This window comes from Nicotiana sylvestris, chromosome 4 (genome assembly GCF_000393655.2).
Source record: "Nicotiana sylvestris chromosome 4, ASM39365v2, whole genome shotgun sequence".
In the NCBI taxonomy this organism is placed as follows: Eukaryota; Viridiplantae; Streptophyta; class Magnoliopsida; order Solanales; family Solanaceae; genus Nicotiana; species Nicotiana sylvestris.
Window position 1 is genome coordinate 97,932,361 of NC_091060.1, and position 55,097 is coordinate 97,987,457.

General features: G+C 39.6%; 4 protein-coding genes across 4 annotated transcripts; 3 read left to right on the forward strand and 1 right to left on the reverse strand.

Moving 5' to 3' along the window:
- Positions 1-14,543: 14,543 nt before the first annotated feature.
- Positions 14,544-15,462, forward strand: LOC138889883 (uncharacterized). The gene is made up of 2 exons (XM_070173223.1): positions 14,544-14,551; positions 14,889-15,462. Exons 1-2 carry the CDS (start codon positions 14,544-14,546, stop codon positions 15,460-15,462), a joined length of 582 nt encoding a protein of 193 aa, XP_070029324.1.
- Positions 15,463-16,436: 974 nt separating this feature from the next.
- On the forward strand, positions 16,437-16,757 carry LOC138889884 (uncharacterized). The gene has a single exon (XM_070173224.1). It carries the CDS (start codon positions 16,437-16,439, stop codon positions 16,755-16,757), a length of 321 nt encoding a protein of 106 aa, XP_070029325.1.
- Positions 16,758-31,858: 15,101 nt separating this feature from the next.
- LOC104232976 (phosphoribosylformylglycinamidine cyclo-ligase, chloroplastic) lies at positions 31,859-36,622 on the forward strand. The gene is made up of 9 exons (XM_009786256.2): positions 31,859-31,982; positions 32,540-32,928; positions 34,495-34,589; positions 34,657-34,758; positions 34,872-34,931; positions 35,380-35,552; positions 35,685-35,787; positions 35,883-36,041; positions 36,196-36,622. The coding sequence occupies exons 2-9, from the start codon at positions 32,577-32,579 to the stop codon at positions 36,364-36,366; spliced, it is 1,215 nt and encodes a 404-aa protein (XP_009784558.1). The 5' UTR covers positions 31,859-31,982; positions 32,540-32,576; the 3' UTR covers positions 36,367-36,622.
- Positions 36,623-52,696: 16,074 nt separating this feature from the next.
- On the reverse strand, positions 52,697-53,143 carry LOC104232979 (uncharacterized). Its single transcript, XM_070173225.1, has one exon. The coding sequence runs from the start codon at positions 53,141-53,143 to the stop codon at positions 52,697-52,699; it is 447 nt and encodes a 148-aa protein (XP_070029326.1).
- Positions 53,144-55,097: the final 1,954 nt, after the last annotated feature.

Below are 55,097 nucleotides of genomic sequence, written 5' to 3' on the forward strand. Positions count from 1 at the left end.
TATTACTTTTGTACATATATAAATTAACTCAATGTAATCAAATTTTATATTTCACCATTAGTAGTAAAAATCATAAAACTTTATTAGATATTTCCAATAAGTATAGAGTTACAACAACTAAATTGCAATAATAATATGTAAAATTACGTTGTTCGTGCACCAAAGAAAATGACACTACCTTATTATGGGAGAAATTAAATAGATTTTTTAGTTAACTGCTTTATAAGATATTCTTAAATAGTTTTACTTATAAGTTAGTATAAAAATAATTCATCATGATTTTAAAAGAACGTTAAGTTTATTAATTGAAAACTTTCGTTTAAAATAATATCCTTCTCCATCATTATTCATGTTTCTTATAAAAAATTGTTATCTTTCAATTCAAAATATTTTTTATAGTGTATCAATTCAAATTCAATAACTTTTTCTTTATATTCAAAAATTTATCTTTTAATTCAAATTTATTTTTATTACATAGCCTAATTGATATGTCTTAAGATTGTCAAGTGAATTTTTATTATCTTACTATTTAACTTAATCTTAAATTTGTCAAAAATCTAAAAGGGAATGTATATAGTAAAATATGTTTATATTAAATGATCGCATAATGAAGTGACACGTGGAGCCGAAGACAGAAGATAGTTGAATCTGAAGGCAACAATCTCATCTGTTGCCGGGAAAAATTATACTCATAAAGGCGAAATAAATACCTACTACCCGGTAGCATTTAATAAGGAATATTCTATAGCATTAATTACGCTGCCCGTTACAAGGAATATGACATTCACTGTCTGCCATTACACATTCTTCATGGCCCTCATAATTAACATTAAAGAGGAGCTTGGTCCTAGGACCTTGTTCCCTAGGTGCAACTATAAATAGTGAGCTCTATTGTCATTGTAAGCAGGACGACTTTTCTGGAAAACATACGCTACACTCTATTCAAAGCTCAATATAATTTTATCTTCTTGTTTATTGATATCATTGTTGTTGTGCCCGGAAGTCTTGCTCTTGAAATTGATATTCCTGCGAATTTATCTTTATCTCAAGTCTAAGTATTATATTTTCGTCTAATTCATCTATTATTTCAGGATCAAATCAATTCAGTTATCTATAAACCACGTATAAATTCAACTGTACCATTTTACGGGTACATAGTTTGGAGATTAAGTTGGTCATTGCCTATACTAACGCGTTTGATTATTTGTTTTTAGCAAAAATCATAGAAAATGGCAGATAATAGTGTTAACAACACACACAACCTTGAGGCTAAAGGAAATCAGCTCGACACGAGTATTCGATCAGTGATAATTGCAGTGAAGAGAATGAGGCCACTCCGGTCCACGACAGGCGGTAGCCGTGACATGTTCGAGAGGAGACCCCTGATGATGCTGAAGAAGAGCACGTCGTCGAAGTGGTAAGGGTGTTGCAAGAGCAACAGGAGGCCATCTTAGGTCATCTCACACAACATGATAAAGTTATGACGGAATTGAAATAGGCATTATCGGGTGCTTTCAATAACGCGAATGGACGAGGTCCAGTTCCTCTCGATGCTCTCGCAAATCAAACAATACAAAGGGTCAACAACAATACCCCGAGGGGCAAGGTCGTCTTTGATGGGCCGGGGCAAGCGATTTCTGTAACAACAATGAGAGTGATCCCTTCAAAAATGAGTTCTTATGGTTTATGAGGGAAGTGAATGCTTGCGTGGACCAAATCCCAACTGCACTACCAGTGCTGAAATGGCTGGACTCAAAGAAGTACACTTAGTTGACGTACAAACCGAGCGTGACACCAGAATTGATCCTAAAGTGGTTTAAAATGCCATACTTGCCAAAATATGATGGGACATCAAATCCTCAATAGCATATCAACAATTATACAACAACGATAAAGGGAAACGATTTAGCTCCCCATGAGAACGAGTCAGTTTTGCCGAAGAAATTCGGAGAGACTCTCATGAAGGAAGCCTAGATGTGGTATTCACTTTTTCCCGAGCATTCCATAGACTCCTTCGAGATGCTCGCGGATTCTTTCATTAAGGCCTATGCTAGGTCCAGAAAGGTACAGGCCCAAAAGGCCGATATATTCAGGATTGCGCAAGGAGTGTTCAAGTTACTGCGGGAATTTGTAACTCGATTCCAGAAGGAAAGGATGTTGCTCCCAGCCAGTACAGATGAATGGGCGGCTGAAGCTTTCACCAAGGGTTTGAATCCGAGGAGTTTCGATGCTTCCCAAATGGGCGGCTGAAGATTGGCCGCTTCGAGCAGGTTCATTTTCCAGTCTTTAGAAAAATGCCATCACTTCTTCTCGTTACTCAAGAAGAAGAACAAGTTTGAGTGGAACCCGGAATGTCAATAGGATTTGAGGGATTTGAAAAGATACTTGTCAAGTCCTCCGCTGTTATCAAAGCCGGGGGAAGGTGAAAAAATGTTAATATATATAGTAGTCTCGGAGGTAGCAATTAGCGCCAATTTAGTCCTTGAGGACGAAGGTACACAATCTCCCATTTATTACATTAGTAGAATTTTAACGGGAGCAGGAACTCGCTACCCAAATTTGGAAAAGTTGGCCTTAGCCCTCGTAGTCGCCACTTGGAAGCTAAGGCCTTATTTCCAGTATCACCTGATAGCTGGGGTGACCACCTTTTCCCTACAAAATATCCTTCATAAACCCAAACTTTCGGGTAGGTTGGCCAAATGGGCCGTCAAAATAAGTGAATTTGATATAGAATATAAACCTAGGACTGCGATTATGTTATAAGTTTTGGCCGACTTTGTGATCGATTTCAGTCCGGGTTTGCTAGCTTTGGCTACTAAAGGAGCAGTGATGATGTTAGAATTGACATCAAGAGTTTGGACCCTATTTACTGACGGATCCTCCAATGTAAAAGGGTCCGGGCTTGGCATAGTATTAACTACGTCTTCGGGATAAACCTTAAGGCAGGCCGTAAGAACGGTTTCACTAACTAACAATGAAACGAAGTATGAAGCTTTAATTGTAGGGCTCTAATTGGCCCGGGGACGAGATTCTAAGGTTATCAAAATCAAATGTGACTCCCAACTGGTGGTTAATCAAGTCTATGGGATATTCGAAGCTAAAGATGAACACATGCAGAAATACATAGTCATGGTTCAGGCTTTGCTCGCCCGGTTTTGGGAGTGGTCAATCATGCATATCTCGGGGGAAGAAAATTCAGAAGCAGACGCATTAGCTAACCTTGGCTCATCAACGGAGATGAAAGGATCGGACACTGGTACGGTCGTACAGCTTATGCACTCGGTTATGAGGTAAACGCGACTAATTTAGTCTAGGACTGGAGGAATGAGATCATTGATTATCTCGAGCATGGAAAGTTGCCTGAAGATCCAAGAGCATCTCGGGCGCTGCGTGCTAAAGCAGTGCGGTATAGTTTCAAATTAGGTCAATTGTACAAAAAATCTTTCCAAGGCCCGTTGGCCCGATATTTGGGAGCCTCCGAAGCTAGTTACATTATGCGATAAGTCTATAAAGGGGTCAGTGGAAACCATTCGGGCGTAGATTCCTTAGTACTAAAATTGGTAAGGGCGGGATATTATTGGCCCTGGATGGAACAAGACGCCAAAGGTTTTGTTCAAAAAAGCGATAAGTGGCAATGCTACGCATTGATGGTACATCAACCAGCATAACTATTACACTCAGTTTTGTCTACAGGGCCATTCATGAAGTGGGGAATGGATATCGTCGGGCCGCTGCCGCCAACCCCTGGTAAGGTAAGGTTCCTTTTGATTTTAACTGTCTATTTTTCTAGGTGGGTTGAAGCATGTCCTTATCAGAAGATTGGCGAGCGTGAAGTTGTGGATTTCTTGTGGGAGAACATAATTTGCATGTTTGGGATACCAAAAGATATAGCATGCGATAACGGGCCACAATTTATAGGCGCAAAGGTCACGAAGTTCGTTGAAGACTTGAAAATCAAAAGGATCACATCTTCGCCATATCATCCGAGCATAAATAGTCAAGCAGAATCAACAAACAAAGTAATGATACAAAATCTCAAAAAGAGATTGGAAGAAGCTAAAGGAAAATGGCCCGAGAAACTCCCTAGAGTACTATGGGCGTACCAAATAACGGCCAAATCGAGCACAGGAGAGACTCTTTTCTCCCTTGTGTACAGAGTAGAGGCCCTGATCTCGGTGGAAGTAGGTGACCCTACCTTGAGATACTTCCAAGCAAATGAAGATGCGAACAATGAAGAAATGTTGGTCAATTTGGAGTTGCTAGATGAGTGCAGGGACTTGGCGCATATAAGGATGGCAACTTATAAGCAGAGAATAGAAAAATATTACAATCAAAGATCCAACCTTTGTTATTTCAAAGTGGGAGACTTGGTTTTAAGGAAAGTAACTCAAAACACCGGGGAACTCAATACAGGGAAGCTAGGTCAACCATGGGAAGGCCTGTACTGGGTTTCAGCTGCCACCGGGAAAGGATCATATGAGCTGGAGAATCAATATGGAGAAAAGTTGCCAATCAACTGGAATGTGGCACATCTCAAGAGATACTATTGCTGATGAACATCACATATACTGAAAGTGTGTGCTGCACTCATTTTTTCCTTTGTCCAGTTTTTGTCCCAACTGGGTTTTTCTGGCGAGGTTTTTAATGAGGCAGCAACAGAAAGCATACTACGAAGAATGTTTCAACGGCAGCAATAAAACTTTTTAATAACAAGGCACACAAGCGAAGAATCACTTGAACGGTTAGATAATCTTTTGCTCGGTAGCAAAGTTCCTACTGGGAAGCTAAGTTTGCTATCGAGCAAAGGTTACCCGACCGTTTACAAGTGCGAGCCACTAGGGGATGGTTAGATAGTCTTTGGATCGATAGCATAAATTCCTAAGGGGAAGTGAAGTTTGTTACCGAACTAAAGATTGTCTAGCAATTCATTGGTGGAATCCTCGAAGGTGCTAAACTTCCAGTGTTCCAATTCATATTCATCGCATTCGAACACTAGGGGAAATGATATGAGGATACAACAAAAACGTGTGCCGCTTCGACCAGAATACAAAACCTAGAAATGTAATTGTATCATCGGGCCCGGGGATTGTGCAGCCAACCCCATAGAAATAAGTTGTACAAATTAGCCAAAAGAAATGGAAATTTCTCTTCAGCACAACAAATGCTTTTGTACTTTTTGAAAATGGAAGGAATAAAGTAAAATCTTTTTATTTTTATCTTGTCTCTTGTCTAAACGGTGTATTGATTTTGTCATTTGAAAGTTAGACAAGTACTTCAAATGCTAGTGACGTAATGAACAGAAGCCATCCTCTTCAAGAGTATCGTGAACATAAGAGGGCCCTCTCTTATGAAAACCCTCATGTTAAAGGGTTGATTTCGGAAAGACTTATTCCCGGAATCCAAATGCTTTCGTAGAAAAATACACCTGAAGGCTTGCGTAAAAATATGCGAAAAGAAACTTGTGCAAATACTTAAATGAAAAAAGATGCAAAAATAAAACTTGCATGAATACATAAACGAAAAAAGATGTGAAGATTAAACTTTCATAATGTTTAAACGAAAGCGTGCAGAAAGGAAAACTCATGCAATACTTAAGCAAAAAAACTATTTTTATGTACAATGAATATGCCAAACGGCACACGTACAAAAGTTGGAAAAAGAAATCAAAAGTTAAGCTGCTGCATCTCCGGAATCCAGAAAAAGAGAAACATCCGCGCTGTCACGACCCAAACCGATGGGCCGCGACGGGCACCCGGTACCTTACTCAACTGAGCACCAATGTAACGTATAGTGAACATGGGCCGACAAGGCCATACAATCTTTTACATACATGACATCTGTCTACAAGCCTCTAAGAATACATAATTTCCATAAATGTCAGGACAGATTCCCGACATACCAAACAATATACGTGTAAATCATACTAACCAATCAAGCAACTCCGAAATAAATGGAGCGCACCAACATCTTCCGCTGAGCTAATAGACTACTTGGAGAGCTCTCGACCTGTCTATCGGGACATGCGGACATGAAACATAGTGTCCCCATGCAAAAAGGGATGTCAGAACGAATAATATACTGAGTATGTAAGGCACATAAATAAGTATATAACAGACATGTAGTATAGAGTAAATAACTTAACCTGTAAGTTTGGATAACTCTTTAAATCATGAAATACTTATAGTGTCATGCAAATGAGTATGAATATCATGTTGTGCATAGGTACATGTGTTCATAACATCATCAAGCCTCTGAGGGCATCCCATCATATCATCTCGGCCACTGTGGGCAAATCATCAATGTATACCAGCTGATCAGGTGGTGGTGCGTATATAACGCCGTAACCTTTTCCCATATCCCATATACATATAATATACATATATACGCGTATATAACTCCATCTGGTCATTGGTCAATGTACATGTATAAATGCATGCAATACATAAGAACTACGTTAATAAGATGTTCTCGGAATGCCATAAAAATCAATATGTCTTTCGGATAAACTTTATCAAATACGTATTTTTCTAAGACCTATGAACAGAAGATATAATAATAGTTCACATGGGGAATCAAGAATATAGACACCCTTAATATTTCTATGAATAGAGTCATTTATGAAAGTTGCGTAATTTGCTCATTTCATTTGTATTATTTTGATCATGCCAAAAGGAAAGAAGGGATAGCCCTAACATACCTGAACCGATTCTCTTGGAAATCCTTTTGAACGCCAATTGCGGCGAAACACGTAACGGCAGATTGAAGTAGGGAAGAATCCGTATGATATTCTTGAAAAAGATTTCACCGTACTCCCTTAGAATCGTAAAATTCCGTTGCTATTGTATTAAATAGCCTTCGTATAAAATGTTGAAGCAATTATAGTAACTCATGTTGCCATGTAGATTAGGTGTAAGCATTTCTCCATTTGAAACTTAATGAAATATTCATGTAGAAATCCAACTAATGTTGAAAGCAGATCCAGACGATTTCATGTCCAATTTGACGAAATTTCCAACTTAATAAAATATTCATGTAGATTTCATATATGTCATGGCAGATCCATACTATTTCTTTTCTCAATGAATGAAGGAATTTGAAAGGCTCCTTATTATAGTTGTGTGGGCCCCACTTGATAGAGGTTAATTGGCCAAAGACTTTTCCAACTATTGACACCTTTTATGTGAACGTAGTAGTCACAATTTCCCTAAGGCAAGGGCTGCCACGTTAGGTGTCCTTAATCATTATCCCAAGAATTTTAATTTCATAGCTAATATTCTCACCAAAATTATTAAGTAACCCAATTATCTACATAATTACGAATTATCTCAAATTACTTAAAATACTACTCACTTTAGCATACCTTATACACCTCACTATCATGGTCGTGTGGTACCTTGTATAGCATTAGTCCATAAATACTGGGTATTATAACTCGGGCCGTATTTTATCCCAAAATGCCAAACTTGGACGAAAATTTATTTTTTTGACTTGCTTCCCCTCTCATCTTCACGAATTTACTCATCACTTGTGAAATAGCATAATCCTTATCATCTCCAAATAATTTTTTCCTTGGACTGATGTCAATTACCTTTCAACAAATTCATCGTACAATACTACAGGGTGCAACATCGTAGTAATTTAATACTGTGAAGCATAACATCATCACAATGTAATACTGCAAGGCGTAACATCATCGTAATGTAATAGTGTAAGGCGTAACATCATCGTATCATAATACTGCAGGACGTAACATCATCGTAATATAATACTGCGGGGCGTAATATCGGTGTAATATTGTGGGGCGTAACATCATACCCCCTCCCCCCCTTGGAACATTCGTCCTCGAATGTTGGATGATGCTCTTATCATTTTCATAACTTATAGCTCTTGTGAATACCTTAATACTCTCCTTGCCATTTAGGCAGTTATTATGTGAATAAATCCAAAGGCCAGGGCATTATCTCCTTTAGGCCTCTTTCCCATGCCATGAGTTGTGATCGAATTCCTTCCAATCTCGTAACTGTTGCTACCTTCTATCATGCAGCCTCTACGATACTGACCTTGTAAGTGTGCCTATGCGACTCTTTTCTCCTTTTTCCTCTAGCTTTTAGCCAATCTCTAGGCCTTACTTTGTAAACATATACAAGGTTTAATAGGATGCCTCTCTGGGCATCTATAGGTGTGCTGAAGTTCTTCGCTCAGTACTTTGTAGAACTTGCGAATATGACTATATTGTATTTCATAGACCTGGTTATCCATTCGTATGAATTTACTGCATCTACATAGGTCATACTATGCCATAACTCTTACTTTGATTTATCGTTATTGAGGTCTGCAACCAACTCCAGGTTACTCTCGTTGCTTATCCTTAAGACTGATGGTCTAATCTCATCTCATACTATTGAACTTTTATCCATCTATTGTTGATTCACCTTAGCGTTGATCCATCATCTATCACTGATAACTTAAAACGTCTTACGTAATACACAACCACTAGGGCTTATGTTGCATCGAGAAATATTTAAAGTGATTTTCTTGATCCACTTGGGGGCGATATTGTACTTCAATAATCATATTTTATAGCATTCCAATGTGATTCACCTTACGTGAGTATTTTAATTCTATAAAATTCGTGAAATCCTCTGCAAATTATTACTCAATTAAAGGCCCAAACACCATCCTTTGTCTACAACAATTACACCTTTATTCTATTACCAGGGCAATATTCCACCTCTTCTAAATGTGTCACGACCCGGAATTCCCACCCTCGGGAGTCGTGATGGTGCCTACTAGTGGAAGCTACGCAAGCCAATTATTCCAACTATTTTTACCCTTACTATTTTCAATCCTTTAACAATTGAGAGTTAACATTTTATAACCAACGAAAATATTAAAGCTGAAGAATGAAATTTAACAATTTAAGCTAATACCGATACAAATCCATAACATAAACCACCCAGAACTGGTGTCACAATCTCACAGACTATCTAAGAATACTACAAATAGGGTCCGAACAAAATAGATACATATCTGTCTCTGAAATAGTAAAGAACATAAGAAAACTACATAGGAAGGGGACGCTAAGGCCTGCGGACGCCTGCAGGACTACCTCGGGTCTCCTGATGGACTGAAGGCGGCAACCTCACAGTGGTCCAAATGCTCCAACACCAGGATTTGCACATAGTGCAGAGTGTAGTATCAGCACAACCGACCCCATGTGCTGGTAAGTGTTGAGCCTAACCTCGGCAAAGTAGTGACGAGGCAAGGACAAGACTACCAAACAAACGTGTGCAGTTATATCATATACATCAAATATTAACGACAGAATCTAACAATTAAAGATGGGAAGGGGAAACATGCTCGGGGGAATATCATGTACAAATAGAAATTCAGTAAAGAAGCATACGGAACACCAAAATTCAACTAAAAGCAAGAATAAGGAAATCAACGACAAGTGCACGGCATCACTCTTCATGCTTTCACTCTTGTCCTCACAATAAGAATTAGTATATTCGGCACGGCATCACCCTTCGTGCTTTTACCTCACATAATGATGGCACGAAATTATCCTTCGTGCATTATCACTCATATCATGGCACGGCATTGTACATCGTGCGGCACGGCATCATCTTTCGTGCATTAACACTCACTCCCAAATATCACACACGGCATCACCCTTCGTGCTTTTACACTCTTGCTTACCTAAGCAATAATCACAAAGCAATTCGGGCAAGGGAATTAATAAAATCACAATAGAATCTCAGCAAGGGAACAATAGTATAACAATAATATCCCCGCAATGGAACAATATCATGAGCAATAATATCCCGGCAAGGGAAATAATATCAAAAGCAATAACATCCCGGCAAGGGAGACAACATCATAAACCTCTTCACTTTTACACAATCTTTTCACAACTCAATTCTCAACTTGAGCCAATGCTCTACAATGTTCAATTACCAACAATACTTCCATAAACTTTGTTCAACATTAGAAATCATCATATTAAGCATGAACAATAGAAAACGGAGTCACATCAATCATAGTATAAGACTCACGGGCATGCTTGATACCGATATATAGATACTCGACACCACACCTATACGTCATACTCAACAATTAACACATAGCAAATAAGACCAAGACTCCTATTCCCTCAAGTTAAGGTTAGATCAAACACTTACCTCAATGCCACGAACACAATTCAAGCCTCAACTACCTCTTTACCTCTTGATTCCACCACCAATTCGCTTGTATCTAGCCACAATTTACTTAACGATATCAATAAATGCTAAATGAATCAATTCTAATGCATGAAAATAGGTTTTCTAAAGATTTCCCCAAAAAGTCAAAAATCGACCCCGGGCTCACATGGTCAAAACCCGAGGTTTGAACCAAAACCCGATTACCCATTCACCCACGAACTCAAATATATAATTTGTTTTGAAATCGGACCTCAAATCGAGATCCAAATCCCCAAAAATTGGAAATCCTAGGTTCTACCCAAAAACACCCAATTCCCCTATGAAAATCCTTGATTTTGAATTGAAATCATGTAAAAAGATGGATTAGATTGAAAGAAATGAGTTAGAAATGACTTACTAATGATTTGGAAGAGTGTGTGCCTTTGAAAAATCGCCCAAGATGTTTTTAGGGTTTGAAAAGTTGGAAAAATGAAGAGAAATTCGTCTAAGTTATGATTTACATAGGTGCAGATGTCGCAATTGTGACCCTTTAGAAGTCTGCTATCTTTGCAAATGCGAAGAATCTGTCGCATTTGCGACCTATGGAAATTATGTCACCTTCGCAATTGCGAAGGAAACATCGCATTTGCAATGGGGTGGGCTTCGCAATTCCCAACCCAGTGTTCGCATTTGCGAAAAGGGCCTGCCCAGGCTTGGTTGTGACACTGGGGTCGCATTTACCAAGCATGTCCACTTCGCAATTGCGAAGACGGATCTCGCAATTGCGAGATCAGAGGCCTAGGCAAAAATACCAGATACTAGCACTTGCTCCTAAGTCCAATTTCATCGCGCGACCTATCCAAAACTCATCCGAGCCCTCGGGGCTCCAAACCAAACAAATGCACAAGTCCATAAACATCATACGGACTTGATCGTACGATCAAATCATCAAAATAACATCAACAACTATGAATTAAACCTCAAATTCATGAAATCACTCAAGAACATCAAAATTTCCATTTTCTCAAATAAAGGTCTGATTTATACTAAACGAACTCGGATTCTTACCAAACTTCACAGATTCAACTTAATTATTATATAAGACCTGTACCGGGCTCCGAAACCAAAATACGGGCCCGATACCATCAATTTCAAATATCTTTACATTTCCAAAAACTCTTATAATTTCAGTTAAATAATTTCTTTCAAAAATTCATTTCTCGGGCTTGGGACCTCGGAATTCGATTACGGGCATACGCCCAAGTCCCATATTTTACTACGGACCCTATAAGATCGTTGGATCACGGATCCGGGTTTGTTTACCAAGAATGTTGACCAAAGTCAACTTTAATCAATTTTAAAAGCCAATTTCCTTATTTTACTTAGTTTTCACATAAAAGCTTTCTGGAAACGTGCCCAGACAGCGCACGCAAATTGAGGTGAGACAAAAATAGGTTTTTAAGGCCTCGAAACACAGAATTTACTTTCAAAACGAGTGATGACCTTTTGGGTCATCACATTCTCACCTCTAAAACAATCGTTCGTCCTCGAACGAACATAAGAAAAGTACCTGAGTCGGAGAAACGATGGGGATATCGGTTCTGCATATCGGACTTAGACTCCTAGGTAGCTGACTCGGCAGGCTGACCTCTCCACCAAACACAAACAGAAGGGAAACTCTTCGATCTTAATTGATGAACCTGTCGGTCTAGAATAGTTATCAGCTCCTCCTCATAGGACAAGTCCTTGTCCAACTGGACAGTGCTGAAGTCTAACACGTGGGATGGATCGTCGTGATACTTCTAAAGCATGGACACATGAAACACTGGATGCACGGCTGATAAACTCGGCGGCAACACAAGTCTGTAAGCCACCTCTCCCATTCGATCAAGAATTTCAAATGGGTGAATGAATCTAGGGATAAGCTTGCCCCTCTTCCCAAATCTCATCACGCCCTTCATATGTGACACCCGAAGCAACACTCGCTCGCCGACCATGAATGCCACATCACGAACCTTACGGTCGGCATAACTCTTTTGCTTGGGCTGAGCTATACAAAGCCTATCCTGAATGATCTTGACCTTATCCAAGGCATCCTGTACTAGATCCGTACCCAACAACCGAGCCTCTCCCAGCTCAAACTACCCAATCGGCGACCGATATTGCCTACCATATAAAACCTCATAAGGAGCCATCTGGATGCTCAACTAGTAGCTGTTGTTGTAGGAAAACTCTGCTAAAGGCAAGAACTGATCCCACGAGCCTTCGAAGTCAATAACACAAGCTCGGAGCATATCCTCCAAAATTTGAATAGTACGCTCGGACTGCCCATCCATCTAAGGATGAAATGTTGTGCTCAAGTCGACCCGTGTGCCCAACTCATGCTGAACTGCCCTCCAGAAATGTGAGGTAAACTGTGTACCTCAGTCCGAAATGATAGACATTGCCACACTATGAAGACGAACAATCTCCCAGATATAGATCTTGGCTAACCACTCAGAAGAATAGGAAACCGCCATAGGAATGAAATGTGCTGACTTGGTCAGCCTATCAACAATAACCCACATTGCATCGAACTTCCTCTGAGTCTGTGGGAGTCAAATAACAAAGTCCATAGCGATGCTCTCCTACTTCCACTCAGGAATCTCAATCTTCTGGAACAAACCACTAGGTCTCTGATGCTCATACTTTACCTGCTGACAATTCAAACACCGAGCCACATATACAACAATATCCTTCTTCATCCTCCACCAATAATGTTTCCACAAATCCTGATACATCTTAGCGGCGCCCGAATGAATGGAATACCGGGAACTATGGGCCTCCTCTAGAATCAACTCTCGAAGTCCATCCACATTAGGCACACAAACTCGACCCTGCATCATCAAAACTCCATCATCTCCCAATGTAACCTACTTGGCATTACCCTTCCACACAGTGTCCCTAAGGACACACAAATGAGGATCATCATACTACCGATCTCGAATACGCTAAAATAATGAAGAACGAGCGACTGTACAAGCTAACACATGGCTGGGCTCAGAAACATCCAACCTCACGAACTGATTGGCTAAATCTTGAACATCCAAAGCAAGCGGTCTCTCATCGACCGGAATATACGCAAGACTGCCCATACTGGCTGACTTTCTACTTAAAGCATCAGCCACCACATTGGCCTTTCTCGGATGATATAAGATGGTGATATCATAGTCTTTCAATAGCTCCAACCACCTTCTCTGCCTCAAATTTAGCTCCTTCTGCTTGAACAAATACTGTAAACTCTTGTGATCCGTGAGCACCTCACATGACACGCCATATAAATAGTGCCTCCAAATATTCAGCGCGTGAATAATGGCTGCTAACTCCAAATCATGAACTGGATAATTCTTCTCATGGATATTCAACTATCGCAAAGCATAAGCAATGACCTTGCCATCCTGCATCAACACCACACCAAGTCTAATACGAGATACATCACATACACTATATATGGCCCTGAACCTGTAGGCAATACCAACACCGACGTCATAGTCAAAGCTGTCTTGAGCTTCTAAAAGCTCACCTCACACTCGGTCGACCACCTGAACTGGGCACCCTTCTGGGTTAACCTGGTCATCGGTGCTACAATAGACGAAAACCCCTTCACAAACCCATGGTAATAGCCCGCCAAACCCAAGAAACTCTGGATCTCTATAGCTGACGCGGGTCTAGGACAGTCCTTGACTGCCTCTATCTTCTTCAGATCCACCTGAATACCCTCTGCTGAAACAACGTGACCTAAGAATGCAACTGAACTCAACCAGAACTCACACTTCGAAAACTTAGCATACAACTGACTATCTCTCAAGGTCTAAAGAACCACTCTCAAATGCTGCTCATGATCCTCCTGGCTGCGGGAATAGATCAAAATATCATCAATGAAGACTATCACAAATGAATCCAAGTAAGGCTTGAACACTCGGTTCATCAAATCCATGAAAGATGTTGGGGCATTTGTCAATCCGAATGACATCACCAAGAACTCATAATACCCGTACCGAGTGCAGAAAGCTGTCTTAGGGACATCGGATGCCCTAATCCTCAATTGATGGTAGCCAAATCTCAAGTCAATCTTTGAAAACACTTTGGCACCCTGAAGCTGATCAAACAAATCATCAATCCTCGGCAATGGATACTTGTTCGTGATTGTGACCTTGTTCAACTGCCGATAATCTATACACATCCTCATCGATCCGTCCTTCTTCTTAACAAACAACACCGGCGCACCCCAAGGCGAGACACTAGGTCTAATAAAGCCTTTATCAAGCAAGTCTTGCAACTGCTCCTTCAATTCTTTCAACTCCGGCAGGGCTATAGGATATGGCGGGGTAGAAATGAGCTGAGTGTCCTGAGCCAATATCCCTGTCGGGTGGTACACCCGGCAGGTCTGAAGGAAATACCTCAGGAAACTCACGAACAACATGCACAGAATCCATAGAAGGAACCTCGGCACTAGAATCATGAACATACGCCAAATAGGCCAAACATCCCTTATCAACCATACGTCGAGCCTTCATATATGAGATAACCCTACGGTAGAATGAACATGACTCCCTCTACACTCTAAACGAGGTAAATCCGACAAGTCTAAGGTCACAATCTCGGCATGACAGTCTAAGATAGTGTGGTAAGATGATAACCAGTCCATTCCCAATATGACATCAGGGAGGCGAAGAAGGTGGCGTATGCGAAGTTGGCAGGGAGCTCAAGCGAGGAGGAGAGGAGAGCGAATAGAGAGAGGTACAGAGTGGCTAGGAAGGAGGCGAAGCTGGCAATCACGGAGGCTAAGAATGCAGCTTTTAGCTGTATATACGAGGAATTAGGGGAGAAAGGAGGGGACATGAAGTTGTTTCGGCTGGCTAAAGTGAGGGAGAGGAAGGCCCGGGATCTGGATCAAGTGAGGTGCATCAAATATGAGGATGATAGAGTATTGATGGGAGATCCCCAGATTAAGAAGAGATGGCAGACGTACTTCTATGGTCTTCTAAATGAGGAGGGGGACCGTGATATAGCGCTAAGGGACTTGGGACATTCGGAGAGTCTCCGAGATTTTAGGTATTGCAGGCGCATTAGGGTTGACGAGGTCGTGAGGGCTTTGCGTAAGATGAGTAGGGGTAGAGCGACCGGGCCAGATGAAATTCCGGTTGAGTTTTGGAAGTATGTGGGTAGAGCAGGATTGGAATGGCTGACTGGGTTGTTCAATGTAATTTTTAGGACGAAAAGGATGCCGGAGGAATAGAGGTCAAGTACGGTGGTACCGTTGTACAAGAACAAAGGTGATATCCAGTGTTGTAACAATTATAGGGGTATCAATTTACTTAGCCATACCATGAAAGTCTGGAAGAGGGTGGTGGAGGTGAGGGTGAGGAAGACGACATCTATATCTGACAATCAGTTTGGGTTCATGCCGGGCCGCTCCACTATGGAAGCTATCCACCGTATTAGGAGGTTGGTGGAACAGTAAGGGATAAGAAGAAGGATCTGCATATGGTGTTTATTGACTTGGAGAAAGCGTATGAAAAGTTTCCTAGGGAGGTGCTCTGGAGATGTCTTGAGGCGAAGGGCGTGCCAGTAGCCTATATAAGAGCGATCAAGGATATGTATGATGGAGCTAAGACTAAGGTTAGGACTGTGGGAGGCGACTCGGAGAATTTCCCAGTTGTTATGGGATTACACCAAGGCTCTGCGCTTAGCCCATTCTTATTTGCCTTGGTGATGGATGCTTTGACACATTATATTCAAGGGGAGGTGCCATGGTGTATGCTATTTGTTGATGACATTGTTCTAATTGACGAGACGAGAGCAGGTGTTAACGAGAGATTGGAGGTTTGGAGACAGACTCTCGAGTCTAAGGGTTTCAAATTGAGCAGGTCTAAAACAAAGTACCTAGAGTGCAAGTTTAGCACTGAGTCGAGGGATGTAGGCGGGGACGTGAGGCTTGGGTCACAGGTCATCCCCAAGAGAGATAGCTTCAAGTACCTTGGGTCGGTGATTCAGGGGGGCGGAGAGATCGACGAGGACGTCACTCACCGCATAGGGGCGGGCTAGATGAAATGGAGGCTTGTATCTGGAGTTTTGTGTGACAAGAAAGTGTCACCGATACTCAAAGGTAAGTTTTATAGAGCGGTGGTTAGACCGACAATGTTGTATGGGGCAGAGTGTTGGCCGGTTCAGAACTCCCATATCCAGAGGTTGAAAGTAGCAGAGATACGGATGCTGAGGTGGATGTGCGGGCACATTAGGATAGACAAGATCAGGAATGAAGATATTCGGAGGAATGTGGGCGTCGCCCCTGTGGATGACAAGATGCGGGAAGCGAGGCTTAGATGGTTCGGGCACGTGCAGAGGAGAAGCATCGATGCGCCGGTGAGGAGGTGTGAGCGGTTGGCCGTGGTGGGCACGAGAAGAGGTAGAAGGAGACCTAAGAAGTATTGGGGAGAGGTGATCAGGCAGGACATGGTTCGTCTGCAGATTTCCGAGGACGTGGCCCTTGATAGGAAGGCCTGCAGGACTAGCATTAGAGTTGTAGGATAGGGGTAGTAGAGCTTTCCTTACTACATGTCGGGGGCGAGGTGGGGTTGGATTGGGGTTGATCTTAGATGGTTTGCAGTTTATGTTGAACCCACACTATTCTTGTTATTTATCTTAGATTCCCTAGACTTTGGCTATTGTTATTGCATGTCATTCATCTTTTGATTTTTATGCTTCTATTACTATAATGGTTTTTACTGGAGTTACTAATGAATTCTCTTTTCTTTTCTTGTTTTCCTTGTTTTTCTTTATTTCCGTCGTTCTGAGCCGGGGGTCTATCAGAAACAGCCTTTCTGTCCTACTTGGGCAGGGGTAAGGTCTGCGTACACACTACCCTCCCCAGACCTCACTATGTGGGATTTTACTGGGTAGTTGTTGTTATTGTTCGCAATACGACATCAAAATCAACCATATCCAAATGTAACAGATCTAATCGGGTCTCAAGACCCTCAATCACAACTATACATGAATGATGGACACGATCTACCACAATAGAATCACCTACCGGTGTAGACACATATACAGGAGCACTCAAGGAATCACTAGGCATGACCAGATACGGTACAAAATAAGATGACACATAGTAGTATGTAGATCCTGGATCAAACAGAACTGAAGCATCTCTACTACAAACCAGAACAATATATGTGATAACTGCATCGGAGGCCTCAGCCTCAGGCCTGGCTGGAAGAGCATAACATCGGGGCTGGGCCCCACCACTCTAAACTACCTCTCTGGGATGGCCTCCTATTGGCTGGCCTCCACCTCTAGCGGCCTGACCTCCACCTCTAATACCTCTACCTCTATCTTTACCTCTAGCTGGCTGAGCGGGCGGTGGAACACTCGGTGCCTGAACCATGGCACGGGAACCCTGATGCTGAGAGCTGCTCAGTGCGCGAGGGCAAAATCTAGCAATATGCCTCATGTCCCCACAAGTACAACAAGCCCTCGGCTACTGAGACTGCTGACCCTGACGGCCTGAATACCCACTCTGAAAACTCTTGAGCGATGGTGCACTGATAGGAGCTGGCAGTGCACTGTAGGGCAGCTGATCAGAATACTGCATATGAGAACCACAACCACCTGGAGCACCGTGAGAAGCCTGAAGTGCTGAATGAAACAGCCTGGAAGGATGGCCCCTACCAAAAGAATCTCTGCCTCCAGATGAGGCACCATTGAACCTGCCCGAATGACGAGGCCTCTTGTCAGACCCCTGACCACTCCCCTGTGTCATCTCAACTCTCCTGGCCATATTGGTCGCATCCTGAAAAGAAATCTCGCTCCCCGTCTCTTTAGCCATCTGCAGTTGAATAGGCTAAACGAGTCCCTCAATGAACCTCCTTACTCTCTCTCTCTCTCTCTCTCTCTCTCTCTCTCTCTCTGTGGGAGGTATAAGAAGAGCATGATGAGCCAAGTCAATAAATTTGGTCTCGTACTAAGTAACAGTCATAGAACCCTGCTGGAGACGCTCAAACTACCTCTAAGAGTTCTCCCTCTGAGTGATAGGAAGAAACCTCTCCAGAAATAGCTGAGACAACTGATCCCAAGTCAACGTCGGTAACCCAGCTGGTCTATCCAAACAATAATCTCTCCACCAAGTCTTGACGGATCTAGATAGATGAAAAGTAACAAAGTCGACCCCATTGGTCTCCACTATCCCCATGTTCCGTAGAACCTTATGATAGTTGTCCAAATAATCCTGGGGATCCTCAGAAGATGTACCACTAAAAGTAGTAGTGAAAAGCTTGGTGAACTTGTACAACCTTCACAAGGCATCAGAAGACATGGCTGGCCCCTCACCAGTCTGTGCCACAACACCCGGCTGAACTCCCCCAACTGACTGAGCTGCTGGAGTCTGAAACTGGGGAGCCACCTGCTCCGGAGTGCGAGTAGCAGGAGTCTGGGCTCCTCCTCTAGCTTGAGAGGTGGTTGGTGCTACAAGAAGCAAGCTTGATTGGGCAACACTCTCCATAAGGCCCACTAGACGGACCAAAGCATCCTGAAGTACCGGGGTGGCGATGAACCCCTCTGGGACCTGAGCTGGTCCTGCTGGAGCTGTCTAGGCTGGAACCTCATCGTCAAACTCAACTTAAGGCTTCGTCGTTGGTGCTGCTGCTCGAGCTCTAGGATGAGCTCTGCCTCTGACTTGGGCCCTAGCACGGCCTCGGCCTCTGCCCCTTGCAGGAGCTGCTACTTGGGGCTCGCGGTACGTGTTCTCACCATCTGCGAAAGAACAGAGTGGAAGTTCAATTAGCATTGAGAAATCAAGTCGCACGACAGGAAAGAATAGATGTGAAGTTTTTCTTAACTCTGTAGCATCTAGGAATAAATACAGACGTCTCCGTAACGATCCCTCAAACTCTACTAAGCTTGTCCGTGAATTGTGAGACCTAAGCAACCTAGAGCTCTGATACCAACTTGTAAAGACCCGGAATTCTCACCCTAGGGAGTCGTGATGGAGACTACTAATGGAAGCTAGGAAAGCCAACTATTCCAACTATTTTTACCCTTATTATTTTCAATCCCTTAACAATTGCGAGTTTACATTTTATAACTAGCGGAAATATTAAAGCGGAAAAATGAAATTTAACAATTTAAGCTAATACCGATACAAATCCATAACATAAATCACCTAGAACTGGTGTCACAATCTCACAGACTATCTAAGAATACTACAAATAGGGTCCGAACAAAATAGATACATGTCTGTCTCAAAAATAGTAAAGAACAGAAGAAAACTAGATAGGAAGGGGACGCTAAGGCTTGCGGATGTCTGTAGGACTACCTCGGGTCTCCTGATGGACTGAAGGCAACAACCTCATTGTGGTCCAAATGCTCCAACACCGGGATTTGTACATAGTGTAGAGTGTAGTATCAGCACAACCGACCCCATGTGTTGGTAAGTGTCGAGCCTAACCTCGGCGAAGTAGTGACGAGGCTAGGACAAGACTGCCAAACAAACCTGTGCAGTTATATCATATACAGCAAATAATAACGACATAATCTAACAGTTAAAGATGGGAAGGGGAAACATGCTCAGGGGAATATCATGTACAAACAGAAATTCAGTAAAGAAGCTTACGGAACACCAAAATTCAACTAAAAGCAATAATAAGGAAATCAACGAAAAGTGCACGGCATCACCCTTCGTGCTTTTACTCTCGTCCTCACCATAAGAATCACTATATTCGGCACAGTATCACCCTTTGTGCTTTTACCTCACATAATCATGGCACAGAATTATCCTTTGTGCATTATCACTCATATTATGGCACGACATTGTACATCGTGCGGCACGGCATTACCTTTCATGCATTAACACTCACTCACAAATATTACGCACGACATCACCCTTCGTGCTTTTACACTCTTTCTTACGCAAGCAACAATCACAAAGTAATTCGGGCAAGGGAATCAATAAAATCACAATAGAATCCCAGCAAGGGAACAATAGTATAACAATAATATCCCGGTAAGGAAACAATATCATGAGCAATAATATCACGGCAAGGGAAATAATATCAAAAGCAGTAACATCTCGGCAAAGGAGACAACCTCATAAACCTCTTCTCTTTTCCACAATCTTTTCACAACTCAGTTCTCAACTTAAGCCAATGCTCTACAACGTTCAATTACCAAGAATACTTCCATAAACTTTGTTCAACATTAGAAATCATCATATTAAGTATGAACAATAGAAAACAGAGCCACATCAATCATAGTATAAGACTCACGGGCATGCTTGACACCGCATATAGATACTCGTCACCACACCTATACGTCGTACTCAACAATTAACACATAGAAAATAAGACCAAGACTCATATTCCCTCAAGGTAAGGTTAGACCAAACACTTGCCTTAATGCCACGAACACAATTCAAGCCTCAACTACCTCTTTACCTCTTGATTCCACCACCAATTCGCTTGTATCAAGCCACAATTTACTTAACGATATCAGTAAATGCTAAATGAATCAATTCTAATGCATGAAAATAGGTTTTCTAAAGATTTCCCCAAAAAGTCAAAAATCGACCCCGGGTTTACATGGTCAAAACCCGAGGTTCGAACCAAAAACCGATTATCCATTCACCCACGAACTCAAATATATAATTTGTTTTGATCGGACCTCAAATTGAGGTCCAAATCCCCAAAAATTGGAAATCCTAAGTTCTACCCAAAACCACCCAATTCCACCATGAAAATCCTTGATTTTGAATTGAAATCATGTAAAAAGATGGATTAGATGGAAATAAATGAGTTAGAAATGACTTACTAATGATTTGGAAAAGTGTGTGCCTTTGAAAAATCGCCCAAGATGTTTTTTGGGTTTGAAAAGTTGGAAAAATGAAGAGAAATCCGTCTAAGTTATGATTTACACAGGTGCAGATGTCGCAATTGCGACCAGGGGTTCGCAATTGCGAACCATTTGGAAGTCTGCTATCTTTGCAAATACGAAGAATCTGTCGCATTTGCAACCCATGGGAAATTCTGTCACCTTCGCAATTGCGAAGGAAACATCGCAGTTTCGATGGGGTGGGCTTCGCAATTCCCAACCCAGTGTTCGCATTTGCGAAAAGGGCCTGCCCAGGCTTGGTTTGCATTTGCGACACTGGGGTCGCATTTACCAAGCCTGTCCACTTCGCAATTGCGAGGCCTAGGCAAAACTACCAGATATCATCACTTGCTCCTAAGTCCAATTTCACTCTGCGGCCTATCCAAAACTCACCCGAGCCCTCGGGGCTTCAAACCAAACATGCACACAAGTCCAAAAATATCATACGGACTTGCTCGTGCGATCCAATCTTCAAAATAACATCAACAACTATGAATTAAACCTCAAATTCATGAAATCACTCAAGAACATCAAAATTTCTATTTTCTCAAATAAAGGTCCGATTTATACTAAACGAACTCCGATTCTTACCAAACTTCACAGATTCAACTTAATTATTATATAAGACCTGTACAGGGCTTCGTAACCAAACGGGCCTGATACCATCAATTTCAAACATCTTTACATTTCCAAAAACTCTTATAATTTCAGTTAAACAATTTCTTCCAAAAATTCATTTCTCGGGCTTGGGACCTCGGAATTTGATTCTGGGAATACGCCCAAGTCCCATATTTTACTACGGACCCTATGAGACCATTGGATCACGGGTCCAGGTCCGTTTACCAAGAATGTTGACCAAAGTCAACTTTAATCAATTTTAAATGCCAATTTCCTTATTTTACTTAGTTTTTACATAAAAGCTTTTCGGAAATGCGCCCAGACTGCGCACGTAAATTGAGGTGAGATAAAAAAGAGTTTTTTAAGGCCTCGGAATGCAGAATTTACTTTCAAAATGAGTGATGACCTTTTGGATCATCACAAAATGCCATTTGTCTTTGACTCCTTTTAGTTTATTCAGGCTATACCGAGCTTTGTATAACTTAGAGAAACCATCAAATCTTCTTGTTTTCATGGGCTTAATCCTGAGGACTTATCCATTTTGTCACCTTCTCACTCGCCCTTTCTTATCCTTACTCCTATCTTCCTACAATCTTGTCGTTCTACCATACTTTAGCTTGCGACCCATACATATCCATTTATACTACTCGCAGCCTTCCTTCAACTTCCTTGCACTATAGATTTTCTTGTGTTATTTTGGAACATCAAGCGAGACATCACATCTCTAACTCTCCTTCACTCTCTTAGCTTGACCTCTCGATATTTAAAATCCATAGGTTGGACGATATGCTATCGACGACGACGACGCTATCATTCCTGGATACTGAATTCCAGCGCTTTTAGCCTTCTACCTAAAGTATAGATTATTCACCACCTTCTGCCTTTGAGTATATCGTACGTTGTTCACATTTACCTTATTTACCTTAAAATCTCACATCACATCTTCTATCTCTTTCATGAACTCCCTTCCATATAGGTATAATTTACATTCACAACTTGAAGATCTATTATAATACTTGCACCTCTGGTGTATACACAATCCGATGGAAGCTTTATACTGACTTCTAATGAGGCTGGTACTCTTCTAACTGGCTTTATCATAGAGTCGTAATAGAATATGGTTGTTGTACTATCTGTATTGTACCTATGATATTAAGTGTGATCCTGAAATATTCTCAATCACGAGGTCTATAATTTTCTGGGTCCAATAATCAGACTCCTGATTTACTTCGTTGATGTAACTCTTTATTTTCTTCTTCCTTCTGATCAATCTTTAGGCTTAAGCTATCTTCAAATTTGCGGCTCATGGTATTAGTTATTACTTTAGCCTTTCTTTTAACTTATTCCGGAGTCTTTTAAGGTTGTATGAATAACAACATATATGGTGCATGGATATCACTCTGAAGTCTTAAGTGCATAATCCCTTTTGTTCCCTCTGAGCTTTCTTTAAACATAAGCTATTATTTTTTCTAGTCTTTATGCCCCTCTATTGCATGTATACTTAGCTTATCTTAGTTCCCACGCATGCCGAAATTTTTATGCAACTCACATGGTATCGAATATTACTTTTGATTTTTTCTTCTCGTTCCTTAATCATGGTAGGTGCCACTTTCCTTTGGAGTGCTTACAATGTTGTTGCGAGACTGTTGTTACACGACCATTTCCTCTTTAGGTCATTGTGCTTAGGTTGAAGCCTTCTTCCTTATTTCCTCAACTAGTCTTTCGTTGTAGTACTTAGGGAGAAACCTAGACTCTTGTAAAGTTGTGAGCTTATTACGGACCTTTTGATGTCCTTCCTTGCCTATAATTATTCATAGTTGCTTACCTCCATGCCCTTGTGCTTGTAGGGTTGCTTCTGAACTAATATTTTGACTGTCTTCCCAGTGGCTTTCTTTTATTTCAGTAATACTCATATGGTACCTTTAACTATTCCAACTCCTCTTTGAATATTTCTCAAGGATCACGATGTCATATTTGCAAGACTGAATTCAACATATTAGGTTCTACTATGTTTATCTTGCACGATCTGCTAACTCGTCTGTAACCTCCTGTTTAGCCATAATTAGGCTCTTCCTGAATCAATTACTAACTACTCGTTGGCCCATTCTCATATCAATATTCCGCATAATCTTTCTTGGGTTATTTCCTTTGTCTTAACTTATGTCTTCATTGACTTCTTATCTATCAATAACATCTTGTGCAAGGGCCCTTACTTCCTTTCCTTGACATTGTATTTGCATAATATTCTAGAATCGTAGCATATATGTAGGCTTTGAATAAGTGAAGTCTCGTCCCTTTTTCATTTTTTATCGCATTCTTCCTTTACCATTCCATAATTACTAGAACCCCTTAATTCTGACTTAATGCCACAACATTCCATATTCCCCCCCCCCCCCTTTATGGGAGTACTATGGAGCTACGATGAGCTGCCTATATATATCTTTCCTCTTCATCTTTGGCATCTTTTTACATTATTGATAATCCTTACTCGCCTTGCGGTAATCCTTATATACCAAGGATAACAAAATTCCTCACTCGCAATGGTGGCACTTAGTGTAAGTGACGCATATAGTCCCTTAACTTTGCTCACATTGCTTGCTTTAGGGAAGCATTTTCCTGAATGACTATCTTTTGAATTCATCATGGATATTCTTCTATTGTCCATTCTATTATTGCCGGATCGCAATATGAAATTCTCATGATGCTGACTATTATCAAATCACTCAGTTCCTAATTCATGTTTAGTTTATCTTGTTCACCAGTCCATATTGATTTACATTACTCTGGGGTCTAACTTTCCCTTCTGTTAATCACGTCAGAGTCACGGACTTATTTCTCGAAATAAGGACGTGATTGTATGACCTATACTCTTTTGTTGTCTTAAGGCCCATCACCTTTCGTCTCTTTCATCATTTTACTATAGATTCTCTAACACTCTACCGTTGTCATCCATGTATCACATCTCACTCATAATGCTTCGTTATCCCTCTTCGTACTTCCCTTCTAATATTTCTATCTATCACTTTATTCTGAAAATTTTAACAAGATATTCTTTTGCTTTTACCTCCCCTTGCTCCATTTACTGGCTCTTCGGGTTGCCTAACATTCTCCCTCTACTAGGGACGGGAGCCACACTAAGGTAATATTTATCCCTTCAAGGCTTCCAGTGCCTATTTTTATAGTGCTCATATCTAGATGTACTATTTTAGAGTGTAACATCTAGGTATCTCACGAGGAGATGTATTAGCACATTTGCAATATCCTTCGGAAATGTCAACTGACACAAACAATCTGTCCATCATTTTGGGTTACTCTAACCCCAGCTGGATCCTAATATCTGTCCTTTTCTTATACCACTTTTGTTAGCTCCTATAGGGCATAACTTAATCGGTGTGGTCAATTGTACATACCTTTGTTAATGTTGAGGGTAACTCACAATGCTTGTATTTTTCTACCGGAACTGTAATACTGATAATCTTCATTAACTGGGTGCCTCGTACATTCTTCACCTTGCTTTTTTTACTTGCTAAAACTTGTGTCTCCCTCCTTATTCCTTTTTATCGTAAGAGTGGATAGGCATTCTTGCCTTAGGGATCCTTATCAAGAAGCTTACATGTCTTAGTATATACATGATTTGCTAAATACCTCATATTTATCATAATCATGATGCAAAAAATCGAGTTCCTTTGACTCAACTCTTCCACAATTGTATCTCTTATCAACCGTCTTTTTGGACGTAGGCATCATCGTATTATGAATAAGATAAATTTAGGAAATTGAGTTCTTACAAATGAGCTCTACCACATGATCTAGAGTAAGAAGAAAGAGTGACCGTCCTAAATGCGCTGTAGCTTCCTGCTTATAAGTGTGATGCATGACACACCCATAAATAGGACTCTACTAGACACGGCTTGTAGACTCCCTAGGATAGAACTGCTCTGATACCACTTTTGTCATGACCCAAACCGATGGGCCGCAATGGGCACCCAGTACCTTACTCAACCGAGCACCAACGTAACGTATCTTTCATATCATTCTATCATAGGTAAATGGACCGAAGTAATACATGAGGGAATACAAACTTATACATATGAAGTACGGGCTTATAAGACCAAATTAGCCACTCGTGTACAGAACATGGGCCGACAAGGCCATACAATCTTTTAAGTACATGACATTTGTCTACAGGCCTCTAAGAATACATAATTTTCATAAAGGTTGGGACAGAGTCCTGCCATACTAAACAATACACGTTTAAATTATACTAACCAATCAAGCAACTCTAAAATAAATAGAGCGCACCAACATCTTCCGCTGAGCTGATAGCCTACTTGGAGGACTCTCGACCTGTCTATCGGGACCTGCGGGCATGAAACACAACGTCCCCAGGTAAAAAGTCATGTCAGTACGAATAATATACTGAGTATGTAAGGCACATAGATAAGTACATAACAGACATGGAAGAAGTATAGAGTAAATAACTTAATCTGTAAGTCTGGATAACTATGTAAATCATGAAATACTTATAGTGTCATGCATATGCGTATGAATATCATGTCGTGCATAGATACATGTGTTTATAACATTATTAAGCCTCTGAGGGCATTCCATCATATCATCTCGGCCACTATGGGCAAATCGTCAACGTATACCAGCTGATCAGGTGGTGGTGCGTATATAATGTCGTAACCTTTTCCCATATCCCCTATATATATATATATGCGTATATAACGCCGTAACTTTTTTCCATATCCCATATAAATATAATATACATATATATGCGTATATAACGCCATCTGGTCATGGGTCAATGTACATGTATAAATGCATGAAATACATAAGAACTACGTTAATAAAATTTTCTCAGAATGCCATAAAAATCAATCTGCTTTTCGGATAAACTTTATTAAATATGTATTTTATGAGACTCATGAACAAAACATATAGTAATAGTTCACATGGGGAATCAAGAATATAAACACCCCTAATATTTTTATGAATAAAGTCATTTATGAAAGTTGCGTATTTTGCTTGTTTTATTTGTATTATTTGGATCATGCCAAAAGGAAAGAAGGGATAGCCTTAACATACCTAAACCGATTCTCTTGGAAATCCTTTTGACACATGCCAATTGCGGCGAAACATGTAATGGCGGATCGAAGTAGGGAAGAATCTGTATGATATTCTTGAGAAAGATTTCGTTGTATTCCCTTAGAATCACAAAATCCTGTTGCTATTGTATTAAATAGCCTTCGTATGAAATGTTGAAGAAATTACAGTAACTCACGTTGCCATGTAGATTAGGTGTAAGCATTTCTCCATTTGAAACTTAATGAAATATTCATGTAGAAATCCAACTAATGTTGAAAGCAGATCCATACGATTTCATGTCCAACTTAACGAAATGTCCAACTTAATGAAATATCCAACTAAAGAAATATTCATGTAGATTTCATGTATGTCATGTAAAATCCATACTATTTCTTTTCTCAATGAATGAAGGAATTTGAAAGGCTCCTTATTATAGTGGTATGGGCCCCACTTGATAGGGGTTAATTGGCCAAAGACTTTTCCAACTATTGACACCTTTTATGTGAACTTAGTAGTCACCATTTCCCTAAGGCAAGGGCTTCCACGTTAGGTGTCCTTACTCTTTATCCCAAGAATTTTAATTTCTTAGCTAATAGTTCCACCAAAATCATTAAGTAACCCAATTATCTACATAATTACGAATTATCTCAAATTACTTAAAATACTACTCACTTTAACATACCTTATATACCTCACTATCATGGTCATGTGGTACCTTGTATAGCATTAGTCCATAAATACCAGGTATTATAACTCGGGTCGTATTTTATCCCAAAATGACAAACTTGGATGAAAATTCATTTTCTTTTACTTGCTCCCCCTCTCATCTTCACGAATTTACTCATCACCTGTGAAATAGCATAATCCTTATAATCTCCAAATAATCTTTCCTTAGACTGATGTCAATTACCTTACGACAAATTCACCGTACAATACTACAGGGTATAACATCGTAGTAATTTAATACTGTGAAGCATAACATCATCGTAATATAATACTACAAGGCGTAACATCATCGTAATATAATACTGCAAGCCGTAACATCATCGTAATATAATACTGTAGGACATAACATCATCGTAATATAATATTGTCGGACGTAATATCGACGTAATATTGCGGGGCATAACACGCGCCCCCAGGAGAAGGGGGTAGATCCACCGCCGGTTCGATATCTTGGCCTTCATCATTTTCGCCATCAGTATCATCACCTTCTAGTTCCTCTTTAGTTCCCAAGGACTCAAAATCAGAACCAGAAGAATCGGTAGCATCAGGCCTGGTTGGAAGACCTCTTTTTGTAGCTAACTCCAGCTCATGTGCCTTAGCAATTTCGGCGTCAAAATCAATGACACCCACTTTGGCATCTTCCAAGGTTTCTCTCCTCATGCTATACATAGAATGTGTTTTCTCAACAATGAGGGAAGTAGCTCGATGCTAAAGTTCTTCTTTAAGTTGGTCAACCTCGGTAGAAAGATTTTCCCGTGCTACTTTAACAGCCCGGAGGTTGACATCAAGATCACGGACCGTGGGGCTGAAAAGTCTATTATGCTCAATGGTCCTCTTATATTTCTCCTCCAATTGGGTATACTTCACCTCGATAGCAGCAAGCTCTTTAGTTTTGGAGTTCAAGGCCACCTCCAAATTATTTAACCTTTCAGCGGAGGCAACTTCGCGATCGGATGCAGCAAGAACGACACTATGGACTTCAGCTCATTTAGCCCTAGCCCCTTCAAATTGAACCCTCAGCGGGCAGATCTCTTGGCTAAGGGTCTTTACTTCTTGATCGTTTTGCTGCAAATGAGCCTCCAACACAATGACCTCAGTAGCTTTGGCTTACAGTTCTGAGAGGCGAGCGATAGTTTGGTCCCGCTCGGCTAAAAGTTGATCCCGCTTGAAGGTAAGTTCCTTCTTATCTCGAATCAACTTTTGGAGGCCCTCGGAAGTAAGGAAATTGGCCTGCAAAACAAGAAAGACAAAATCAAAATACTACTATATCAAAGAGAAAAGAGATAACAAAGGAAATGAAGAATATACCACTGCGGCATTATGCATAACATTGTTTAACAAGTATTCTCCCGAGAGAGCTTGTATCTTTTCCCAATCTTTTTGCAAGTTCCACAGCCGAGACAGCAGATTACATCCGATGAAGACCGAGAGAGTAACGCTCCTCCTTTTTTGCTGGTCTTCTGAGGGGGTGGCATAATTTTTGCCCCAAATTCCTAGGAACTCGGGAGTGGGGGAGGGGAACACCCTCTTTTTGGACAGATGCGGCCAGTGGAGATGATGTAGTAGTTGCTGATGGATGAATTGGTGAAGAAGGAGATGAAGCTGATAGTATTGAAGGGTGAGAAGTAGTTGTGCCAAATGTAGTGCTGGTTATTGGTTGCTCGTCAATCAAAGATGGCAGGGGCTCGGTACTCATCCTCACAGTACTGGGCGCATCGACTGGGATCGGGCAACGGGAGTTGGCATTTTCTACCATCTCAAACTCCCTAGAGCGCCTCATCCTCGTCTTTAGTTGGTGTAACTAACTCTACAGATTGAGCATTCTGTTAAGTTGATGAAGGTCGTCGTCATGTAGAGAAGTATCATCATCACTAGCTTCTCCGTCATCATCTATAACCACAATATCTATGGCTGACTCGGGCAAGACGCTCGACACCACAGCATCTGAAGACGATTTTGGCACGACACTCCTTGCCCTTTTATTTTTTCCCCCAACCGCGGAGGAACATTTCTTTTTTACTTGCTTTCTCTTCGGCCAGGGAATCCGAAAAGAAACACTTGCACCCCAAGCAGGCTTGGAGAAGCATGTTCGAGTAAATGCCTCCTGAAGCAGCCTCACCGCATCAGCAGGATTATCCAAAACATCCTCCTCGGGGACGACAACTAAGCCTTAGGGTAGACTTGAATTCAGCAAAAGGAGAAAGGATTAATCAACTTCCTCAAACGAAAAAGCAAAGACGAGATGAGTCCAATTTACCATGATTTTTGGTCTTCCACCCGTATTTAAGTGCCAGTTCTTTTTTACGTGCGAGTCTGGGGCTCGGTGACGTCCAAGATTTTTCGGACCCATTGGTCCAAGCCTTCAACCCTAGGTGGTATCCATCGAGTTGCTGAAACAGGCGAAAGAAGAAGAGTCAATAATAATATGAGATGATCTTTAATAAAAGAAAAGTTAAACAAGGAACTTACGAGTGCGGTTCCATGATTCCGAAAAGGATAAAGCCATTGTCGGAATGATATTATTGATGGCAACTACGATGAACCATTCCATCCACCCACGGTCGTTGTCATCATCCATGCTAGATAACAGAGCATGGTGGCCATGTTTGTTGAAATTTACCATTCCCCCGCAGAAGATCTTGGGGGAATAGAGGTTCATCACGTGATCTAGGGATAGCTCTTCCCCCGTCTCCTAGAACAAGCGCCGAAGACAAGCAATTGTCTTCCACACGAAAGGGCTTAATTGTGCCAAGCACACCTGGTAGCGGAGGCAGAACTCCACGATGACAAAGTCAAGCTCTCCATTCAAAGAAAACGCTCCCAAAGTGAAGATATACATATAAAAGTATGTAAACCCTTCTTGGGTAAGGTTACCCGCTCCGCCAGATCAGGAGCGATAATGTCTAAATCCTAGCAACGACAATCTTCCTTCACAGAAGGAATACTGGAAAGACGGATGGAAAAAGGGTATTTGCTAACGGCCCATGTATGAGGGTTAGTAGAAGAAAATTTCTCTTTGAAGTCTTTAGTTGTGACAAGACTTCTGGGGCTGATTGTGCTCATCGTAGAAGGAGCAGCCTCATCGGCCTTGCCTTTGTTCTTTGAGGAACTAGGGTTTTTAGAAGAAGAAGCCATTCTGTATTAGAAAAGAAGGAAAAACGTTTCTCTTAGGAAGAAGGTTAAAGAAAAGTTGAAGACAAAGTACGAGTTGAATGAAGAGAGTTTGAGGAAGTATGAAGAATTATGAAGTGTAAATGAAGAAGTTTGATGCGTATAAGCGACAGAATAAGTGACTAAAATCGGGGCCATAATTACCTCGATAACCGACAAAAGTGATACTCTATTAAATTATGGAATGACGCGTGTACGTGACATTAAATACGGAGAGACGTGCGTCTAATCAACCGTTAGAAAACTTTTCAGAGGGGGTCAGTGAATTTTACGCCAAAGAAGATGTTTCTACCAATTTCCCGGTATCACAAAGTTATGCCACCCGAAAGCAGGGGGACTATCTGTATAGGGTAAAATATGTTTATATTAAATGATCGTATAAAGAAGTGACACGTGGAGCCAAAGACAGAAGATAGTTGAATCCTAAGGCAACAACCACATATGTTACCAGGGAAAATTATACACATAAAGGCGAAATAAATGTCTGCTACCCGGTAGCATTTAATAAGGAATATTCTATAGCATTAAGTATGCGGCCCGTTACAAGGAATATGACATTCATTGTCTGCCGTTACACATTCTTCAACGACCCTCATAATTGAGATTAAAGAGGGGCTTGGTTCTAGGACCTTGTTCCTTAGGTGTAACTATAAATAGTGAGCTCTATTATCATTGTAAGCAGAACGACTTTTCTGGAAAACATACGCTAGACTATATTCAAAGCTCAATATAATTTTATCTTCTTGTTTATTGATATCATTGCTATTGTACCCGAAAGCCTTGCTCCCTGAATTGCTATTCCTGCTATTTTATCTTTATCTCAAGGCTAAGTATTACATTTTCGTCTAATTCATCTATTATTTCAGGATCAATTAATTCACTTGTCTATAAACCACGTATAAATTTAACTGTATCGTTTTATGGATAACATGGAACATGCCTAATTGATTCCATTGATGACTTTTGCAAATTTATAAACGAGAAAAAGGTATAATTTCACACCTATATATGTTACTAAAAAAAAGGATTAACTATAGTTGGAAGACAATAAAACCTCAATGATATAAAGTTACACTCTTATGATAATAATAATAATAACAGCAATAAAAATAAGTAAAACTTAAAATTCACTAGTTAACTAATATAAGGGTCCAATCGCAATAATGAAAAAGAAGTGAAAGAATTTAGGGCAAGTTCCAACCCGCTGTACTCGAATTCTCCTGAACTACTAATACTGTCTAGTTCCCGGCCAATTCTGTCTCTAACTCTTCCTATCTTCGTTAGCAGGTGTTGATTTCCTTTCTGTTCTTTTTCTTTATCTTCCCTTTCCTTTTGCTGCTGCTTCTTCTCCCTTCTTTTTTCTTTTTTTTTTGTTCTCGTTCTCTATAATCTGTATGCATTACTTTCAATCGCTATTATTTCTGCTCCGCACCCATTATCTGATTAAGTTTTTTTCTGTTTTTACCAGTACTAGTTGTTATGTTGAGGTTCGAGATTGATTAATGTGGTATTCGTTATCACCTTTTTCAGTCCTGTGTTGTGTCTGTTATTTGGAGCAAGAACAATTCCATTTGTTAATTTGTGAGCCTATTTGTTTGAAGAGCTTATTGTTATTCTACAAAAAATTTGGTCATGTTTAGCTGCTTCTAACATGTTAAGCTTTTGAATGTCAACTGGTTCAGGTATTTTTGATACTGTGTGTGTGTGAAAAAAATTCACTAAAAGCTTAAAAAAATACTAATTTCCAACCAGTAATTTCAAAAGTGTAACGGGATCAATGGTAAGAACCTAAAGGAATCAAATTTAAATTCTGGATACGCCTTTAACTATGTTCGTTTTCTTAGGTTATTTAGTTTCAAGCAGCTTTTACCTTGGGTTGCCATGAATACGTCTTATGGAGCAAATTTAGAGATATCACAATGCATTGCTGCGTCCCCCATTTGTCGTGCAAAATCATCTATCTTTGAACCAAGATCATGTGTACCCAAGCTCAAAGGCTTCTCAAAGAAGGTGCTGCCTTTATGCAAAGATCTTCATGCTAAAAGTAACAGGGAGAGAAGCATTACGTTCTCGGTTACTGCTAGTGCCAGTCCAGTTGATACTGCTGCAGATGAGCCCAGCAGTCTTACATATAAGGATGCTGGTGTGGACATTGATGCAGGGTCGGAGCTTGTGAGGAGAATAGCCAAAATGGCACCTGGAATTGGGGGATTCGGAGGTCTCTTTCCATTAGGTAATGTTTGCCATTAGCCTTCTTTATGTTGGTTAATCCTTCTACATGGCATCTTCAATTGAAAACATTGACTTATTTGTTTAGTTGAAGACATAATCAAGGTTAGCTTGTTACAAAAATCAAATGACCGTTCGACCAATAAGCTGGTGCCATGGCTAAAGGGAAATACTTCAGAAAACATGTTCTTAAGTTTGCTCGGATTTGGTTTTGTAGACTATGCTGGAAATTGGGTTAGAGGTCTTAGATCAAGCTTGTATTCTTCTTTTCAGTGAGAAAAGTAAATTTTATTACTTAGGATGGATACCAGTGTTGCAGTTTTTTTGAAATATATTGTGATAACGGTAGTGTCCGGCAAGGCTCCATGCATGATGCATCTTGACTAATTCACCCTGAAGCTTGCTATGGCCACAAGCACAAGTGCGGAGTAATCGTCCACATCGAGGCTGGAGTAAATGGGTACACGCTAGGTGTTGTAGCTGGGATTTGGCCCTGTGACACTTGACAGTCTCTTTTTTGTCCTAGCAGCATATTGCATATTCATCAGCTAATGTAAACAGAAGTTTTAAATGAAAAACCCAAGAGGTTGAGGATCAGTAAATTTAATAAAGTTAACTTTATCCAAAAGTTATGTATGTTCATTTACTATCATATAATGGCATAGTTGCCTCTGTTACCGGGGACCAAATTCTTTCCATAGGTTTATTTTGCATTTACATTGGGGATTTACTGGTGGACTTGGTAGCAAATATTTCTGCATATGGGTTCTTTACGCAGTAGGTCAGAAAGGTGGTGTAATTTTAACAAGAAGACATAATTTCAGCTGGTTGTAACTTGGCCTGCAGTGTAACAATTATAATGATGGCAAATTTGGCTTGCGAAACTAGTCGTTCCTGAATTTAGGCTACTTTCTCCTTTGTAAGGTCAGGTATCCTTGAGCACTCACTGTTTCAGTATGCAACCTTCCTTCAGCGAGGATCCGATGTCAATTTCTTGGTGTCTGCAACTACTCACTGTTGTGGTAGTACCCGTCAAAGGAGCACAGTGTTACTTTTATTTTTGCTTACTACCAGCAAAGTGGACAAGTCCTTTTCGTTTCACCCATATTTCTCTTCTAATTTGAACCCTTAAGCATAAAATGACATAACCTGTTCCTTCTCAGAGTTTATTTAACATTGGTTTGGAAATCTGAAATCTAACATCATATAGCCAGCAGCCCGAACTGTAGGTTATATCAATTCCAAACCTGTTTTTGCTGATATCAAGTATCATAAATAACGGAGTCACGGTGCAACCTGAGCACAAACAGAGTTTGTCCAACTGAATTAATACAGTATAGTTGTTAAGACTTGTAGGTCGTGGAGTTCTAGAAACTTTACTACCACTAATCCTTAGCTTTTTCCTGCTCAAAAGTTCCCCTTTATCTATATCTTTCTATCTTTTTCATGCTTGTGTAGCCAATAGTCAAAGTATATATTTCTTTATTCATTTTTGTTCTGTCTTTTTTATGTTGCTGCAGATCTTAAATTTTGTACATTCTTCTTTTGGTTTTTCTCTTGTACTGAACAGGGGATTCATACCTCGTGGCTGGTACTGATGGTGTGGGGACAAAGCTTAAGTTGGCATATGAAACGGGAATTCATGATACCATTGGGATTGACCTGGTAAGTTTGATTCATCTTTTTATGTATTTGGTAGATATTTAAGAACTCATGGTGCCTTTCTTCCCAGGTTGCAATGAGTGTTAATGACATCGTCACTTCTGGAGCAAAACCTTTATTTTTCCTTGATTATTTCGCCACTAGCCGTCTTGATGTTGACCTTGCAGAGAAGGTATGTCTAGACACAAATATCTCTCAGTTCATGACATTTCTAGAGCATTATTCACACTGGCATGTTGTCTCGTTTTCCAGTAAAACAGAGTTGGCTTCTTGCCATGCATGCAGGTCATAAAAGGTATTGTGGATGGTTGCCAGCAATCTGACTGTGCTCTTCTAGGAGGAGAGGTACCTGTCTCTTCATTTTTTCACTAAAAGTCACTCCTAGTAATAAAATTGTTGCATCACTTGTATCCTGCAGCAGAAGCGCGATATGAATGACAAATACTGAGCTTTTTTTTCTTCTTTTCAAATCAAAGGAATTTCAGTATACAGTAAATGATTTGTGCTACTTTTTTTTGGGTGATATGTGCATAGAGTCATTGAGACATTATGGATATCACTTGTAAAACTTGTCTTGTGCTATGTTTTCTGCATATATAGCTTTCTCTCACGCTCATGAAGGGTCCCAAAAATTGGTTTTGTTTCATGACACAGAACTGTGTGCCGTAAGATGTGTTTTTTTGCTGTTGAATTGGCTGAGCAATTCATTGTATGTTAGACTTTGTAAAACATGTTTTTGGAATTAGAAACAATCTTCTGTTGTTGCACTCAACTGATTTGATGCGTGTTTCAGACTGCAGAGATGCCCGATTTCTATGCCGAAGGCGAGTATGATCTCAGTGGATTTGCTGTGGGCATTGTGAAAAAGGATTCAGTTATTGATGGGAAAAGCATCAAGGTTGGAGATGTTCTTATTGGCTTACCATCTAGTGGAGTTCATTCAAATGGGTTTTCTCTTGTTAGGAGGTTTGTCTATCTTCAGAGAAATTATGTATCTAGCCTTGTAAAATTATTTTCGAATATTTTGATTTTTTTTTTGTGACTTTATTTACTTTTATTTCATTTCTCTGAATGATAATGATATGCTTATCTGTGTAGGGTTCTGAAGCAAAGTGGTCTTTCTTTGAAAGACCAGCTTCCCGGTGAAACTATTACACTAGGCGAAGCTCTGATAGCCCCAACTGTTATATATGTTAAACAGGTATCTTCTTGGTTTCCTTCTCTTCTGCTTTATTGTTAATTTCATTTTTTATATTGGATATGCAGTAATGTGTTTTACGGATTTGGAAAATGAAGGTCCTTGATATTATTAGCAAAGGAGGGGTTAAAGGAATAGCCCACATTACTGGAGGCGGATTCACTGATAATATCCCTCGAGTATTTCCTAAAGGCCTTGGAGCCATTATTTACGAGGACTCTTGGGCAGTTCCTCCTGTATTTAAATGGATTCAGAAGGTGAGAATCTTCGACACTTGCTTGAATGTTCTTCCACTAATTACTTGCGGGTGGGGATACTGATTAGTTACACTTCTATTAGATACCATATCGTTGAGCTGCAATTTTTTTTCTTTTCTGCCTTTAATGTTGCAATATGGTGGTTGAAATGAAGGCGGGAAGAATAGAAGATGCTGAGATGATGCGGACTTTCAATATGGGAATTGGGATGGTCCTCGTAGTTAGTCCAGAAGCAGCTGACCGGATACTTGAGGAAGTGCAGAAAACGGGCATAGCATACCGCATTGGTGAAGTTGTAAAAGGTGATGGAGTAAGCTATAGCTAAAAGCTGTGCAAATGGTCGGGTGATCTCTATGTTCATCTGCCTACTTTCGATTAAGAGTTCAAAATTTTGGAGCCTTTCGCATCCTGTTTAAGGTTCTTTGTATCGTCTAACAACAAATGTATAAGCTCTTATAGATGTGTTCTGTTATGTGCACTAGTGTCATCTATAACTTCTGTTGAACAATGAGGATGTAGACAACTTTTAAGAGGTCGAGAAATGGTTTTGCATGTATTTTAGGAGATAATTTTTGGTTAAATTCCATTTGGATCAAAATTTTCTTGCTATAACTCCCTTTACCGACTTAAAGCATTATGCGACAGTCAAAATGATCAGATTATTCTACAAAAAATGATAATCTATTGAACAAATAAGGAGTTGTTATAAATAGAATTTTATTTATGGTGAATGTCTATATTTAGAGAGAGATTCTAGGGTTCATTACTTGGTGGCTAAGTCACCTTCTCCCTATAAATAGAGGGTTCTATTAAATCATCCCAAATATCAATAAGAATTCTCTTCTCCCTACTTTTCTCTGCAATACTCTTTTTCTTCTTTTATTGTTTCATAACACGTTATCAGCACGAGACTCTAACCAATTGAGTAGAAGCTTTGGGATTGAGCATAATGATTGTCAATTGTTCTATGAACTTCCTTCACGATTAAATTCTGGATTTAAGGTAAGTATTTTACTTTTGTCTTTCAAATTCTTAAAATTCTATAATTTGATTTTAAACACAATCAAAGACGATAAATTTTGATTGCAACTCTAATGGAGTTTGAAAGATATTATAACCACCCAAAGTGGTAAAATTTCTATGTCTTGCCATGATCAAATTCATGTATGATTGTGGGCAAAGAATTAAAAACTCGTCCCATTGAATTTGCTCCATTCTCATTCCCTTTAGAGAATGTGATAGCAGTATGTGATAAGTCTGGAAGAAGACAAAATTACTACTATGAATGTATCAATGGATGTGGACGTGGCAATAGACGAAATTATAATCGTCATCATTGAGTAATGAGAATAATAAGGATTCTCAAAATAATCCTTCACTCTGTGAAAGTAATGTTTGTTGTCGATTTGACATGAGATTTTATAAAACACATATAGATGATTATGGTCCATTCATGATGTGAATGTGACAACATCTAATTTATGAATACATATTCATTCTTGGAAGAATATGAACGTGCTAGTGGTAGTGAATATACCACACTCACCTCTAGATGGAGGTTTGAGATGAAATAAGAAAATAATGTCATTATTATGGCATGAATGATCAATGGTCACGTACTTATTGTACGCCAAAATATTATGGCAGTGTGATTATTAAAAGACAATGGTAATGCAAGAAACAGATCTTGCATATAATTTGACCATGACCACAATGATATAACTTTTTCTTTAAAAGAGATATTCATCACATGGATGTTGATGAATCTTTGGTAGTACAAAATTAATTGAGAGCTCTGGAAGAGCCAATTATTACTATTTTGGAGGAATACAATTGATTATCATGTCAATTTATTGTGTTGTAGTAAGTCTCAGAAAAACTTATTCAGTTTCCAAAGTACACGCGAAAGCGGTTGATTATATTGAGACTATAAATAAAGGAAAGATTTAATATCTTCTATTACTACAACTTGTAGCGGGGTAATATGTATGTGAAAAGTTACCCACTTTATTCTCCAGTTTGTACTACACAAATAAACGAATACCACAATAAAGTGGATGTTTATTGATATAAAAACTCATATCATAATAAATTTGGAGTTTATTGATAATTGCACATGTCATGGTGTAAATCGGAACTTTATGTATGAATTCTCTTACATTGCTTGTTCTTATTAATTAATAGACCAACTAAAATTGAGATTGAATCTCATAAATGCTGAAAATATCAAAGGTGAATATGGGCACATTCACCTGCCATGTATACCACATAAGATGCATCTATGAGATGGTTACATGTGCGATTATTATTAACCCGCAACCTGGCCGGTGTTAGCGAGGTAACTTGCTCAGTAATTTAATTTAGAGCATATTCCAGATTTTTTTTATTCAAGATAGTTCATCTTGATAAGTTGGTTTACATCACAGTTGGTTTAGCAAAATAATTTATTGAGTGTCTCCACTTAATAGCTAAACTATTGCTTATGGGAACAAAGTTACCTATATCAGTTTGTATATTACATTCTCCCCTCACAAGTGGTTCGGGGTCAGGAACCAAATAATTTTATCTTATTATTATTGATGTGCGGTGTATATTTTGATTAGCACCATGACACACAAAGATGGGCTCTCAAAGTTGAGGAAACAAGTTAGTTTTTCTAACATGAGGGGCAGACATGATAAACACTTGAGAAAAAGTTACGTGGAATGGATTATCATTTGTATATATAGATCCTCGAATATCATAATATGAACTTGAAGTTCATAAAAAGATAATTCGTTTGCAATATATTTCAAAGCATGTCATACGCATTTGCTGACCCAAAGAAAGTAACTATATTCTCATTGCAAATGCTCATAGTAAGTCCTAGAATGACAAAGTCTATGGTATGCTTAAAGCGTATAGACAAATCGATTTCAGATAGAACTTCTTGATAAAGAAGATGAGCAAATGATCAAAGTGATTATAATAAGGAGGCAAATGATCTAGAAGATCACATGACATAACACTTCATAAAATCTCATGAGAGATTCAGGTACCTGAATATATGAATGAAGAGATCTCTATGTTATGTCTTTATGAAAAAATATTGGAACCGATATAAAATGTTTGTCAACGACATCTATCATAGCGCTAAGTATAGATGAAGATCTTAAGTCTATCGAATATAGACACAAAAGTATTGGCCAAATGGAAGAGACACAATTCAAGTAGAATTGATTCCATAAACATATAGTTTTGGACCTGTAGTTCAAACACTTGAAAGTATAAAGTCAATGGTATGTGCAATCAGTTTTCGATATCTTATATGTCTAGCATGACATGAGAACTTGATATACATCTAAAGTCTCTTTAGATGGCTTATATGACTTAACTTATATGACAATACATGAAGGATTTAAGTTGCTTAAAAAGCATATACAATTCTTGATTATTAAGTACCACTTTCTCAATGCAATTTGTGCATATTTGTATCTTGCTATAACTATAAGCATGATAATGTGATAGCGAGGATTTTCAAGGTGCAATATATTCATTGGAGTTAATATGGCTGATTTATTCACCAAAACTCTGCCAATGTCAACCTTCAAGAAGCTAGTGCACAAGATTGGAATGCGAAGGCTCAATGATGTTAATTGATGCTCTCATCAGAGGGTGTTAATACGCGTTGCACTCTTTTTCCGTTACAAGGTTTTGTCCCACTGGGTTTTTCTAGCAAGGTTTTTAACGAGGCAACCAAAAGGCGTATTGTTATATATGTGTACTCTTTTTCCTTCTTTAGAATTTTTTTCTCATTGGGTTTTATTTAGTTAAGGTTTTAACGATGCACATTATCTGTTGAATAGACATTCAAGGGGAAGTCTTATAAATAGAATTTTATTTATGGTGAATGTCTATATTTAGAGAGATTCTAGGGTTCATTACTTGGTGGCTAAGTCATCATCTCCCTATAAATAGAGGGTTCTATTCCAATGTAAATCATCCCAAATATCAATAAGAATTCTCTTCTCCCTACTTTTCTCTGCAATACTCTTCTTCTTCTTTTATTGTTTCATAACAGGAGTAATATTTTATACTCCTTTCAAGAATGCAATATTATTTTTTTGAAGATTGGAACTCATCATAAACCCCAACTTCACACATTGTTGGGATGTATCTCATTTTAGCCATTCAATATGTATATTGGTATCTCATGCGGATTAATAAAGGGCAACATAGAAATTTGATTTATCATAATTCCAATGAGCCATCTAACATCATTACATGATTGTGACAATTGGTTTTTTATTTTATTTTTTTATTTTTTTAGTTGGACTGCCAAATGTTCTTTTCCATTTCCTTTTCTTTTAGCATTGAAATCCCTTTTACCATAGATCTAAAAATTTACGTCATGTGCAATTTTTTTTCTTTATTTTCTTGAATACCGATTGCTTAATCGAATGTTTAGCTATAACTAGTGAGACATTTCTTCACTTTCAGGTAAAAGTTAAGCTTAAAGTAAAAATACGAAAACATCCTATCCACAGTTTTGAGATCTTCTTGATCCTTAAATCCAATTCATATTAGATTTTTTTAAAAAGAATTTGATGCAGTTAGCGAGAGTCGTCGTAGTTCATCTTTAGAAAAACAGGACATTTATTCTTTTCTTGGCAAAGATACTTGGGTTTGGTTGGTCGTTGTGTCGGCCGTCGGGTGTGTGTCCTTACATTAATGTTGAATAGAAAATGTTATATCACTCGTTTTTAAATTAAGGGGTAAAGTAGGAGTTAGCATGGCTCGTAGTTAAGGTAATGGAGTAAAGTAGGAGTTACCGAGTTAGCGTAGAGGTTATTTCCCGATTTGCGTCGCATACGATCAATTAAAAGGGAAATCATTCTTTACTAGTAATTTTTATTTTTATTTTATGTCTAATTAAGGATAAAAGAATCCTATTCATTCCGCCACAATCTTTGATGTTTTAAAATTTCTCTTTTAAGAGCCAGTTTAGCCATGAATTTTTTTTCATTTTTTTTTTGAAATCAATGTTTGGCGATAAAATTTTCAATTTTCACTTGAAGAAGGATTTTGAAATTTTTCGAAAATTTGAAAAACTCCAAAACGATGTTTTTCAAATTTTTCACTCAGATCACTTACAAAAATTCAAAAACAATCCAAAATTATATTCATATCGAAACACAACTCTAATTTTCAAATATCATTTTTACTTGAAAATAAATTTCAATTTTTTCCGGAATTTTACAATTCTTATGTCCAAACGATCACTAAGTTTCTGCCATTTCTATTTAACTACTTTACCACAAGAAATCAGAGTCCGAAACCTAAATGGCAACTTTTTGGACTCAAAACACGTTTCTACAATTTTTTTTTAAAAAAGTTACTTTTCTACCTAAAACACGGTATTATACTGCATTTTACTTTAACGGAATTTTAGCCGTTAAAGTAAAGCGCAGTATAATACTGCGTTTTACATATAGCACTGTATTATACTGCGTTTTACTTCTTTTTGGGGCCCACCAATAAGTGTTCTGCGGTTAATTGACGTAACAATAATTTAAATATATAAAGCGCGGTATTGTACTGCGTTTTACATAAAAAAATTATGCACCCCGAGCTAGGACTTGCCTTATTTAAAGGCGTTAGGATTTTATGAAAATTCATTCAAAACTTTCCTTCAAACTTCCGTTCATACTTTTCTTCTTGTTATCAAGCATTTTTTTTATAATGTCTGAAGAGCCAAAAATAAGGGTTTCATTATATTAGGTGGGTGAGGTTGTAATGGAGAATAATTCTGTGAGGTATAGTTCACCTTCACAGTGTCATATTAAATTGTCGCTTACAATGGAGTACGATAAATTGATATCGTTGTTACGTAAGAAAATGAGTGTGAGGAAACGTTCGGTGAACTTTAAAGTAACCGGTAGATCTCCGTATTCTGTGACTCCACAAGGGTTTGCTTATTATTCTGAGTTTAACATCGAAGATGATGAAACTCTTAGAGATTTTTTGCGGATTCCGGATGAATACAGGAAATTTATTGTAATAAAATTGTTGGAAATGTACGTCAAGGTTGAAGACGTTCCCAGTAATGAGGGTGTGCATAGTAGGGATAACCCCTAGTCATCGGGTGGTTATTCTGGAGCAGTTTTTTGCTGGACAGCTTCCTGATAAAAGAGCTTGCCTTGATTTACACTTATCATCACTGGCGAATGAGCAGCGAGGAAATAATTTTTTGACTTTATATAATCCACAAGACGATTGGTAAACTTCAATTTTTCTACGCTTTAGCGAAGTTTATTTTATGTTTGAATTGGATTTGTATTAACACTCATATTTTTCATAGGGGGTACCGTCCGGATATGAATTTTACAAGTTATGACCCCGCTCTTAGTTGGAATATGCGTAGTTCTGGCGTGTTGGACCACGGTGGTCCATTCGGGAGTCATCACCAACAAGAAAATATCCATCATGGAACGTCAACATAGTATGACTTGTAAGTGAAGTGATATAGCTATATGTAAAGTATTTATCAAGTTGAGTAGCTTATCATTTTGTTCTTTTTGTGAAGTGAAAACGAGCAACTTGATGTTCCTGATCTCACACAGTTGCCTATAGACGACGTATTGACTCGTGATTTGGCAGATGCGCAGAGTCAGGAAGATGATAGTGATTATGACAACAATGCCGATGAGTTTGGAGATGACACACCCTTCCCTGATGAGGGTAATGATGAGGAGAAAGTGAATGTCGAACCTGAGTTGACGAGGGAGCATGCTCATCCACCTCCTGTTAGACCAAGAGTATACGAGTCCCACGTGTTGTTTCATGAGCGGAATATTCCCTACCTTGATAATTTGCCAAGTATACCGGATGTGGATGCCCTCACAAGGGATGCTGACGAATTTCGATCAGCAATGTGGGATGAGTCTAGACCAGCGGTGCTGGCAAAGGGCATGTATTTTTCCAATAAAGCACGCCTAATCAGGGCTGTAAAAATCTACAGCGTAAGAGAGTACCGTGAGATGACGGTAAGGGAGTCAATTATAGAGGTATACAAGGATGTATGCCATAGACTTTATGGGTTGTCACTGGATGTTACGTGCCAGCAAGAAGAAATCAGGGTTGTGGAAAGTGGGTAAATATATTAGCACCCACAGATGTGAAATGGACACATTCAATGAAAATCACTTTAACTTGGATGTAAACTTGATTTCTCTTGTCTTGATTCCATACTTGGAAGTGTCTATTAGGTTCAAGATCAAAGAGTGTATTACAACCGTTCACCGGGAGTATGGGTGTACTATAACCAAAAGAAAGGCATATCTCGGGCGCAAACGTGCTTTTGAAATTATTTATGTGACTGGGATAAGTCATTTTCATCTCTACCCAGGTACATGGCCGCACTGAAACACTTTAACCCAGAGACTGTTGTTGAATGGAGGCGTGAGCGGAGTCCGGAAAGACCAGAATATATTTTCAACTATGTGTTCAGGTCATTTAAACCAGCAATTGATGGTTTTGTGCCTTGTCGTCCGGTAATTTCCATAGACGGTACTCATGTCTATGGAAAGTATAATATTAAGCTTTTGATCGCAGTTGCAGTAGATGCCAACGGACAAATATTTCCACTAGCTTTTGCCATTTATACCAATGAAAGCAAAGAGACGTGGACGTTTTTTTGAACCACTTGAAGCAGCACGTTGTCAAACAGCGTTCAGGTATTTGTCTAATATCTGATCGACATAGTGGTATTTTAAGTTCTGTACGGCATTTTCCTGAATGGCAGGAACCCTATGCATACCACTGTTACTGTGTGAGGCATCTGAAGGCCAATTTCCAGAAGAAATATCACGACAAGGCCTTGCATGATTTAATGTGGATGGCTGCAACTAAGCACCAGCAGTGCAAATTCACGAGGCGCATGGAAGCGATCCGGCAGTTAGATACACTAGCCTATACTTGGCGATTGAGACATGAGCTTCACATGTGGACATTGCATGCTGATGGTGGCAGACGATGGGGAGCCCTGACTACAAATGTGTCGGAGTCATTCAACGGTTTATTGAAGTCTGCACGTGGATTGCCTGTCACTGCCATGGTCCGGATGACATTCAAACAGAGTGCAGAGAGGTTTGTTGAAAGGCATAGAGCTGCATGTTCAATTTATGCCAATACCGACGAGAAGATTTGAGAAGTACAGGAGGCGAGCACATTGGCATTCATTTTTATAATACGATCACGACTGGGGTATTTTTGAACTTCGCACCACTATCTGCAGACACCGAGGGAATAATCTACAGATGGTGAATGAAGCCAGCCGGTTGTGTTCATGTGGGAAATGGACCATCTACCACATGTCGTGCGCACATGCCTTGAAGTGCTTTCAACAAGTTGGTTTAGGGGAAACCAACTATGTTGATAAGCAATACAATGTTGTTGCATACGTAGACACATATAGTGGGCAGTTGCAGCTATTGGGTGCTGAGCATTATTAGCCGCTGGAACCATTTAAAATGGTGTGTAACACAGACTATTTGCGCAAGCTGCAAGTGCAAAAGAGAACGCGTATACAAAATTAAATGGATGTTGGTAATACTGTTTATGCGCGTAAATGTGGCATATGCTCGCAAACAGGACATGATTGTCGTAAATGTCCTTCAGTTGGTGTGGGTGGTGGTGGTAATCCAGCTCCAGCTCCTGGTGCAAGTTCGTCGAATGTACCCAACTATCAAGAATACACATAGTGTTTTGTTTTCGTAATGTTTTTTTTAATAACTATCTGTACTTGTGTATGTTGCAATATATATCAAATAAAATTATGTTTCACAATCTTGCTACATCTCATTTTTTAACATGGCCTTTTGAATTGGGATGATGATATGGTAGTTCCAACATTCAACTTATTGGTGTTAGTAAAGAAGACAAATATGAAGATTAAAATTTCATAACATAATATTCGAAGAGATAAAAGCACAACAACCGTAACTAAAGCAACATACATGAAAATAAAAGATAAATCAAGACGTTGCTGTTTTGTTACAAAAAAATTGAATATGTATAGCGCGGTACAATACTACATTTTGTGTGTTGTCTTGTCGTTCTGTAAATCTGAACCGACTGCGCAAAAGTTGTTTCGTTTCAGAAAAATTGAATATGTATAGCGCGGTGCAATACTACGTTTTGTGTATTGTCTTGTCGTTATGTAAAGTTGAACCGACTGCGCAAAAGCTAATTCGTTTAAGAAAAATTGAATATGTATAGCGCGGTACAATACTGTCACACCTCCTTTTTTACACACCCCGAGGGTAGTACAAGGGAATTTTTCCAATTTAAGTGACATTATTCGAAATGGGATTATTTATTTTGTTTAGAGTCGCCACTTGGGATGGTTTGTTTTCTGGTGTCCCAAGTCGCCGGTTTATTTTAAAATCCCAAATCGAGAAAAATTCGACTTTCCTTTTGAAGTCTGCGAACCAGAAATTTTGAGTAAGGAATTCTGTTAATCCGAGGGAAGGTGTTAGGCACCCCCGGATTCCGTGGTTCTAGCACGGTCGCTTAAACTATTATAATTGGCATATTAACTGATTTTAATACATGTTTTAGCCTATGGTACATTTAAACTTATTTAAACCGCTTTTAATTATTTTAAAGAAGATTTAACGTCGTTTAAAACATGTCTTTGGATCGCACCACATGAAATGCACCCGCAATTTGAAACATATTTTATTCAACGTTGTTAAGATTTGGATTTGGGTCACATGAAATGCACACCCGAGTTTAGGAAGGTAGTATTATTGAAATAACGCGCTTAAAGCAACTACGCGTTTCAGCTTTGCGAGGGCCATGGAAATTTGACTAATGGCACGCTTTGATTTCTAAGAATTTTAAAGGATATAATTAAGCGAGGGCCACATATTTGAGATTTTATTTTTTTGCGCGGCGCACCTCAATTTTAATTTTAAAGGATATTCAAACTAAATCCCAGAAGGCTATAAACTACTTGTTTTATCCAATATGGCTCACCTCCATTAGTTAATGGGCTTAATTAAACAATTAAAAACAATGAAATAGTTCTCTCAAACTACTGAAGGCTTATGTGAAAAGAGAAATAATTGGGCAAAGGGATTGACCCCATCACCAAACAGGTGAAGGGCCCAATAGAAAAGAAGTAATCCAAATCACATTTCGAAGGGACTGTCCAGTTTGGGCCCAAAGATGAGCCCAAATTCCAACGGCTTTGCAGCCAACCAATGTACACTCCTAATATCGAATCCCCATGATGCCTTAAGCTGCCAATAAACCACGTAAATGTCAAATGAATGAGGACATCAATACTTATTGGACTCAAACTTGAGCCCAGATGCAAGCCCTATTATTGAAACCACGGCAGGCCCCAATTTGAAGACATTGCAGGTGAAAGGAGGGACCCAAGATCGAGTCCCTGAAGGCATCAAATTTTCGCATAGAGAAAGAGAGTTCATTATTGGTTTAAACACCAGAAGCACAGCTTCATTTTTTGGCCATTAAGTTATATGCAATCTTGAATCTTTAAGCCTCAAACTAGTTTTATGCATTGTGATGGAATAAAAAAAAATGTTCTCAAACTACTAAAGAATCCCATTTACTCATAACTAACTGTTGAAACAACAATTACCAGTAAAACAACAGCCAATTCGAAACCACCTGCCAAGCTTAAAAACACTCACATGATACTCCAAATTTTAAACTTAAGCTAACATTCAAAACATGTTAACAAAACCTTTAAAACACTTTAAAAGATCAATACTATTATACTATTAACCTTTCATGATTTTCATGCTCCACGGGTGACAAGAGTCCAATTATTATAGCATATCTAAAACTACTAAAGGCAATATCAAACCTGCATCTACAAAAGCAGTAGAGCATGTATAACTTCCGTAATCAGGAAACCATTCAAACCAAACAAACTATTACCAACTCTACTCAACAAGATCCACATATTGTGTATATTAGATGCATAAGGATTTGAGCAACCTTAATATTCAAACTAACAGCTAAGATTTACATAAGGAAATGACTCAAATAACAGCTTAAAACATAACAGTATACAAGACTGAACATCAAAAACTCCAAAACTTCCATTCCTTCATTTCATTTTCAACTCGGGCATCAGATTACACAATTTTAGGAGACATGTACCTGGATGTAGAAGAAATAAAGGAAAAGGATAAAGGATCAGCAGCTACAGAGTAGCAATCAACAACAATTTTTTAACCAGTTTCAAGCCCAGAAAGTGAATAAAACAGCCCAGAAAAACAGTTTCAAACCAAGTAATGAACCAGACTTGATTTTAGTTCATTTCAACTATCAGCTACTCAGAAATTGTTTCAGTACTAGGAGAAACTTCAGAAAATCACCAACAGAGCTCAATGAAACAGTGTTTTTTTCTAGAATTTTCAGCCGTTTAGGATTTTCAGAATTTCTTAGCTCTCCAAAATCTAAATCTGAATGGAACCCCAAGTAACTATGCCTTTATAGGCAAGTTACTAGAGCAGCCTTAAGGGTTCAGTTTTTTCACTTTAGTCCTTTTCCAATTTTCCTTTTTGCTGCTTAGTCCTTCATTTACTGACTTGTTGGTCAAGTAAGTATATCATGCTGCTTCTGGGAAGCTTCTCAGGCAGTTTCAACAAGATTCCCCTTAACTAAAATCCTAAACTACCTTTTAAACTCTTTCCAATTACTTTAACATACCACATGGGTCAAGTCTGACCCAAGACTAAAAACACGACGAACGGGCTTTCTTTAAAATGGGTCAGAAATGACCCTAAGAGCCCAAAACCAATAAAAATCCATTTGGTAATTCATGAGAAGCAGAGAAACCAATTAAATGATTTCAAAACCAAAATCTAAACTAAATGACTGGTTTCCTTTTAAACTAAATAATGAGTTAGAAATAACAACATCTGATTAAGCTAATTATACGACTAGAAAAATCAGAAAACTTAAATGTCATAAATAACAAATAAGCATGGTGAGCGAATAATCTAAACAAAAATCATAAAACAACATTCAAAATTTGAAAGGAAAAACTGAGAAAGCAAACGGAATAAATACGAGCATGAACCAATCTAGAAGGGAAAACCTAGGTTCTAACCTTGACCAATTTCCAGTCTATTTAAAGAAAAGTAGAAGAAAAGAAGAGGAATAGGAGGTGAAATAACAAAAGTGGACAGAAAAATAAAGTAAACTTACCGACTAAACTTGAAACCAACACTGGATATCTTGATTTAACACAACCAGTGTTAATCACTTGTTCTTTGCCAAGAACAAATGACCAACACTGCTTTATGTCAAATTAACCCTTGAAAACTCGAAAATTCGGGAGCCTAAGGTCATGCATGCCACAGATTCAAGAAATTCTGATTTTGTGCTTTTAAAACTTCAACTTCGATTCAAGATTCGACGAAAGATAGGGTGATTCAAGGGAAAACACATGGGTATTTGGAGTGAGGGAGCCCTGGAGGTTCTCCGGTGTTAGTTTGGGGTTGAACAGAGGTGGCGCCGCCACCGGAGAGAACAAGGGTAGTGCTAGGATTTCGATCTTTGATATGAAATTCGAGCAGTTCTGGAAGGATTTGAGAGGAGTTGTTTGGGGATTTGGGATGTGGAGGTGGAGGAGATTGTGGGGTGTTAATCTCAGGGTGGTTGGTGGTGGCGCCGCCACCCTCAGGCGGTGGGCGTTCAAGGGCGGCTACTAGGGTTCAAGTCTGGTTGGAGAGGGTGAGATGAGAGATGAAACAGGGGTAGGGGGGGGTCGGTCGGAGAGTTATATATAATTTGGGGCTCAGTTCCGGACTGTTTGATCAAATGAGATCAACGGTCCAGATCACGGGTGGTTTAAACGGGGTCGTTTGGTCTATTGGTGGGGTGGACCAGGTTGGACCCGGGTTTTGGGACGGATTTGGGCCACTTTTAATGGGTAAGGGGTGTTTAACACTTGGGCCTAGGGAAAATTCAATTGTAGCAGCCCAAAAAATCGGATGTTCTTTTATTTCTTTTCTTTTTCTTTTTCAATTTCAAATCATTTTCTTTTCAAATTAAAATAAAACCTAAATTAATTTTTTAAACTAAATTAACCTACCCAATTAGATTAATCACTCATCATAGTATTTACAATAATTAATTAAATCCTAAATTTAAAGAAAAACTATAAAATTCAAAATTAAAGAGTTAAAATGCAAAAATGAGCTATTTTTGTGATTTCATATTTTATAAAACAAACTAATTTACTAATTAATCTAAAAAATGTAACATTAAATCCTAAATGCAGTGCGTGATATTTTTGCTATTTTTCATGATTTAAATAAAATTAATTATGCACACAAAATGTAAACAAACACGAAAATTGAGCAATTAATTCCTAAAAACCAAATAATAAAAGGAAAAATCCTAATTTTTGAGATTCTGTAGGAGTAATTCATGCGAGGCAAAAATCACGTGCTCACAACTGCCCCTCTTTGCTCGGAGACACGAAGGGTTTTCGGGAAAAGATAAAATGAGCAATTACGAGGGATTTTTGCTCGTTTGACACTCCATGAGAAGCATTTTTGAAAAGAGTCTGACCGAACTCTGGTTCAAAGGTTGCCTACATATCCTTGGCTATAAAAGAATCAGGTCAGTGTAGTTCTGGAAATTTCGGTAGCTGGGACTACCGGGAAGCTGTGATTTCACTGTTGTTGCTGCTACTACTACTTGTTGACCTCCTTATTACACCGAAAAGGAAAATCCAAAGCTAAGCTAGCTAGGCCTATCAGCTACGAGTTACAAAATTCTTATCTATAAATCTCTTAAAACTTGATCTTGAGTTTTGGCTGATTTTGCTGTGGACCCCGATCTGAATCTTGATGCTCGCAAGCTGTAGGTGCTGATTCTTTCTTCAGCATTGGATCAAGGTGGGACACGCGAAGCTTGTGACTTCAATTATTTCTTGAGCAGTCCGCATCTTTCTCCGCTTCAACCTTTTGAATTCACTCCTTTTGTTCTTTTTCTTTTTTCTTTATTCTAAATTGAGACTCATTCTTTCGGTCATCTCGAACCCTGTGTCTCGAGGTACAACCTGCTCAGACACCAAAACAAGCAAACGAACGAAATTTTTCTTCCCCAGTTTTCACTAGGAAAATTTCGTGAGTTATTTGCAACAAAATCTAAACTATTCAGGGGATGGAGCCTTATATCTAAAATGTCAACTTAGGGATTGGGGCCCTAATGTTGGCGAAAAGGCGACTAGGGAATGGAGGCCCTATGTCTAAAAAGGCTCAACTCAGGGATTGGAGCCCTAATGTTGGCAAAAGACGACTAGGGAATGGAGGCCCTATGTCTAAAAAGCTCAACTCAGGTATTGGAGCCCTAATGTTGGCAAAAGGCGACTAGGGAATGGAGGCCCCATGTCTAAAAAGCTCAACTCAGGGATTGGAGCCTTAATGTTGGCAAAAGGCGACTAGAAAATGGAGGCCCTATGTCTAAAAAGGCTCAACTCAGGGATTGGAGCCCTAATGTTGGCAAAAGGCGACTAGGTAATGGAGGCCCTATGTCTAAAAAGGCTCAACTCAGGGATTGGAGCCCTAATGTTGGCAAAAGGCGACTAGGGAATGGAGGCCCTATGTCTAAAATGCTCAACTCAGGGATTGGAGCCCTAATGTTGGCAAAAGGCAACTAGAGAATGGAGGCCCTATGTCTAAAAAGGCTTAATTCAAGGATTGGAGCCCTAATGTTAGCAAAAAAGGCGACTAGGAAATGGAGGTCCTATGTCTAAAAAGCTCAACTCAGGGATTGGAGCCCTAATGTTGGCTAAAGGCGACTAGGGAATGGAGGCCCTATGTCTAAAAAGGCTCAACTTAGGGATTGGAGCCCTAATGTTGGCAAAAGGCAACTAGGAAATGGAGGCCCTATGTCTAAAAAGCTCAACTCAGGGATTGGAGCCCTAATGTTGGCAAAAGGAGATAGGGAATGGAGGCCCTATGTCTAAAAAGGCTCAACTCAGGGATTGGAACCCTAATGTTGGCAAAAGGCGACTAGGGAATGGAGGCCCCATGTCTAAAAAAGCTCAACTTAGGGATTGGAGCCCTAATGTTGGCAAAAGAGTAACAGATTGAGGTTGGGAATCTAAGCTATCATTTTGTTTGGATTTTCTTCCTTTTCTTTCTTTTTTTCATTTTCATTTCATTTTTTAATAAAATGCAGGAAAGAACTTGGAGGAAACTTCCCTTTTGGATTGATTATTTGCTGCAAAGCTGTTTCTAGCTCTTGCGCATCTTTTCCTTTTCGGCTGCACCTGCTTCTTGCATGGTTGCTTTGGATTGCACCTGTTTCAATTTTTTTCAAACAAAGAACAATTGTTAGTTTGAAACGGTGGTCGGTTTTGTAGCCTTGATTGCTTTGATCACTTGATCTCGGTCCAACTCTTTTGGTGAGAACCTCTACTGCTTGCGGGCTTGCTGAAAACTGATCTCTCTCTTGAGACCGAGGAACTCAACTTTTCAAACTTCCTAGACGATGACTCAACCGTGCGGGGCTTTGGCCTTTTCACTTCATCCCCCCTTTTAGGGCTTTTGACTTCGGATTTCTTTCATTTTCAAAAATTCTGGCTTCAGAGCATCAGCTATCATGGCCAGTCGGGATCGACTCAATGCACCCGCTGAGGCTGGGTACTCTTCTTTGATTTGGCTTTTATCAAGTGGAAACCTGTAAAACCAATCTTGTCACCTTGTCTTTGTATCAGTTTCATAATGAAGTTAGACCGAAAGGTATTCAAAGAAAAGTAAACAAAGGACAAGAGAAACGAATTTAAAGGAGAAGCGTTCCTTTCGGGAGGGAAGGAAGGACTTATCTAGGGTGCATGTGGCTTCAACAAACATGACATGCTTCTTGGACTGGATGTCCGACCCGCACAAACTTCTCTAATTCCTTATAAACTCATTGTGAACCATATTTCCAAATCGAGAGACATAGGTAGGACTCCAATGATGGCGAGGGTGTCTTCTTTTCGATCAACGGTGCCCTTTGCGGGTTTTCGCCAATCGACCTCTCTCATTTCTCTTCTCATCATCGCCTGATAGTGCTCTTTATGAGTTTTCACTAACCAAGCTCTCTCATTTTCAATTTCTCTACTCACCGTCGCCTTATGGTGCCCGTAGGTTTTCACCGATAAGACTCTTTCATTTTATTTCTCTTATTTTGATTGTATCAGATCCAAACAGTTGTGTTTTTCTAATTCTGACGCCTTTGCTGATTGATCAGAAGGACTTGAACAAGGTTTGGGTAAAAGAATCTGGATGAGATTACAACTTTGGAACCGTTCAGGTAGGTTCATTGTCGAACCATTATAACATCTGCCCCAGTTTCACTTTTGGGGAAAATTAGATTTTGGTTTTGGTGTGACTGAACCCTAGGGAAAGGCTGCCTACGTATCCTTTCGGAATCAAGTCGAACGTAGTTCAGGGAAATATTTGTTTTATTGTTTTTGCTTTTGCTTTTTTTTTAACACTTTACGGTTTCCAGGAGGGTAATTAAAGAAGAGTAACCGGCTTAAATGGGTTTGTAAAGGGTTGAGATTGTTTGGGTAGCGAGAATGAAAGCCTTCGTCATCCCAATCGGACAAGGTTGTCGCTGCAGAAAAGCTAAACATAATACCTTTTGACTGCATCTGCATTTATAGCTGCTTCAGAATCATTCCCTTCGATATCGCCCAGATACAATGCCCCTTTTGGCAATATCTTTCTGATGATGTATGGTCCCTTCCAATTATGAGCAAATTTTCCTTTCGCATCCTGGTGATGGGGAAGGATACGCCTTAAAACGAGTTGCCCCACTTCAAAATATCTAGGCCGCACTTTCCTGTTGTAGGCACGGGCCATTCTTTGTTGGTACAACTGCCCGTAGCAGACCGCGTCCATTCGCTTTTCATCGATCAAGGTTAACTGTTCCAGCCGGGTTTTAACCCACTCACTGTCTTCGATTTCGGCTTCGACGATGATCCGGAGAGAGGGGATTTCGACCTCTGCGGGTATTACGGCTTTAGTGCCATAAACCAAAAGATACAGGGTGGCTCCAATTGACGTGCGCATAGTAGTGCGATATCCTAATAATGCAAACGATAACTTTTCATGCCACTGCCTGGAACTCTAAATCATCTTTCACAAAATCATTTTGATGCTTTTGTTTGCTGCTTCGACGACACCATTGGATTTGGGCCGATAAGGAGTAGAATTCCAGTGCGTTATCTTGAATTGTTCGCATATCTCTCCCATCAAATGACTATTCAAGTTTGTAGCATTGTCGGTGATGATGGTTGCAGGAATGCCAGAACGGCAGATAAGATTGGAGTGCACGAAATCTACCACAGCTTTCTTGGTGACGGATTTGAGAGTGATGGCTTCAACCCATTTCGTGAAGTAGTCAATGGCGACTAGTATGAATCTATGCCCATTTGAGGTTTTCGGCTCGATTGGCCTAATGACGTCCATACCCCAAGCAACAAATGGCCAAGGTGCTGACACAGGATGCAATTCTGTGGGAGGTGCATGAATCAAATCACCGTGCACATGACACTGATGACACGTCCGGACAAAGCTGAAACAGTCCTTTTCCATGGTTATCCAGTAATAGCCCGCTCGAAGGATTTTCTTTGCTAAAACATACCCATTCATGTGGGGTCCGCATACTCCCGCATGTACCTCATGCATGATTCTTCCAGCTCTCTGCGTCAACACATCTTAACAAGTTAAGGTCCGGAGTTCTCTTGTACAAGACATCACCACTCAAAAAGAAACCACTCACGTGCCGCCTAATGGTTCTCTTCTGGTCTCCACTGGTTTGCTCGGGGTATTCTTGCATTTTCAAAAACCGTTTGATGTCATGATACCATGGTTGGGTATTTGGTGTTGTTTCGACCGTATTACAATAACCATGCCTTTCCCGGATTTGGATTTCCAAGGGACCAATGTGGGCATTGCCTGGGTATGGTAGCATTGAGGCTAAAGTGGCAAGTGCATCAGCTAGTTCATTGTGGCAGCGAGGAATGTACCTGAACTCTATTGACTTGAATCGTTTGCCAAGTTCTTCCACCTGTTGCCTATAAGGAATAAGCTTGACGTCTCGGGTTTCCCATTCTCCTTGAGCTTGTCGGATAATCAAATCTAAGTCTCCCATGATTACCAATTCTTCGACATCTTGATCGATTGCCATGTTCATACCCATAATGCAAGCATCGTACTCGGCAGTGTTGTTTGTGCAAAAAAACTGAAGCCTAGCTGTGGCCGGGTAATGCTGACCGGTGGGCGAGATCAAGATTGCCCCAATTACAACACATTTTGCATTTACCGCTCCGTCGAAGAACATTTTCCAAGCACTTATGTCTTTGGATATTGCCTCAACTGAGTTTACCTCTTCATCTGGGAAGTAAGTATTCAAAGGTTGGTATTCATCATCGACCGGATTTTCAGCCAAATGATCTGCTAACGCCTGGGCTTTCATTGTCGTGCGAGTGACATATACTATGTCGAATTCCGTAAGCAGGATCTGCCACTTTGTTAGCCTCCCGGTGGGCATCGGCTTCTGGAATATGTATTTTAAAGGATCCAACCTGGTTATGAGGTAAGTGGTGTAGGCTTGCAAATAATGCCTCAGCTTCTGAGCGACCCAAGTCAAAGCGCAGCAAGTCCTTTCCAACAAAGTGTATTTGGATTCACAACTGGTGAATTTCTTGCTCAGATAGTAAATAGCCCGCTCTCTCTTTCCGGTCACATCGTGTTGCCCGAGAACGCAGCCGAAAGAATTTTCCAAGACTGTCAGGTATAAGAACAAGGGCCTCCCTAACTCAGGTGGGACCAAGACTGGCGGATTCGATAGATATTCCTTGATTTTATCAAAAGCTCCTTGACATTCATCTTTCCACTTGACTGCTGCGTCTTTCTTCAGCAATTTGAATATGGGTTCACATGTGGACGTCAACTGGGCAATGAATCGACTGATGTAGTTCAATCTACCCAACAGACTCATAACATCCTTCTTGGTTTTCGG

Excerpts from the sequence above, each read along its gene's own strand:
- LOC138889884 (XM_070173224.1), top strand. The coding sequence starts at position 16,437 with ATGCTGAGGTGGATGTGCGGGCACATTAGGATAGACAAGATCAGGAAT.
- LOC104232976 (XM_009786256.2), top strand. The coding sequence starts at position 32,577 with ATGAATACGTCTTATGGAGCAAATTTAGAGATATCACAATGCATTGCT. Across the intron at positions 32,929-34,494 it reads CGGAGGTCTCTTTCCATTAG|GGGATTCATACCTCGTGGCT; the intron begins GTAATGTTTGCC and ends TGTACTGAACAG. Across the intron at positions 35,553-35,684 it reads GGGTTTTCTCTTGTTAGGAG|GGTTCTGAAGCAAAGTGGTC; the intron begins GTTTGTCTATCT and ends TTATCTGTGTAG.
- LOC104232979 (XM_070173225.1), bottom strand. The coding sequence starts at position 53,143 with ATGCGCACGTCAATTGGAGCCACCCTGTATCTTTTGGTTTATGGCACT.